We start from the raw sequence: 60,948 nt of genomic DNA, 5'->3' as shown, positions 1-60,948 counted from the left end.
CCGGGGTTTGTTTTTTGGAAATTACCCAGAACAAATTTGGAGGTTTCAGTCGTGTCGGGAACGGTCAATTATTATTGGACACTGCTTATGGTCCAAATTGTACAGGGTCAAATTTCGGGAGTGGCCCGGGCCAAATTTAGAAGTCACCATTGGGTCGGGCGCGCTCAGCTATGGTTGTACGCCGATTTTGGACCAAATTGGCCAAGGTAAAATTTCGGATGTGGCCCGGGCCAAATTTTTGGGAATGAACAAGGCCAAATTTGGAGGTTACCATTGTGTCGGGCACGCTCAGTTATCGTTGGACATCAATATTATCCATATTGACCTAAGTCAAATTTCGGAGTGGGCCGGGGGTTAATTTTGGGAATTACCCAGGCCAAATTTGGAGGTCGCCATTGTGTCGGGCATGATCAATTAAGGTTGGACACAAATTTTCGTCCAAATAGGCCAAGGTCAAATTTCGGGGCTGGCTCCGGCCAAATTCATGCCGCTTAGCGTCACAGTTGCTGTGGCAACGAACGATGCAGAAGCAAGATGCAAGATTAATTGCAAGATTTTTGCGCGGCTCTGAATGTTCTAGAAGCGCTTTCGCACCGAAATACGACCCCGCGTTTTCTATGCTTTTCCTGATCAGTATTTCTTGCAAGCGCCAGCTTTGCAGCCCAAGTCGAAAGGCGCGCGAGCTGTCGCAAGCTATGTCGGGTTGCCGAGATAAGAAAACTGCATAAAGCAAGCTGCACAGGAATGGGCGCGCCAGACAGCAACCACGCGCGGAAAGCGGCGAAACGAGCCTGTCTATTGCACTCTCCCGGTCTGTCACACACAGGCGAACTTCGCCCCAGCTATCGTCAGCAGCTGCAAACAGAGAGCTCGGCTCCAGCGGCCAACGCTTCGCGTCGCTGGCGTCAGTTCAAGCCGCGCTACAGTGTGCTCGTGTTTAGCGTGCTCACCACGGTAATTGCGACAGTTCATTACTCTATCCAACTCAAATAGTGCACTTATCACACGTGATCACCGAGGGTAGCGTCTTTGAGTGGGACCGCTTCACAATGAAGAAGAAAATTGCCTTGGACGACTTTGACGAGATGGCATTCTCGACGTCATGCGACGTGTATCTGTGCAGCACACCCATTCCGCGCGGCGTGTTTTGGCTCGCCGCTTCAATTGCTTGGTTCTTCGGCTCGGCGTTTTCGTCAGCCTCGTCTCGCCACACCTTGTGCGCCGACGAAAAGTACCGACATTGGACGGTGGCGTTCGCTCGCCGCGGAGACGACGTGACCGTGTTTCAAGCGAGCAGAGATGCAAGCGATCAGTTGTCAGCCTTCATGACCTATTCAAAAAGAGACAAATTCCTTCAGGATAAAACCGAGAAGGTAAGTAAAACCCTTAGAATGGAAATTTGCGGGTAGTATTGGTGCACCTTTTTCTCAAAGCCTTCAGTTCTGACGAGTAATCGGGCCGGTGCGTTTTTGTATTAATACGTATATGTGCTCCTATTAACCAGCGCAACTGGCATTAAAAAGCGTCTAAAGCGGGTGAAGTACGTAGCGGGTCCGGTAGGTGTGGAACTTGTTCACGCGTGATCCTTCCGAAACTTGTATTGGGTGGATGGATGAAAGTTACGAGCGTCCCATTTGAAAATGGGTGGTGGCAGTAGCCACCGCGTTCGGATTTTTCTTCTTTTTATTTCCTTAAGCAATCCGTCACACTTGACGGTAGTGTCTATAAATTCGCCATTTTTCTTTGACTACAGATTTTAATCCTGAACGTCAGCCACCAATCATACAATTGCTTTGTGCTAACTTCTACCGCAGGTTCATTCGCATACCCATTGTTGTCTCCATAACTCCTGAGGCCTCAGGGACTGTGCCTGCATCAAGATACAGATTGATACTGCGACATTCAAGTATAAGATGTTCAATTGTTTCTACAGGTTTACCGCACTCTATACATCTGTAATCTTCTTGGTTAAATTTTTTTTTGGTAGCTCTGGGATACCCTGATCCAGATTCACTGTGTAGGGCACTGCCTCTTGAGTTGTGACAGAGCCATTACTTCCTGATCTGCATTTTTTAAATTTCGATCCAGTTCTACACTCTGTTTCTTTTCCACTTAATTAATACAGTTTTTACCTCCTGCGTTTTTTGCCTGTCGTTTAAAGCTCTTTATTTTTCTTCCTTGCGTTCTGCATACTTACTGGCTAGTTTTCTATTCCTTTTCCGCCACTGTGAGTCACCGCTCTATAAGTATTTAAATACATTAGCTGCTCATCCGTTATCATCGAAATTCATCAGGTGTACTTCATAGAATGTTTTTCTCTACGCTTCACATGCTTCGAATGATGTCCTGCCCATGTTTTTCAGCACTAGCGCTAATCTTCCAACAGCTGCGATTTATTTCTTGTCCCAACTGAACTGCGCCAGAACTGGTATGAGGACTCCCAGCAATCTATGAATGTATACGAATACCAATTCCGCATATACGGACTCTAGCAGTTATTCCCTTAAGGCGGAGCTTAGCTGTCCGTTGCAGTTTTAGTGTGATAGCACAAAAGCCCCATTTCACCGATTTCACCGATCTGTCTGAAGCCTGCTTGACTTTGAAAACCGAGCTTCGAACCGAAACCGAAGTGCAAGCTCACTGGATTCGCATTTTGCCTAATCACGCTAAATCGCCCGTGATTTTTTATGCATGGTCTCTTGGCGATTAATAGCTGCCTTAACTACCTAGGTGCTCTGTAAATGGAACCTCGTGGCATATTAAATGTTCCTTTATGCTCAATAACCTGATAGTTCACCGCCTTGTAAGATGTTAATGTCGGTAACACTTCACAAAAAATGCCAGGCCTGGTGGCTCAGCAACGTTCTCTTTGTCTTCACCAAGTATTCCGTCTGGGCTGTGTCGAAAAACATTATGCTTTGAAGGCAGAGATAACAGCACGGGCATACTCATATGAAGTTGATAATTCTTATTCCGAACAGTCTTATGCGGTTCCTCCAAGAGCCTTTTCGTTTACAAAGAGTTTCCTGATGGAACCCTACGCTTATCAGTCGCGTCGCCGAATGGCCTTCGATTGCCATGCAAGAGGTGCGTGCGCCTGTATCATTTTCGCGGTATCCTGCTTTCGTTAGGTACTGCCTTAGTTCGAGGTCAAAGCGTGCTGCAACGAGTTCTTTCACGATGTTATGCGTTAAAGTTCAGGCTCAGATGCAGAGCCTGCATGTCTTTACGACGCTCCTTGGCTCCCGGCTCCTCCTTTGTAAGTGTATACCTCTGATCCACTTTCTCTAAATTAGCTACGAGTGCCTGTCACAATATAGTTTTCAGGACAAATTGTCAATAAATGAAGCGCTTACGTTTATTATAGTCCTGTTCATGAAACATCACGTCTTAGTGGTCAAAATGAGCTCTAAACAGCAGCAGCACTAAAAAGAACTCTATACAGTAAGAGACGAAAAAAGAAAAAAGAAACCTACTTAATACAGGTAAGGAATACAACCAATACAAAATTGAACAAGTTTAAGATGAAACTGCATAAAAATCATACCGGGAAACATTAACAGAGATCATATTTCGGAGCACTGACGATCCTTAGCAAAGAATAACCATCGCTCTGTTGTGGGAAAAGCTCGATGAATCTGTGGCAGAAGGCCCTAGCATCAAGCTTTATGGCAATGGGTGACAGCACCTGCATCGGCCGCCTTGTCCGGGGCCACATGCCCGCACTGATGTCTCTAGCAATGTGATCCTGAAGACCCATCGAGAAAAGAAAAAAAAACTGAGGAGAGAGCGCGAGGCCAAGCGGTCGTGAAGCTACTCCCTTCCCCGTTTTTCGCTCTTCAAGTCGGTCCCTAATGTTTTGGTGTCGGTATTTTTTAGTTCGCTCGTCTGCACGGCCCGTGGCGTGGGCGTCTGCAGCAAGAACCAACGTTCATAGCACGGTGGGTGGTTCATGGATGTACTCCAGTTTCGAAACTCCTCGGCGCACTCATGGGGAGGAGCCGGCCCTCCGCGGTTCCTGCCACCGCGGCGCTGCGGTCGACGGTTGAGCTATCGGAGCAAGCGTCGTCTGCTAGCACCCAACGTTGCGCTTGCGTAGGGTGTTCCGAGTTCGCTGGTAGAATGTTTGTTTTCCGATCCTCTTAGACAGCTAGGAATTATTTTAGTTAGGTATACTTGCTTCTTCTGACCTTCTGCATATATTGGAATTAAGCCTTTACGCTACGGCGGAGCTTAGGTGTCCCTTCCAATGTTTCCGCAAGTTATGTACGGTCTCTCCTTTGCTTGCTGTCTATCCGGTGTATTGTGGCACCTACTTCTACTGAGTAGATCATAACTTTCAGTCTATATTGCAGTGGTCGCTGTTACGCTGTTTCTCATGTTCTACGCTGATCGTTTCATCAATTGTGCGATGTTATGTTTCGGTTGTCTTGTTTATGTTTTGTCTAGTCATATGAGAGGGCCTGTTCGCTCTGGTTAGATGGGAGGGAGCGGCCTAGTTCATTATCATGGTCGTCATGTCCTCGGCATCTGAATGTGAACCAGCTCTTTATTAATCCGGTAGCATAAGAAGCCCCATCGAACCAACATGCGTAGTCGATGACAAAATTAGACCATTGGCTGGAAGGAAGTGACGTGACCTCCAGTGACGGCATTGATAACGAGCTTTTTTCAAAAGCGCTAGACCGCAGGACATCTGATAAGATACACTGCGTTGATTTGTCTCTTCGTGTTCCTTGTTCGTCTCTTCTTGCTCTATGCCCTGCTGGTCAGCGCTGTTGAAAAAAAAGCTCGTTAAGGATTGCCCACTAGCCCAACCTGCAGTTCTTATAAAGCAATCAATAACTATTGATGGAGGCGCACTGCCAACACGCAATGGCTTGTCCCTGCGAATTTTTCTTGCAGCCTTCCTGTTGGGTCTGTGGCGCGCCTTGATCGTCGATGTTCTCAGGCGTCAGGCAGAACCACAGACTTCGATTTTGCCCCTTGGCATTCTGACTGACAGAGACCGGGTGTCCTGTCAACAGGAGAACATTACTTGAAAACAAATCATAAGTCACTTCATAAGGCTACTCTGCATAAATTTCTAGTGCCGAATTTTTAACGCCCTTTATATTAATTGACGCGCGAGCATCGATTTCGTGCACCTACTTTTTACTTTTCGGTTTGGAACTTCTCGAGAGTCTAGCAAGTATATGCACAACATCAGCGTTTTCCAAGCCTAGGAAACTTGGACATGCCACGGGCCTTGATGCTAAGCGTCGAAATTCGCCGCAGAAATTTCGAATGGTCAACATATATCCCATTGATTTTCTATGGCCGCCAGAAATAGTTGATGTTTAAGGAAGAAGCACTTCATACATTAGTTCTGGCAGCCATAAGCAAGAAACGGCCGTAAAAGTCATCATGTACGTTCGCGCTAAATCTCTTAGGACTCGCTAGTTTTCCAAAAAATTGCAAGTATAAAATATTTCCATTCAGTTACGCGCTGTTCAGTACTCGTGGCCAACAGATGACGCTATTTCCTGAATATCCGGGAAAGCGGTGGGCGTGATCTCACTGGTATGTAAATATTGTCTCCTAAAAACAGTATGCTGTTAATAGTGAGCGTCTATGTCACTATCTTCTGGTGCTCCTTTTCTCGCACTTTTTTGGTCCCGGCGAATTTGTACCATTTCGACGCAGTGTATGTTGTGCTGAAATTTCGTGGATTTTGTAAAAAGAAAAAAGATCTGTTTTCTCGCACGTTCCCATTGAAGAATAGTTATTGAAAGTAAGGCTTTTCTTATTTCAGAGGCATCTGGGCACTCATGAAGTCCCGCATGAACGCACCCAGAACCTTCTCAACGAGATGTCTGACGTCGGCGGCCTGTATGACCAGGGGACGAATAATTGCCGCACTTGGGCCATGGAGGTGCTGCGCCGCCTGGGAATACCGACGCCAAGCACTGATGGCACGGAGAACTCCTAACCTTGTGACGCAACGCTTTATGCCCTGAGAATGAGACGCTCGCAATATGGAGAAGCTGGGAAAGGATGGTGTGTTAGATCGCATTCACTCTTTTTGTCTACTGGCCAGAAATATGTGCGCGCTCCTCGCGGCAGAATGCACCTGACATGCCAAGTCCGCACGAACTCGTCGCAAGGGCACACATGCAGCCAGTTCTATTTTGAGCATTGCGTATTACTTTTTGCTGCTAAGAAATTCTCCTTCACCGTCTGCATCAATGCGAAGATTCAAAATAGGGCAGACTGCTTTGTCCTTGGAAATTATGACAAGACACTCAGTATCTCAGAAAGCAAAAGAAATCTTTAGTGGCCAGAACCTAAAACTCGAAGAAGAAATCTGATATTAAAATTTTTACACAATATTTTCGATTCCAAGACAGGTATAGACGGAACGAAATATTTGAAGCCGCCTTTCTATGTCTTAAAGCGAAGGGACCACAATTTAAAGCTTTATGGATTTCCTTTTAAAGGTGACGTACTTTGATATTCCTTTTTTCTGCGTACAGTTCGCGAATGGAATGCCTTGCCGACACATATTGTTGATGCTATACGAAATGAAGGCTTTTTTTCACGCGTTTAGTGCATGATTTTTTGTTTTGAATGTGAAAGTGCCCCCCTGCTGTAATGCCGAAAGGCGATGCAGGTACCAAATAAATAAATAAATAAATAAACACTTCTATCTGCATTTTATAGGCCATTAAGGCATCGTGCATCGCCTTGGTAGCTGAAGTTTAATTTCGAGAGTGCACTAAAATTCACTGCTTTATTTGCCTGAAATGACAATATAATACATTCGAAGGCCTTACTCAAGGTGGTCACTACGAGGCCGTTAACACTCAGAAAGGTCTCGGGTATCTTTTCGTGAATGAAAACGTCACGCTTCCACCTTATATCTACTATACTCAGTACAGCGCGCCGATTATCAACCTTCAAGCTCTTCATCATTATTTAAAAATGTTTTATTACAAAAATGACGGCTATTTTTTTAAGTATTATTAGGCTTTTTCATTCTTTATATCACATTTGCAAAGGACTCATCTTTCCTGAACCGCTTCTCTGCATATCATATCTTGTCGGCTGTTTACTCGACGCAGAGGAATATTATTTAAGGGGAACCCGAGGTTACGTTAAAAAGAGGAAGGGGCCTGCAAAATATCGGAAATAAAGTGTTTTTAATACCGGTGACATGAGCTGCGCACAAAGCCGCTGAAGATAATCCAAAGCCGAAGGTGCGCTCGAATCTTCTATGCTTTCACACCTGTACCATTCTGTCTTCCTAAAGCTTCAGCCCATTTTATTTAATGTCTTACACTCTACAGTATTTGTTAGAGAAGGCACTGATACCGATAGATGTTCTGTGGAACGTAATATTGTTTCGGAATCCCATATAGGTGTAAAACCATTTTTGCGCACATTTCTATTGTGTACTGCGGCAGCTATTCTCCGAAAAAGCATGTGTTCATGCGCACTGCGTCCATGGTGCGCTATAGCGAGGAGCAAGAACCTCTAGAAAATGTCTTTTCTGCCGACATTTGCGCTCTGTTAGATTCCGCCGCTCGCTGTTTAAAAATCAGAGCGCCTGCATGGTACTGTAACGCGGTGGTGAAAGCAGTCTTAAAGGCAGCGAACAGCTTCGGAAAGAAACTTTTCATTGGGCTGCCTTGCACCCACAAAGTAGTGAGTAGCTTGAAGGCGGATATAGCAACAAGAGAGGTCGGCGGCGGTCGAACGGAATCCCCCCTTTCGGCCGCGCTCGTTTCAAAGATAGCATTGAGGTTTCGCGATAAAGGCTCGGAAGACCGACAGTAAACTCGAGCATGGAAACAGCAACCCGTGATTATTGCCTAGCATACAAAGTGATAATTCGATATGCCGAGGGTGATAACAAAGCGCCGAAGTTAAGGTCAGAGACGAGGACAAAAATATTTAGATAAATATTTTTATTGTCTCAGTATAACCAGTTTGTTATCGGCGTGGTTGTATGAAGAATACGGAGCAAATATCCATGTGCATTCGAACACTGCAAACCAGCTGCCCGTACACTGAGGAAGAAATTGGGACAGGTCGTTGGCCTCTCATATTGCTTTGTGCGAATACTCCCATTTTAAACTGATCTTTAGGAGGAGGGAATAGTATCTATGATGGAAAACAGCGTTGTGTAAGAACACTGAGACGGAACACGGGAATATTATCTCCAACGTGCATTCAAAACGTCCATTAGTAAGAGTTTACAAAGGCCGCTGCGCTCTTGTACTGTGCGATGTCAGGGCACGTTAAAGAACCACAGGTGGTCGAACTTTTCGGAGCTACGGCGTTCTTCATAGCCTGAGTCGCTTTGGAACGTTCAACCCCATCAACATAAACCTAAACCAAAGGCCGCTGGGGAGACCCTCAAGGCTATTGCGTTCCCGTTACCACCTCGTTTCATTCGAAGTAGTCTCCCATTCTTCTGAATTTATATAAGGAATGGCTAGCCTCAGTACACACGTACAAAATCTAACATGAGCTGCTGGATGCGTGTGCTGCAAGCAGGCTCGACAAGTACAACCAGCTGGTGTCCCGCGCTACTTTTTTGTATCACTGCTGATGTTGAACGCATAAACCAGGCGCGTTTCACTACTGTAGTGTACGAATGAGTAAGTACTGACTGCTTAGCATATGTTTATGTATTCCTAATTTTGAAACATTTATATTTCGTGTAAAGTACCTTCTATTCGAAGTGCAAAATGCCACCTCTGGAGTTCGGTACCCTGTTGTCACTGTTTCCTTCCCCTCCTGTTCACCTTCGCATGCTTTCTCTCCTATGTGCTATCACTTTACGTCACACGTGAAGCAGTTTTTTTCTGTCGTGCAGGAGACGCCCAAGGGGAGACCAAGAGTACAGTTGTCACTCGCTTAGCTTTGAAGAGTGGCACTGCCATGGCTGTTGCCAGGACTTGCAGGTGCTTGAAGAGAATACTGCTGTAAATTCGCAGTTTGGTTTTCAAAACGTAGCATGGACTTCCAAATCAAGCCCCGGTTATTGTTAACATGTTAGTGGGCTTGATGTTCGGCCGACAAACATTTGCCGGGTATCAACATGTTCACGAGTAACTTTGACAACCTGTCCTGGTGATGGTTAATGGTCGCTGTATCAATTCGTGACTGCACACGGGGTTCCTGAGTAGCAACCTAAAAAAAAAAACGCTTGACACCACGAACAGAAAAGGCGTAAAACTAGCACGCTTATTATTCTTAATATAAAGCTTCGAAATATACACAGAAATATTTTACGGTGAATTTGCTTCTATTCTAGTTTAGCTAATGTTTCGAAAGACACTGAACACCAAACAGATGGATATTTCTTACTGCAGAATCGAAAACAAAATAAAGACAAATAAAAAAGGTCAAAGAATATTACCTGTTTCTTACCAAGGTTCAGACAAACGACTGAAGTATGGCCCATGTTTCGTCATTGAAAATTGTATACGACTCGTTTTTGTTAGTTTAGCACAGAGGTGGTCAGGCAGCTCAGGTAATCGGAACAGGTTATTTAACATGATGATGAAATCGATTGCGGAATTGCATGGTGTTCACGAGAAGCGAGTATGACAATGACTGAGCAAGAAGACATGCAAAACACACGTCGCAGAGGTGGTGGATTTCAGGCATTTCAGGGGAGAGATAGCGGTGTTTGGGAACGCCCTGAACATTTCCGAAAGAAATGTTCCGAAAATGAAGATTTCCGAAAGAAAAAATTCGGCGCGTTGTTTGCAGTGCATGCCTCTTTAGAATCCAACGCACTCATGTTGGTGGTTTCGTGCTAAGTTTTGAATGCTATTTGAATGTGGAACTTTTTTTTTTTTTTCAAAGCATAAAATGGTTCTAACTCCCATTACGGGCAAACTGAGGTGAATATGCTCTCCAAAATGACGCCGAGACTGATGTGGAAACCGATGGCGATTTACGACATAAAAGTATTCCTATGCATTAAGCATTACTAAGAGCTTCAAGTTAAATTCAAATTCGCCCAGGCACGAACCTAGTAGCGTACTCGACTGGCGCCTCGGACAATCGCTCATGACCGCAATGGTGAAAAATCATGCCTAAAAGGTATATCCGTGCATTACTACACTTTTTAGGGATAAGGTAGACATACTGAATGGCCTTACATCAGCTATGCAAGTTGGGAAGGTCTTCGCCGTCGCACTGATAACAAATGGCGTCGCCTTAAGGGCGCTGGAAGCGTGTCCGTGAAATAGCAGGCGGCCGAAAAATCATCGGTCGCGCATCATGCCTTGTACGACCGTCCTACGTATCCGCGTGCTCGGAGGACAACGCTGCTACACCTGAATATGAGCTTCGTGAGTAGGCAGCCAGAAAGTATCTCAGCAATCTTGAACGCATTGCGGGTTTTACACCTGCAGCACTGAGGCACTCGGCCGAATAACAATGGTTGCATTATTCGACCGCAAGCGACAGTGAGGACGCAGCCAAACGGGTCGCTAATGTCACATAAGGAAATGAGCGCCACAGTAAACACGTATGCAATCTGGCTGACACCGATTTGTCCAGTCCTGATAGTAGCACCTATGACCCCCCATGAGTGCGCTGCGCTGCTCCTGCAAGTAGTTTTAAGCTGGCGCATACACTTGGTAACGGTACAGACCCCAACGTGTAGTCTGTCTTTAGACCGGTAAGGGAGGAGGGGGAGTGCCGCTTGTACAGCAGTTTCTTTTGGGGATTTTGAGGCCTGATTTCAACGGTGAAGGCTGAAATTCCGTAAAGGATTGCTACATTGTGTAGCTTATCCCTGTTGGCAGTCCCGCGGGTTCATCGCGGCCGTGCGGAAAACAAAAGGAATGCATTCATTATAAAATTTAATAAAGCATTGCTTTTTTACTTCTTCAAGTTTTAAACGTAAAAATAAAATATTGTTTAGTTCGAGCTTGTCTCCACAACTTTCACAGCGAGGTTTGTCTTGTTTCGTTCGTAAAGCATTGTGTTTAAGGTGTGTATCTCCAATGCGGAGACAGCATAAAATTACTTCTAGTAAACACTCCTGGTGCCTACAGGCCTTGCATTCACCCACGACGGGATTTACAAAATGCAGCTTGTTAACGTCGTTGTCCCAGGAAGCCTGCATTTTTTCTCTCAGTTTATTTTGTAGAATGTGCAAGCTGTCTCAATTATGTATATCTACTTGTTTTACTTCTGCTTTACGGATATGGGCGGCACATGCATAAGCGCGCTCGTTCCCGCTGATTACCACGTGATTACGGACCCAGCAGAACTTTATTGTACGTCTTTGTGTTTCAGTTTTGATTACATTATGCGTTACTACCTCTCCTATATTAAGGGTTGAACTGCGTTTCCGGAGTTTAGTGCTGTAATTACGCTGAGAGAGTCAGTGTGGACAACACTATTTTCAGTGTATTCCTTAATTATTTTTTCTGTACCTACCACAATCGAGTAACATTCTGCTGTGAAAATTGCGCACTGAGGTAGCCTGAATACTTTCTCACATTTCCCTTGTATTACTAAATTACCAAAGTAGAGTGCCGTTTTAGAACCGTCTTTGTAAAAATCTCTGACTTCTCGTATTTTTTATGTACTGCAAAAACCTTTTGCTGTATATGTTCCTGTGGAGTTTGCTTTTTGTGAATGTGTGTCAGTGTAAAATCGCGTACAGCAGGAAATGTGTTCCAGGCTCGCGGTCGGTCGGGTCTCCGGGCAACATCCTGAAGTGTATCCAGTGTTTTTATTTCTTGGCATTCTTCTTCGAAGCGGAGAAAGGGTCGTCCGACTGCTTGGGGTTTGTTGGTAAAGAGCGTTCTGTATGTTCATTTATTAACTATGGGATAACACAGATGTTTTGGTAGGGCCTTATTTTCAGTACGTACATACAGGCAAGCATTGTTCTCGTGCCATTTCTTTCTACTTAAACATTATTACGGGTGGTGTTCTCCATGGACCAGTTCAAAGACGCGCACCTAGACTTTCTATTGGATCCAGCCTTTTAAGGCACGACGACCTCGCAGACCCATCAACTGCGCATCCATAGTCTAAGGAAGAGCGTACAACTGAGAGATAAACGTGCAATAGACACATTCTCTCGGAGCCCCCAGAGTTTTCTTGCGAATACTTTGAGTATATTCAGGGATGCTTTCTTGTTTAGTGTGTTTATGTGCGCTAGAAACGAGGTGGCTGACGAAAAGGGTTCACCATGAGTTAAGGACAACGCAGCAAGCTATGGAAAGAAAATTGATAGGTGTAACGTGAAGAGGCCGGAAGCGGGCTGAGTGGGTGAGGGAACAAACGCAGGTTAATGATATCCTAGTCGAAATCAAGAGGAAGAAATGGGCTTGGGCAGGTCATATGAAGCGAAGGCAAGACAACCGCTGGTCCTTAAGGGTAACGGAGCTGATTATAAGAGAAAGTAAGCGTTGCAGGGGGCGGCAGAAAGTTAGGTGGGCTAATGATGTTAGGAAGTTTGTGGGGGGAACGTTGGCGCAGCTGGAAAAGGATAGGGTTAATTGGAGAAACATGGGAGAGGCCTTTGCCCTGCAGGGGGGGTAGTAAGGCTGACGATGATGTGAGCGGTAGGAATGTGTTTTTTTTTGTCAAACGTTAGGCCTATTAATCTGTGTTCTTGTTACACTGAAAGTACTGTTTCGTTCAAATATAGCGTGCGATTAATCTGCAAGCCTCTTTTGGAGCAAGAAAAAACAGCATCTGCTTTTGTGGGGAAAACTTAAATTCATTTCTCTTTGTATTTATCTCTAAGTTGATAAGGTAGATGATGTGCATGCTAGTTTGTTTATTCTGAGTTGTATTTATCTCTAAGTTGATAAGGTAGATGATGTGCATGCAGTTTGAACGTCATCGACCTAGACTTAATGCAGAATGGACTGCGGAATTATTCTGGCTAAACAATTCATTTTTAGCATGAACAGTGCAATAGTTAAAATGCAGCCCTTGGGCACATCGTTCTCCTGAGTGAAATACTTCGAGAGGATAGCAAGTCGCTCAAGCATTTCAGCATCCTCCCACGGATGCCAAGCTCTGCTAGGTCACGAAGATTCCTAAACCTCCAAGGTGTGTCGTAGGCCTTCTCCATATTGAAAAAGACGGCAAGGCATTCGTGTTTGTGTATGAATGCTTCTCGGACTGTTTCCCAGGCGCGGATGGCATGGTCAACTCTGGGGCATGCTTTTAGCGCCAAAGCGCTACTTGACTTGCAAAGCTTGAAACACGCAAGGCATTTGTACAGCCTCAAGCTTTGACCTTTAATGGAGCGCCAGCAGGCGGAGCCCCCCCCCCTCCCCCTCACAGCACGCGGCTGCAAATAGCTGAATGCGGGTGCATTTGAGGCAGCGTTGCCTCAAGTGCTCTCGCACGCCTTACTCGGTTTACTGCGCTAGAACCCGGTAGTTTTTTTTTTTCAACCACATTGGTGGACATCAAAAAGATTCGAGAATGAACATTAACCTTGTATTGAGAACACTCAGAATATTTGGCAATACAGTTTGTAAGGGTTATAGGCCGGTCTACCAGGGGCGGTTGGTGGCTTTCCGGGTTTGAAGAACTGGAACAATAATGACTTTTTGCTGAGTCTCTTGTATTTTCCTTGAGGCCCATATTTTGTAATAAAAATGTTACAGAACTACAGAAGGTTAAGATAGATGGGCCAGCATTTTGTGATTAATTCTGTCTGGGCCTGGTGCAGTCTGTTTACCTGTATACAGCACTATAACTTTCTACAGAGTGAAATTAAATTATTAAAAAAGCTCGTAGTCGCTGCCACCCGCACGGAGACAGCGTTTTTGGATGTGTTTCGTATCTAAAAAAAAAACTGTGTATAGTGTGAGGAACTGATAGTGCAGAAAAAATATTCACCTAAATTTCTGCCTGTTCTTCTATAGTTTCATGTATACCAGTGCCTGTCGCAACGGGAAATGTAAAAAGTAGCTGCTATCTAGTTTTCGACCGTGCTGTCACATTTTTATGTGATTGAGGTTTTTTAATAACGCCTAACTTCGCAACGATATCTTTTTGGGTTCTACGATGTATATATCAGCATTTCATTAGGTTTCGCTTTATTTAATTATAAGATTCTTGTGTGTTGGTCATCTGCGAAAAACGCCTGTCATTATGTTATTCTTTTTTGGCTTCCCTACATTCTTGCGTCCGCCATACCTTGTGGTTCTGGCGCACCACTACTGTGGACTGGAGAGTAGCTAGCGTGCAGCATCGATGATATAATTTGAACATATAATTTATTTCATGTATGGTAAGTGCTTCTGCAAAAGAGTATAGAAACTGGCTCCTCTGAACGAAGCCAAGGCAGCGAAATTCAGCTTCCAACGTCGTGGTTTAGTTGGGACGACTGTACGTGAGGGTGACAAGCTGATAAATGCTGGCAGATTTTCAATCCAGTATGGGTTGCAAAAACATCCCATTTAAAATTGCTTAAAACGGACGGTGAACTGAAAGGCAGGTCTAAAGAGCTCATTCTACCCGAGGTTGGGGAGCAGTATCTAGGTTTACCAGAGTTCGACGAACAGACGTTACAAGACATAATAAAATCCTCTATTATTTGACCTCTAGTGTCGGTTGTCTCACTGCCCCAAAAACAAGAGTGTACATTAAAATCTGCATTTACCAGAAATGGTTCTTCTAAATGCTCCATAAGCGCCGCTGCGGTGTCTGAGTGGTTATGGCGCTCGGCTGCTGGCCCGAAAGACGGGGGTTCGATCCCAGCCGCGGCGATCGAATTTCGATGGAGGCGAAATTCTAGAGGCCCGTGTACTGTGCGATGTCAGTGCACGTTAATGAAACCCAGGTGGTCGAAATTTCCGGAGCCCTTAACTACGGCGTCTCTCATAGCCTGAGTCGCTTTGGGACGTTAAACCCCCATAAACCAAACCATAAATGCTCTAAAAGCTTCACTAATTCGTAGAGTGTTCCATAGTAACAAGAATATTCATACACGGCACCGTGCTTGTCTCCTCCTCTTTCTGGTCCTGTTGTCTAGCGCTGTTTGAATTTTCTTGTTACCATGGGACACCGCTGCCGCCCTTCGTAGAGTCACTTTGGAGTGCGGCTTAAGATATTCGAAGCATAGTGTAATTGCTTCGTAAACAACACTGCCACTAATGCAGCTTCGAAATTAGTGTTCAGTGTCAGTTCACGACCTGCTACACCAACTTTCACTATGATGGCTACGCCCCCCCCCCCCCCCCCCCCCTCGAGAGCCTCGCTCCCTTTGTCATGGCAGAAGACAGCATAGCTCTTAAGCAAAAACGGGTGGTGAACTGAAAGAGAGATAAAGAAAAAGAAAAATCTCATTCTACTCGAGGCTGGGGAGCAGTGCAGGGTAGCCGACCGGAACACCCTTCTGGTTAACATCCCTGCCTCCCCTCTTTCTCTTTACCTCCCTCAGAGCACTGTTGTGGGCTGTGGACCTAAACTGGTTTGCTGTACACTTAAAGCAAACGGAAAAAATGAGTATCATATCTTTTATGTTGTTATAGTTCTTTTAGAGTCATCTGCAGTTCCACTGTATTAAGCAAGCCACCATAGTCTTGTGTACTACCTAACAAGAAGAAACGTTTATACCGCCTTACCAAGCTATCGCCTTCTAATGCGCGATGGGCGACGTACAAGTCTGCCTCTGACGAATATGTGAACGCGGTCAAAATTATAAAAACTTTCTTTCTTCGACATTACCGTCTCTCTTGAAAACAAATGTTAAGAAATCTTGGCGCGTTGTGAACCCTGCACATTGCCCTTTAATTACATTACATGACACCTCTGGTAATCTTATACCGAAACTTCTTTGTGCTACTGTACTAAACGATACATTCATTGAAAGCTTTTCCTCGCGTCAGAATGTTTATATCCCCGATATGCCGCGCCAAGTATTCTCCATTATGCCACCTATAACTGTTATGTACTTTGCAGTGCTAAACTAATCGTGTTTTTAAAAAGTGATTCGTCTCCTAGATATGATGCGGTTAGCCCCAAGTTCTTAAAGAGTGCTCACGCTTATAGTTCAATTATACTAACAAAACCTTTTCAGCACTCACTCGACTCATCAAGCCTTCTTAACGAATATAAAATCGGGAAGGTGGCTCCACTTCACAAGTCCGGTGGTAAGCACTCTCCTCAAAATTTTCGGCCCATTTCGCTCAGTAGCACATGTTGCAAAATACTAGAACATATACTCTTTAAGAACATAGTGGCCTTTCTGATGCGTCGTCGGCAAACCTTGGCTTGACCACGTGATCACAACGTCACCTCACCGGCGGGCTATAAAAGGGGCTGCCTGAATAAATCGTTCCTTCTTGTTGTGTCATTCCTGCGTGATGCTATACTGCAGTGGCGACGAGATAGCGCGCCGGCGCTAGGCGAACTTACGTGCGCAAGAATGAGTGCCGGGCGGCCACCGGAATTCACGGATGCAGAAGGTACGTGGCCTACGTATCGTGTTCGGCTGGAGGCTTACTTCGAAGCCCATAGCATCGCGGAACCAACGAAGAAGCGAGCGCTGCTCATAGCTTCGCTCACAGACAGTGCGGTGCGAGTGGTGCAGGGGCGGTGTCATCCAAAACAAGTGAATGAGCTGAGTTACCAAGAAGTCGTCCAGCATTTGGAAGACCACTATGCTCCGCAAGTTAACGAGATCGCTGCAAGTTATGCTTTCTTCAGGCGCTCGCAAAAAGACGGGGAGTCTGCCCAGGACTTCATTGCGGAAATTAGGCGGCTAGCGGAGAAGTGAAACTTCGGAACGTCACTAGAGCGCATGTTACGGGATAGAATTGTGTGCGGTGTGCAAGATGAAGACGTCCGGCGACACTTACTGACTCAACGGAAGCTTACACTAGAAGAGGCGGAAGACTTTGTTGTCTCGGCACAGAAAGCCTCCCAGAACGCCAAAAGCATGCACTCTTCAGAGCCAGGAGAGGTACATTTTGCCCGTCAAAAGAGTCGTTCATCGAAGCCGCGCCCAAGGCTGGAGAAGTGCGATACATGTGGCAGGTGTGGTGGCGAGTGGCACACCGAGGCGGAATGCAAACACCTTCACGCGGTGTGCTACCGGTGCGGCAAACGAGAACATCTGCGCCGAATGTGCCAGTCCAGCACAAGTTTCCTTCGGCACGCATCGCACCCGGGAGGCCAACGACGCCAGGGCTCCTACGCAATGGCAGCAGCAGGGGACACGAGCTCGGACGACAGCGAAGCCCTGTACACTATTGCAGCGGTTCTCCACCAAGAAGCCAGCATCCGCAAGGTTCGGCCAATATACAAGGACATTAATTGGAATAACGTCCCTCTTACTATGCTGGTGGACACAGGATCACCCGTGAGTGTCATCTCCGTAGCGACGTTCCGGAAGTACGAGGCGCTGTGGCCGCCGTTGCGCAAATCACAGCTTAAGCTATCCTGCCTCTTGGGCGAACTTCCAGTTGTCGGACAGCTCAGTATGACGGCTACATGCGACGGGAAAGGCATTCCGGGTACGGTCGTAGTGGTTGACAGCGTCGGACCATCTTTGTGCGGCAGAGACACAATCAAGGCATTCAACGAGGCTGGGGTGGCAATGCTGTCGCGTGTGGTCGCGAGTGTGCAACCAGTCGAGATAAAAGCTGACAGCACGGAACTGCAAGAGCTGCTCAACGAATATGCTGACGTGTTTGCTCCAGGACTCGGCGTATGCAAGGGACCACCGGTCACATTGCAGCTGAAAGAGAATGCGTGTCCAAAGTTTTTTAAGGCCCGTACGGTTCCCTACGCTTTGAGGGACAAGATGTCTGAAGCGCTGGACCAACTGGTTGCGCAAGATGTCCTGGCGCCTGTGAAAACCGCCGAATGGGCAACACCAGTGGTACCCGTGTTAAAGGGCGATGGGTCTCTCCGAGTGTGCGGAGACTTTCGTATGACAGTGAATGCAGCCACAGTGATGGAACAGTGCCCGTTGCCTCGAGTGGACGACATTTTTGCTAAGCTGAATGGCGGAGAAGTATTTACGACGTTGGACTTACGCCAAGCCTACAACCAGCTACCTTTAGACGCGGATGCCAAAAAGATAGCAGTGCTGAACACTCAGAAAGGCCTCTTCTGTTTCAACCGATTACCTTTTGGCATAAGTTCTGCTCCAGCTATATTCCAGAGGCGGATGGACGCGCTGCTGGGCGATATTCCAGGAGTTCAGGTGTACCTGGATGATATTATCATCGCTGAAAAAAAGGACGATGTATCAAGGCTGAAGAGGGTGCTGCAACGCCTGCGGGAGTACTGTCTGCGACTGCACAAGGATAAGTGCAAATTCCGGCAAGACGAAGTCACTTTTCTCGGCCATCGGATCGACGCTAAGGGTCTGCGACCAAAGGACGATAACATCAAGGCTGTTATCGAAGCCCCAGAACCTACTTCAGTGAGTGAGCTGAAAGCTTTTCTCGGACTTGTAAATTATTACGGCAAGTTCTTGCCCAATCTGGCCACTGTGCTGGCTCCGCTGTACGCCCTCCTAGCTAAAGGGGCCAAGTGGGAGTGGAACAAGGAACAAGAAAAAGCTGTTCAGAAAGTTAAGCAGGCAATTGTGGCTTCCAAGTTCCTTGCTCATTACGACCCGGATAAGCCACACTGTAAAAAAATATGCTCCGCAGTACAGAGAAACCCGCTGGGAATGCGTTGCCGGAGGGTTTTCCGCAACATGAGGTACGGACTGAATGTCAGAAACAGAGACTCCGTATGACGACTGTCACATTCTTGGTAACGGAAAGTTACGCCATGCTATGCACGAGACCGAAATCGTTTTTTCACAACGAATGCTTATGTTTTGTTCTTATTGGAGTTTCCGCAATGTGTATGCATACGTCCTCCGTTCACTCGGAAGTAATTTCATCTAGAGCGGAAATTATCTGTATTGTAATTATGTACTTTCTGTAGTACATGAACATGCGTCTTCGTATAGCTTCTGCCCGCAATGTTCACTGTAGATATAGCCGTCCAGGTGCCGAAGAAATAAGTATTATGTACAAGGCTTTCCTTTACGCATATTATGTATTGCATACGTACAAAGAATGCAGCTTAGAATGAAAAAGTGGTAAGTGTTTGGGTGAGTACAAGTACATACGTTTTATTTTCATGGCAAACTACACACATTGTACATCTGCACATTGCTGTCGGATCCATCTGAAAAGCATAAAAAAAATCCTCATTTAGTGGTCACACAACACCAAATATAAATTTCACAAATACATATCAACCATCCGCTATTGAACAATCGGCTTTCGTAGAAGCTTTCAAAAGCCATTCACCGAGAACCAACCTGTTATAATTTATTGCCCAAAATTCATTTCTCATAACAGTAAACAGTAAAAACCACAGGTCCAGAAAGAAGCAGACAAAATGCGCTTTCCCGGGCGGCACTGTGCGCATGAAAGTCTTTACAGTTGCTTATCATTTTGTGCAAATAGAAAGTAGCTCAGGATGGGGGCCAGATGCAATTCAATGCAGGTGCCTTTCTGTACATAGTACTAAATGCACAACTTAGCGAGCAAGGAACATTGGTAACATCTGAAAAAGGTGGGAGACGCTTGCCGAATTTATCGTCCATCCAATTTGTTATAGGCAAGACAAGACGAAGCGAAAGTCCCGCACTCAGTTTATATCCAGTTCCCGGGCATGCCCGTTGCGGCAGATTATGACGCTTTTTATTATGACACAAACTTGGAATACGGCCCCAGGAAGCACACTTCCCCAAAACCGCATGATTTCACTCATAGCTTCCATTATCTCAGCATGTGCAAGAAAATGTACTAATATCTGATGTCAGTGAAAATGCAGTCACACGTACCGGAAGCAGCTCACTAAGGCATTCCAATATCTCTGCAGTGTGCCTCACAAGGAACGGATGCTCAAGTTTCAAAAAAGGGCTCTTGGCAGAAATTTAACCAAAGGCCGTTGCCATGTGAACCTTTTCAAAATGATGACCCAGAAAGACGAAGTGTCCTCATGTGTCTGATGCAAAAGAAGGATGAAGGCATGAGTCTTTCTGCTTTTTGAACAGCTGTGATAAGTTTTTTACTGGTACTGCTTGGTGCAGCTTCAGTCTCCTTCTTGACATTTTGTGAAATAATTATATATCTGCAAAAGTTCTCGCTAGCAAACATTTTGGCACTAATGGAGAAGCAAAAAGACGCATGTCCTAGGCCTTTTTTTGTGACACTAAAGGAAGGCTTGCCTTTTAGAGTCATTGATTACGAAGAGGTCCATGTGGCAACAAACTTTGAGAGAATTCCTTCAAGGGCTCTTTGTTCTCATGAGGTGCCCTGTAGATATATCACAACACCTCAGTGAGCTGTTACCAGCCCTGTGAGTTCACTGTCACTTGACATCAAGGGTATGTACTTTTCCTCGCCACATGCAGCAATGATGTATATGTCAAGAGAAAGCATAAAAGATTTCTAAGTGCAATTCCAGATTGCTTGCGGAGGAAAGCACAAGAGTGGCCATGCTCAGCTGTTACCTTTGCTTCTTGCTCGAGTTCTACAGCGAGTACTACGTAATGACAGGTGTCTGCATCAACTCATATTTAACACCCGTCCTGTGTGACCTCCATCTTGCACTACATGACAGGCAACTTTATAACACCCTTCATGCAAAGAGTGTCATCAGGGTCGGTGTGTTCTGTCACTTTCCTGGTAATGTGGTTTGTGCTGTGTTTTCTACTCTTAAATTATTTACTGCCTTCATTCTCCACTCCATGAAGCCTGAATGTGCTACACTGGGCTGCTCCACGCGTCGTGGAGCAGCCCAGTGGCCATTTTTTTTTTCATACGTCGGAGGCACTCAGCTCGAAAGCCATGCTTACTATATTCAGCAGACAAGGGTACATGTGAGACACATCATTAATAACTAATTCTCACAGTGGTATCTGGTGCAAGAATATCTAAATACTACTCAATTTTTGCTTAAGTTTTCAGATACACTCTTAGATTAAAAACATAATTTGGCTACATTAGCAGAAGCACAGCACCAAGGTACTCACCAGTTACCTGAAGCACTGTACGCAAGTTCTCGTGCCATCATGAATACAGCACACTGTCCACGTCTTCATAATGCCATGTCACTCCAGCACTTCAGTAGCAAAATTTTCCTTTAAAAAAAGTAGTTTTGTTTATGTTAGACTGGTCATATTTAATTTTACTATATACTATGTACTTCTCATTGTACTGCCCCAGACTAAAAAATACCAATGATCACGCTTTGAATTATGTCATGTGATCACCAAATTATGTGATCACCATTATGTGATCACCAATATGTTCTTAGAAATTCTGATTGAAATAAATCTGACAAAATATTATTTCAGAAAATGTGGCACAAGGAAGAAGGACGCTAGCTAGATAACCTGGACGAATGTTTTCAGTTGCATGCAGCCACCGGCACCATTGCACACAAAATGTACAATAAAGTGGGTTTTACCTTTCCGAATAGAATTTAATGCTGCAAAGATTTAAGTAAAAAAATTTCAACCTTCCATTCCGCATAAAGGAAAGAAAATTCTTCTCGTTTTCTCGCAAGCCTCTGCAAGTACACAATTCAGTGAATCTACTCTACAAGTACTTGAATCTAGCAGCACGAGACAGGGACGAGAAAAGAAACAAAACAGGCACTGACTCGCAACTGAAGTTTATTGAAGTGAACAGAGAGTATACAGAAAAGCCACACACCACAAACTACACAATTACACATAAGCTACATCACAACATAAGTAAAAGTTTGCCCTTAACATTCCTCTCATCTAGACAGTCCAACCCGCTGCATGTTAATGCTATGGGCAGCACACTCACACATTCGTCACCGAGTCATAAGATGTGTCTAGCCTCGATAATTTTCTGGTTAATCTGCTGTGAACGTAGTGCCAAAATGCGTGTTGCCGAAAGGAATGGCTAGCAGCCTTCACATCTCTTGTAATATGCAGATAAGTTACAACCCCTACCAATATCCAAATACCTCTCATGCTCCTGTAGTCTTACATTGATACACATTCCAGTTTCACCAACATAAACCCAACCACATGATAATGGTATGCAATGCATGCAATGGTTGCAAGGCACATATATGTTGCCACGTTTCACTCGACACATGTGCTTTTCCCTAACGAAATTCACAAAGTTATTAACAATTTTACAGATTGTAGACAACTTATTAGGGGCCGAACACACCATTTTTACGTCATACCTTCTGGCCACAGTTTTCAAATTTTGCAACAATTTATGTATGTACAGTAACACAGTCAGTCTTTTGGCATCTCACTGGCTGGCCCCAGCCTGATCATGACAGTCCCTGCGAAGGGGTTTCAGCTTTTAACATGCTAAAGGGAAGAATGGCACAGCATCAAGTAACGAGGAAAGCAGGACAGCACACCCACGCACAAGTGCCAACCCTGGAGCAGATACAAAATCCAAGAGCGCGTGCTTGACATTCAGCGTTGACAGTCAAGGAAACGAGGAAACACGGATTTGAACGCTAAAGATTGAACGAGCCCGATCCTTGGCTGCCAACGCTGAATGTCAAGTACACGCTCTTAGATTCTGCATCCGCTGAAAAGATGGCACTTGTGCGTGGGTGTGCTCTCCTGTTGTCCTCGTTACTTGATGCTGCGCCATTCTTATCTTTAGCATGTCAGACCAACTTGCCCAATCTTATATGCTCAGCTTTAACAATTTATCGCACTTTTCTGCGATAGCATGGTTGGGAAATCATGCTTTCATTAGCCTTAAAATCTTCTCTTGGAAACCAGTTGTCACGCTGTAAAAGCATGGCTTCACAATACCGAGCCTAGACTTGACGACGCAATGCTATCTTTCACTAGCTTAGAATCGTTCGACCAACAGTCAAGTAGCTGCTTAACACTCCTGGGTGAATATCGCTAGCACACATGGCGTGTGCAGAGCATCAAGGTAAGGTTCAGAAACCGCAGCTCTTTTTGTTGGGACATTTTCTCCAAGGTAAACTTAAGACAAAGGCCTTGCTCCTTAAACAAGTTCACAATATGTACAGGTCCCACACTATCACAACCTTTGTAAAAGACCAGAAAATCATAGACGTAGCGAAAGATTTCCCCCAGCCCATGCAATTTCTTGGCAATCATTCCTTCCACCCTGCTTAAGAGAATATTGCTTAGCACAGGGGCAACCTTCGAATCAATACATTTAGCAGACTTTTGAACATATGCCGCACTGCCATACTCCACAAACATGCTCTTCACTTCAAATAAAAGGAGGCAAGGGCCAAAAAAGACTTATGTTACACACCCGTTCCTAAACACGAGCTCATCGTTGTGCTCCGATATACACATTCATAAGCTTTTCACAAGATTTTCATACGGGATAGAAGAAAATAGTTCTACATCGACACTAATCACAAGACAATCCGCTGGATTGTCATTCTTAAGATACTCAACCACACTGCGAATTGAGTACAAGAAATGTATCTTCAAGATGCGAAGTAGACGGATGCTTTTGCAAATAACAAGAGATAATTTTGCATGAATCCTTTTCTGAAATTTATCTGAAGAGCATGTTATTGAATAGCATTTATTTGAAGAGCATGTTTGTAGAGTAGCGCAGTGCGGTATGTGTTCTAAAGTCTCGAATATGTAGTGGTTCAAAGGTTGGCCTTGTGCTAAGCAATATTTTCTTGAGTAGGGTGGATAGAATTGTCCAGAATGTGCATGGGCTGGGGGAAAAATCTTTTGCTATGTCGATGATTTTCTGGTCTTTTATAAAGGTTGTGATAGTTCGGGACCTGTACATCTTCTCAAGTTGTTTAAAAAGCAAGGCCTTTATCTCAGGTTTACCTTGGAGCAAATGACCCAAGAAAAAGAGCTGTGGTTTCTGGACCTTACCTTGATGCTCAGCACACTTCATGTGTGCTGGCGAGTGTTAAGCTGCTACCTGGCTACATGTCGACCATTCCAAGCCAGTGAAAGATAGCATTGCACTTTCTAGCGCGGGCTCAGAATTGATGAAATTATGCTTTCACAGCATGACGACTAGTTTCCAAGAGCAGATTTTAAGGTTAACGAACGCAGGATTTCCAAACCTTGTTACTGCAAGAGCATATGATAAATTGTTAAAGAAGCTGAGACAGTTTTGCGGTGACCGGCACAATCAGGCTGGGGCCAGCCAGCGAGATGCCAAAAGACCAGTTGTGTTACCGTATGTACATAAATTGTCGCACAATTTGAAAAATGTGGCCAGAAGGTATGATGTAAAAGCGGCTTTCTCGGCCCCTAATACGTTGTCTAAAGCATGTAAAATTTTAAGAATAATTCTGTGAATGTGGCTCGAGAAAAGTACACGTGTAGAGTGAAATGTATATGTACCTTGTAAAATGAATGTGGTATCAAATATTACTATCTTGTAGTCTGGTTTACATAGGTGCAACTGGAAGGTGTATGAATGTAAGACTACAGGAACACATGAGGGTAGGGGCTTGGCTAGGTGGTTGGGGTAACTCTGCTGTACACTGCACGGGATGTGAAGTCTGCTACCCTTTCCTTTTGGCAACACGCATTTTGGCAGTAAATTCAGAGAGATTAAATGGGAGATTATCGAGGCTAGACACATCTTATGACTCCGTGAAGAATGTGTGTTTTGTCTATCGTGTTAACACACAATGAGTTGGACTACCTCGATCAGGGAAATGTTGAGGGCGATTTTTGACTCATGTTGTCCTGTATGCTTATCTGTAACTACATGGTTTATGGTATTGCTTGGCTTTTTATATATTCCCTGTTCACGCCAATAAACTTTAGTCGCGAGTCAGCACCTGTCTTGTCTCCTTTCTCATCCCTGTCTTTCACGCTGGTGGATTCACCGCAATGGCTCACCTCTGCAGAAATCCAAGGCATGACATTTTCCTCTTCACACTCGTGGTTCAGCGCATAATACGGAAAAGGCTTTTCAATTCCAAGGAAAGTTCATGGCTCCATTGAACACTGCCTCCTGCTTACAAGACGCAGAGCAGCAATCATTGTAGATTCTACCTGTGACACAAAGAGCAAAGTTTTAGTTTGAGTTGACTAAACTAGGAAAGCAGCACAATATATCTATAGCCAAATAACTGAACTGAAAGAAATAGAGGGTAGTGTTATAGTGAACACACTGATATATTGCAAGTGAGATATATGCATAATATATTGCAATATCCAACACTGCTACCACTGCCTTAGCCAACTACTTCATAAATAACAATAAATGCACTATCACAAAAATACTGATAACGTACTATTAGTGCTAATAGTAGCAGTGCAGGTTCCATGAACAAAAAGGGCCCACTGCTGACTGTCGTTCCCACAGCAGCCTTGTGACCAATGGCCGGTGTATAGGAAAGAGGAGAAATGACTGAAAAGAGAAAGAGCCAGGGGGAAGGAAAATAGGTATAGAAGGGCTTAGGATATCATAGGCAAATAAGGTTGTTTAGACAGTGAGCACAAAATAAACATTACCACACAAGTAAAAACATACAAGACCAAACATATATATCATTGTGCAGAGTGGCAAACTTGATGCCATTTAGCCCAAAATGTTTTCAATAAAGTGATTATAATTATTAATAGAACAACTGACCGAGCGAAACCATAACAGGGATGAACAAGGAAGTTGTTAATATTCTGGCAGAAATTAAAAGAAGAAAATGGATCTGGCCAGGGCATACAATGCAGAGAATGAATCACCAATGGTATCTTAGGGCAACGGAATGAATTTGATGGATTTTAATGGCACAAGGGCATCTGTGGTCAAAGAGTGCCTTAGCACAAGTTAATTTCGTCTACTCAAGGTGAAATCAGAGAACCATTTCCCAAGCGTTTCATTCCAGATAAGCTGAGCACCACACCAGGAAACAGCTTGTGCATTGTATCACAACAAAATGAATTTCACCCTAAGGAAAATACAGCAGGAGATAGCTGATTATAAGCTCACTAGATAAGATTAGGTGATTTCTGATAGTGTGGCATGTAGCTGGTGCAAGACACAGATAATTAAACTGGAAAAGGCCATTGTCCTGAGGTGAATGTAAACTAAGCAATGAGGATAATGAAATTCGCTACACTAGAGCTGTTAAGAATCAGCTCAAGTTCCATGCTTCAAGATGATGCAAGTTCGCTCAGTGAAAAAAAATCACAAGTTCACCCAAGAATTGGTATCTTGGCGGTATCAGGCTGCAGGTGCAGATGAATTAATCCTGCCTCAAAGAAGAGCTACATAGAGCACACAACATTTTAGGCCAGTCCTACACTGACAGCTGTTAATAACTATTCTAAAACTGTTTTTCATTGCACAAATAATAATACCGAGTTTGTGTTGGTCATGTGATTATGTTACTGAGGCTCTCCTAAAAATTCTAGCCAGAGCTAAAATACAAGCTGTCTCAACTAAGTTTTTATATCAACAATGAGAACATAAACACATGCAGATTATTCAAGTAGAAGTTTTATTCTTCATAACGTGCCCTACAAATTTTAAATTATACTGAAAAGTAATAGAGTGGAGTGCTTGTGCCAAAAATACTAAACCTCAACAACAAAGAGAACACAAGATAAAGGCAACAACATATTGCCCAAAATTTAAATGTTTGACAGAACAAATATGAAAAGAAAACCTCTCCACAACTGGAACAAAACAGCGTGATACCGAGCACACATTTGAAAATTGTTTCATCCAAATCCCCAGTCTGGTGCTCCAGCACTCTTCAGCCAGCATGTCATGAAATGTACCATAGTTCTGGTAGCTGTAAAGAGTATACAGCTGATCCGGCATTTTGATATGTGAACAGTAACCCTCAATGACCACCAGGCTGAATACTTTCAAGAGGCTGTTCTAGTAACAAGACTGCAGTGAAACTCTTAGCAAGTTATGCTGGAGTAATAATGCAAACCGTTAATCTGAGAGTTCGCTACCACGCAACTCTGTAGTAACTCCTAAAGTGTTGCAATCGAATGAAAAAAAGGACTGCCTATTAAATAAACAAAAGTCAAGAGGCTGCAATGCAGGGCCACGACAGAAGTGCTGCAATACAGCAATAGCGATACAATGTACACTTTAAGCAACACAATGAAACATGATCTTTTATCCTTAAATATTGGAATTTAAATATTAGTTTTCCTTGCTCTCTTGCAAAATTAAGTTTAGATCGTGAAAGCGCTCAAAAAGACAAGTATACAGAAAGAGATTTCCACACAGTGCGCTTACTTCCAGTGTCTTTTTGAGCACATCCACTATCTAAACATGGTAACCCAACTAGTCTAAACGCTTTCGTTATTCCAAAATTAAGCCTTTCACAAAGTGGGAGCCCCTTTCCCCATACGAGGTACACCAAAACTAATCCAACACTTTTTTCATGATATGTTTTCTCTGAGAATAAACACTGTTTGAAGATTTTGCAATAGTACTTGTCTTTTCGATTCTACGAATGTATCATGCAAGTGTTCAATGAAATGACCATCTGCCTATCGTGATCATTGCTCAAAATCAGGGTATAATGCACCATGAAGGGCAGGCTCTGCTTGATTTTTATGTTTTCCTAACGAAGCATGTACGTGCAACCCTTCTGCTGGCTTGTATGCAGCAGGTTTGTCTAGCTAGGTGAACTGTGGTTTTGCTATAAAGATGAAATGGTACTTTGGAAGTGAATGGCTTTCTAAAATGCATTTAACATACATACCGGGGCTTTAACAGCACCTGGTGTAAGCAACATCAGTGGGGGGACCGCAGGAGTGGCCTAGTGGTCCGAGCATCTGCCTCGCAAGCAGGAGGTGCGGAGTTCGATCCCCAGTGCCACCGGGTAACCAGCGGTGATACAATGGGTCGTTTCAAAGGCCAGTTTAAAACTTGAAATAACCATGCTGCAATATATACAAAACATGATTTGTGTGCTCTCTCTTACATGACATAGTTAATCATATCATAGTGTTGGTAGTACACAAAATGCATGTGTGGAACATATACATGCACTGTTTTTGTTCACATCTTACCTGCTATGTGCTGTTATGGCATGTTATGTGCTGGGAAAGCAACAGATAGTGAGCAATGTTGTGTTGCAGCCTTTCTTCTGGTGGAATTTGAATCATGTGAGGTGCAGCTGAAAGAAATTGTTTCATACATAAGTATATTTCATGTAACACAACAAAAAGTGCACAGCCCCATCATGAGTTGCGGTTTAAACTAACAGCGAGCTTTTTACTACTCTATTTATCATATGATGCAAGTCAGTGATGCTGGAGGCACAAAACTAAATACTGTGAGGTAACAAGAGCTAATATGGACAATCATGCCTTTAAGAGATATTGTCAATATATATTTTCCTGAATGAACTAAAGTTATCCTTAGAAGCATTCAGAGGAAGATAATTTTGCTAAATGCCTTTTGCCAGAATAGGCCTTTTATGAACCAGTTGCAAATGAAAAGAATAACTTTAAGACCATGCTATGCATGCTCTAACGCCAAAGTAGTTGCATACAAGCAGTATACTATGTCCCTAGTTTTATGGTGGGCCTGTACTGCACAATTTTCATGCAAGGTAGTGGAAAGTATGTGCCATGAAACAGACCTCTGCTTGCTGAAACTGGCAAATAAGTACTGGGGTTTTAAGGCAGGAAAAAAGTTACATAGTTCCTTCTGCAGGTTTTGAACTTCAAGTTAGTTATTTGAAAAATATCAATCCCTGAACTGCAATGATTGAAGTTTTTAGCAAATAACATTTTCATTGTAACAGTGGAAACGCTCTTTCATTTGAGGAACGACTTTTCAAAAGCCTGCGTTTCATGGTGGCTGTCAAGTAGCCCTGATAAAGAGAAACCAGTCACGACACACAACCAAGCCCCCGAAGCACATTTTCAACTATACCCTCATGATATAGCTTTAAAGTAAGTGTTAAGCAATACAAATACAAATCCCTTGATTTCCTTCATGATTTATCACTGGTGTATACATACAAAGATAACCGTACAAGATGTGGAGTGCATGGTACAGAAAGAGTAGGCAGATGGTTTCTTGACACTCAAAAAGTGAACAAGGGAAGGAAAAATCTCAGGTTGCTTGCCGTTTCGACAAGACAACTTGTTTTCGTCTGGGGTCAACATATACAGAGGAAACTTAGAATCAAGTACAGGGTTGTCCACTCTTAGTGCGAACACGCGAGCACATGGCTGTGCTCTTTGGGCCACTGTGTCTGACATTGCCACACATCGAAGTGTAACATGACACGAAGCACCACATCCAGGTGCATCTCCTCTTGCGCCATTTTGCAGCGATGAGTGGCTGCGCCGCACACAGTGGACCTCTAAAGAGTGCGGCCATGAGCTCACATGTTTGCACTAAATGTGGCCAGCTCTGTACATTCCGGAATTGGCATAATTATTTGAAAAGGCCTTGCACATGGTCAGAGGTTTCCCAACCCATAAATTCCCCCTCCTTTCCTGCTTTCTTTAATTTATCGTTATACTTTAACCTTACGCCCTGCACCTCCTGACATCACTTCTCGGAACCTTGGCTGCCATACTCCTCCCCCTCCCCCTTCTTTTTGCCTTTTCTCCGAACCTGCCCTCATTTTCTCTTTTTCCTTCAAATTATTTTGCCCCCCCCCCCTGGTATTTTATTCTGCCATGCTGCTTAATTCCTTTATCCTAGTTTTTCAGGAAAAGGCAGCCAGCCATACCAAGCCACCTGTTGCGGCTGAACATAAAGCCATTCAAGCCCACTATCCACACTCCATACCCAGAGATTCGTTTCTACTGAATTGGGCTTTTTTGTTTTCACAGTTTTGCAGGTCAACCGGTTAATCTTCTTTAGCAGCTATCATGCCTGGTCAAGGTTCACGCTCCCCATCGTAACGCCCTTCCCATATCGCACCCTCGTCCTACACAACAGGCCTTTCGCCTCGAAGTGAAAACCTTATTTAAACCCCACCAATGATGAACACTTTGCCAGACAAAGACAAGTCCTCTTGTCGAAACGTCGGCAAGCACCCTGAGGCTTTTCCCTTCCTTATTCAGTTTGTGAGATACCAGGGACAGGTGTTCAAGCAGCCATACCACACTAATACCCCTGTCACACGGGCACCGCAAAGGCCTTTGAGAATCATATCCAAAGGCGTAAGGAGTGCAGCTACCCGGTACAAATATTGCGCCTTTGTCGCTAAGGGCCTTGGAGGCGAAGGCGCTCAACCGAGACCTTTGGAGCCCGAAGACGCGGCATTCGAGAATCGTGATCGCAGTACCATCCAAAGTCAAAAAGTAAAAGCAATAAAAAAAATAGATAAGCTAATAATGTTTGAAAACATTTTTTTCAAATACGAAAGGTGTGTCTGGCTTTGGTTTTTGTACGGGTGTTTATGTTTTATATTCAAATTTCAAACAGTGAAACTGTTGCGGCAACACCGAGCGCCCATGGTGGCCAAGGCAATACACGTACAAAACCTGCTTCTGCTGATGAGAGTAGCTGTTGCAGTACTTTTAAGGAAGCAATCAGAATAAAAAAATTGTCAAAGCTCAACGAATGAACAGAATACATACACCACTTTAATTTTAGAACACTCACTTCAGCTACCTCGAGTATAGCAGCGGGTGTTAAGCCTGAACGACTTTCACCTTTGGGCTGCACCGTGTAGCTGCATCGCTGCTCCTTTAAGCTTTCGCTCCTTTGGTGAAAAATGGTGCCTTTGCTAGAAAGGCCTTCGAGGAATGCCATGTGACAGGGGTATAAAGCACATTTTTTACTGACACGAAAGACTCAGTGCCTTTAGTTCTGACAACATTCTGAATCATGCTTTGGTGGCTTAGCATATCAAAATAGTGGACATGACAAAATCAGCTAATTAGTGAGGGCTATTATTTGCTATAGGTAAAATTATAACATTCTCCTAAAATAATGAAAAGAAACCACCAGCACTGACATCAATGTACAATCTGGCTGTAACATACTGACATGACAATATAGTTACACGTAAATTCCCTTTTTGCACTTCAAAACTGCATGCATTATTTCTAGAAAGTGCGAGAACAGAAGGTCATACATAGTGCCAAAGAAAAGAGTGCATAATAGTACCACTTATGAGGTGTTTATCGGCAACTGCAATGAGCAAGGCTATGTTAATGGCAATCCAGAGTTATTATGTGTCTTACGAGCGCATGCACTTGGGAGGTGATAGCAGCTGTGGACGCAGCTGTCCATCGCAGTTTTGAGTTTGTCGAGATAACACATGGGGTAAAGTATTCCCTGTTTTGCTGCCGAAGGCAAAACCGTCAGCGATTGGAGTTGCCTTGCCATTCACTGTCAATATCTACTGCTCAAAGTAAAGGAAACTAGGGCATAAAACATACAGCATTTCATATTATGCTTTGGCCAAATGCAGGGAGAATGAAACAGACTAGAGACTTGTCTTATGATGTTTGCACTCGTTACTTTGCACCAGAGGAAAATAAATTTATGTACAGTTGACCTACTGCTTGCCACAGTCCTAGAAGAAATGAATCCAGGTCTCAGAAATTCTACCGAGAGAATACTGATGCTGCATGTGCATTTCTCTGAACTGTTCTGAAATATGCAGAAGTTACCAATTTTTTTACTACCTGATTACATACTGTAATCTTTGCAAGGAATATGAGGTTAACGGACTGGGAAAAAATGTCAGGAATGGTACCTTTGGTACTGGGCACTTGGACAAACAAATGACCCACTGGGCGTCCCCAGGAGCTCTGCTACCAGGCACCCCTAGCAACAGTAGTCAATTTTCCAGATCCAAAGGAGCCATGCGAATGATTGGCGAAAAGTCAAGTTTAAGGACAGCAGATGCATGAACACAAAACAGTTTTCCGACTTTGTTTCAGTGTGATAAATGGTTTCAAATCTCTAGACTATATCTGGTAGTACACAAATTTTCAGAACACCATCTCCCGCTCAGAATCGTCTCAAAACACATTCGACACGCAGTACCAACATGGACAGTTCGTGCTTAATTGAATCCAAAAGTTTGCGCTGATCGACCAATATTACTCTAAATAGAGACAGAAAGCGTATGCACGTTGTACTGATGTTATCGTGAACATAACATGTGACGAGACGCAGGGTTACAATAAAAACAAAAAACCGCTTTCAAAATTTGAGAACAAAAGGCTCACCTTCTCACAAGTTCGCCAAACCGGAGACGTTGCCGAGTGGCTGCCGCCAAAGTCACTCGCAATGCACAGAAACAATAAAAATGCAGTGCCACTGACTTTCCTTGAGCAATTCCAGTCGATTGAACTTCAACTGTTCGCACCGACTACCTCTGCAAGCATGTCTAAAAGTTAGACATGCCACGCCATTTGCAATTTACGGAGCTACACGGGAAATTCATAGCGCCATTCGCGTATTCGCGCTCCAGCTCACGTCGCTGATGTTGCAAAGGCGCACAACGGCAAAAACATATAAGATGTATTTAATTTTCGGTAGCTTTTTTAGCTGACAACCTGAATCATTTGATATATTGTTTTTTCTTTTCATTGCATGAACGTTATTACCACCAGCGGCAGCGCAGCTTGGCCATGGCTAGCCATGGCGAAGTCGAAGCGCTAGCCGAGCCCGCAGTCGGAAACATGTGCGCAGTTAGCGCAGTGTGGAGTTGAATGAACAGGCGCTATTGAATGGGTTTTTGTTCTTCCGTGTTCGCTGCGTGCGTCCTGCGCGTTGTGTGTCTTTAGTATGTGTGTGTGTATGTGTGTGGCCGGAACGCTGCATTGGAGTGTACATACAACAGCTCGCTGTCCCGTGCGGCATCGGTGCGTAGTAAAACGATCATGCAGAATGTGCGTTACAATGCCAGTGGCCCTGCACGAAAGAGGAGACTTGAAGCCGACGGAAAAGCTGCTCTCCCTCGTGGGACTGCAAGAATCTGGCGAGTAACAGTCGACGCGCGTTTCGGTGGATGATTCCGTTTACCACGCCAAAAAATTCAGCACTGGCCAACAGCAATGATGAACTGCTGCTGCATCATCACCTGTGTGATGTTTGTGACAAGCTTGTTGGATGTGAACGTGGCCATAAATGGTATTCGCCGAGCAGTGGCCCTCAGGGCGTGGCACCAGTGGATACCTGAAGACGATTACTGTTTGCCCGCGCCCTGGCGCCTCGCATTCAACCGAATGCTTTGGCGTTAATTATTTATATCTGAATTTCACACGTAGTTGGACTCGCAAATATTACAGCGTACAAACGTACCGTCGGAAGAGCACCCTTTTTCATTTTTTTTAGGGAGGGGGTGGGGGAATTACCGTCTGCTCAAATTTAATGTCACTAATATTTTGAGCTTATTTTCTAAACAGGTGCCGTGGTGGCACTGTAAGCAATGCATTTACTGGGCAGAAGTTTATTTTATGTTGTGTTGGCACAAGGTTAATGATTGTCATTGTATGTGGTGCCATGTTCAAACAAAACACATAATTGTACTCGCTTTGAAGAATGTCTAATGAGGTAATAAATTACTGAGCAGCGAGTATGCACTGTGGTAAATGCGACGAACGTTACTGAATTACTTCACACTTGTCATGTTCTGTTGTCGTTAGTGATTAAGTATGCCTTGGTGTCTGCTGCTTTCCAGTGTAGGGGTTGAGAGGCATGTCGAGCTCCACTTAGCAGCTTTTTTTCCTTCCACTCTCTACTGGCCAACGTGGTAAAATAAACTCAACATAATGCGTGATTGCTCAGACCTAGATTAGACTACCATTTCACTTATTTACTCTCAGGGCTAATTGGCATCGAAGAGAGGAGAGCGACTAACATAAATACATGTGTAGGCAGATTAAATAAAATGATTATACACAGCAGACTTGAAGGCATTGGATGCAGTGGTGGACATGACGAAGGCAGAGAAGATGTGACAGCTGGAAACGTAGAAAAGTGGAGATCTGCGTGAGTTTGTACGCGACTTAAGGTGAACGCTAGCAAAAAATTAAGAAGGCGCAGAAGACTGAGGCCAGAGTTAAAACTGTAGTTTAACAGAGGAAAGCACCTCCCAGCAAGCCAAAATGTGCACATGCAAGCAGTTATGTGAACACAGAACATAGAAAATGAAACTCCTTTTTGGACAGAAGGAAAGCTAAGGCACATTGCTTATTGTGATGTTGCTTAAAAAGTGGGTGTCTAGTTGTTGCCCTTCATATCTGGTCCTTCCACACCCAGCAACTGAAATTCCATCAAAAAGGAGCATCTCCAATCACTCTAATTACATGGGAGGTACACATCGCCAGATGTCAGAGGCTTGGCGTCTCATCTTGCAGACTAGCTAGTTTGGCAGATTTAAACTTTACCGCATGTAAGAGGCATGCGGTAGCCTTGAAGGGGAGTATTTCATAAGTGCTACAGCATATTGTACAGTCTGGCATGCTTCATTATTTACATCACAGTAATATGCTAGCACAGGCTGGAAAGTTTGTAAGTGAACAGAAAAAAACAATGTTCATGCCATATCTTAGCCACATTCTTAGTATTGTATAAAAAGTGCAAATAAGGAATTCCTCATTTCTTTGTCAGCTTTTTCTTTCTGTGCATTGATTTTTTGCAAGTTAGCAAGGTTCTACAGTCTTGTGTGCCTATCGGCTGGCCCCTTGTTTGTCAAAGGTACCGAGTACACAATGTGTCGTGTCAGTGCAAGCTGAGTAAACGATGGATAGAAAATTCGTGTTTTCAGAGTATTTCCAGAAAAAACTGCTGTTATTTCCTACTCAGGATGGGGGAACAGCATCGATGGTGCACATCCTCCTTGTCACTGCAGCAATTATGGCTGCTCGCTGCTTTTTGGTGGCGTTTCATTTATCTGCAGGAAGAGCAGGCATGAATGGGCGGCAATAGGTACCTACTAAATTAAACATCGCATTGAGCAATATGATGTTGTGTCGGTGCTTTTGTTATCCATGAAGGAGTTGGGGTTTTGATTAATGGTTGTGTAGCAAAGATGTAACTGCTACATTGCACTGCATTCACAGATTTGTTTGCCCATGCTTTTGGTTTACTCAGTTGTTTATTTCCTTACCATATGGCAGATGGAAATTCGGCTTCAACTTGTGCACTTTCATCATGTTTGCAATGTACTTTCAGCTGGTGTTCAGTTTCACTTTGGAGAAGTTGTCCATTGTCTGTGTCTAAATGTTTTCTAACAGTTGACCTCATTACGCAGCATTTCTCACAGAAAGCAAATGTTGCAGTAACATTTTTATTAAATGTTACTCTATTATGTGGCTAGCAATGTAGCGAAAGATATTTTCATCAAGTCAGCTTTTAACATTATAGCAAATTAAGGCCTTTGTTATTTAACGTTGCTCACAATTTGTACCAATCACTCAACCTTGAAGCAACGTAATGCGTTATCACCCTTCCTCGGCTCTTCATTGTGTTAATCACATTAGACATGCTCACGGTCGTTCGCCGTGCTAGTTTGCGGACATTGTTGGCTAAGAGTAAACCAGACAAATAAAAAATCGGACGTCATGTGATGCCTATAGTCTGCGGGCCAGCAGTTCATCGTGTAAAAGTGGCGTCACGTCATAAGCATCTTCTGTTTTTGCTGCCTTTAAGCAAGTTATTAGTGCGGTTGGTGCAACACATAGTCGATGGGGTCAACCGTCCTGTCGTGTTAAGTTTTCCTCCCTTAAATTGAATGTTTAGTATTTTTCCCTGCAACGACTACAGAGGAACACGGACGTTTCCTTCAATACTGGACTGAATATACGGTCATTCCCTACGTTTCATTGAAAGCAGAAGTGGTTCTGTATTTAAAACGTACATAGTCTACGTTATAGGTACGGAATTTTTTTACAGTGCACTGCGGCTTGAGTGCGATGCGTCATCAGTAGGCATTGGGGCCGTGTTGTCCCACCGTGTGAACGGTGTTGACTACCCCATCGGATTCCGGTCCAGGACACTCACAAAGGCAGAGCGTAACTACTCTCAGTTAGAAAAAGAAACACTAGCACTGGTGTTCGGCGTCGCACGGTTCAAGGACTACTTGTATGGACATCGGTTCGTGTTAGTAACCGACCACAAGCCTCTTACTGGTTTATTCAATCCAGGCAAACCAATACCACCGATGGCGGCTGCGAGAATCCAGCGCTGGGCCTTGTTCCTTGGCAACTACAGCTACACATTGCAGTACCGCAAGGGCAGCGAGAATTCCAATGCAGACGCCCTCAGTCGCTTGCCATTGCCGGTTACGGAGCCGCGGGGTGTCGCTCCCGACGAGTACGTTTTGTATGCCCAGTGTCTTGAGGAAACGGCGGTCGGCGCCCGGGAGGTTGAACAAATGACAAACCGAGACGCCACTCTTCAACAGGTCAAAAAGTGGATTGCCGACGGATGGCCTCCGTATCTACCGCAGGATCTTGAGCATCTCCGGGCGTACTTCAACAGAAGAACAGAGCTAACCGTGAGCCACAATTTGGTGTACTGGGGACATCGCATTGTTCTACCTATGGCGGCGGCAAAGCGTTTGTTGGGGCTGCTCCATGAGACGCACCCTGGTATGACGTCCATGAAAAGCACGGCGAGAACGCTGTTTTGGTACCCGGGTCTGGATTCTGACATAGAGCGACTGGTGAAATCATGCTCTATTTGTGCACAGGCCGCTGCGATGCCACCGGCACAGATACCTTTGGCGTGGCCAGCAACCGGGGAAAGATGGAGCAGACTACACGCAGATTTCGCAGGCCCAATGGACGGACATATGGTATTGGTCGTCGTAGACTCTGAAACAAAATGGATAGAAGCAATTCCAATGAAAATTGCCACATCGCAAACAACGGTGGACGCACTACGGTCAATATTTGCACGCTTCGGCCTTCCAGAAACCTTCTTTTCAGATAACGGTCCACAATTTGTGGGCGCCGTTTTTCGCGAGTTTCTGGCACGAAACAACGTAAAGCAACTCGCAACAGCCCCTTATCACCCACAATCGAATGGTTTAGCCGAAAGAGCTGTGCGCACGCTCAAGGAAGGGCTAAAGAAAAACCCTGGAAAAGACCTGGAAATGCGTATAGCTCGGTTTTTGTTCCGATATCGCCGAACGCCTGTTAAGCATGGCAAGTCGCCCGCGGAACACTTATTCGGCTACCAGATAAGAACAAAGATGGATTGCATCACGCCCGGTGAGAAGTCGGCAGAAAGCCAGCGAAGAGTAGGTGCGACTAAATTGGATGTGGGAGAACCGGTCTGGATGCGCAGTTTCGGAGCAGGTCGCAGGTGGATTCCAGGAGTAGTGCATGGTCAACAGGGCTCCAGGATGGTCTCCGTTGACTCGGAGCAAGGTCTTCAGCGGCGGCACTTGGACCAACTGAGACGTCGGACTGAATCAGAAGACAGAGCCCCTGGAGAAGTTGGCAAGCGGGAACCTGCGGACGACGCTCCGACCACGTCGCAAGATAGCCCAGAAGCATCCGGGACGGAAACTGGCCCGCCTGGTTTGCGAAGATCAACCAGACAGCGACGGCCACCTGTACGCTTTCCTCTTTAAGGGGGGAGAGATGATGCGTCGTCGGGAAACCTTGGCTTGACCACGTGATCACAACGTCACCTCACCGGCGGGCTATAAAAGGGGCTGCCTGAATAAATCGTTCCTTCTTGTTGTGTCATTCCTGCGTGATGCTATACTGCACTTTCTTGATGACAACTCCTTTTTTACACCTGCACAATATGGTTTTCTTCAAACATATTCATGTGAAACACAGTTACTTTCATCCACTGCTAAGCTATACCGCATACTTGACAAATCATCTTGCGCAACTGCATTTTTTGTACTTTTCGAAAGCCTTTGATAAAGTGTGTCATCGGTTGTTAGTTTATAAGTTATCTTAATCTTGATCCTAACGTCTTCAGATGGATTGAATGTTTTCAACATAACTGCTGGCAATTTGTGTTCTCTAATGGCACTGCCTCACCGCATACTAACGTGATTTCTGGTGTACCACAAGGATCCTGCCTTGAACTCCTTTTATATTTAATTTATAATAATGACGTTCCTTCTACCCTATCTTCGGTCATCCATCTTTTTCCTGGCTGTGTAATTTTCTGGGAAATCAGTAACCAAAGTGATATAGACGAGTAAGATCGTACTCTCCAGTACGATCTTACCCTTTTCTCTGACTGGTGGAAAACGAAATTAAGTATTAAAAAATGTCAGTTCATGCGCGTTTCCCGCACACGCAAAATTCCTCCTTCGTATTGTGACATTCCTTGTGTGTGCTACGAGGTTCCACGTTCGTCGGCGCGGCGTAGACGGAGACCCAGATGACAGGCATCATCAATTACCCAGCCATGCTCGTTGAGAGTGACAACCAGAACGAAGGGGTTTAAGCCCAACCGGACCCAACCGGACCCGCCGCCGCCGCCGCGGGGAAACGGGCTTTATCCTCCCCAATTGGCGTGGCGGTTCCAGGGGCGGCCCTCCCGAGCACATTCCAGGACAAGGGAAGTGTCAGCGGGCCAGAGCGCGCCTTACCTTGAGGAGCGAGTGTCAGTTGATGGATGGAGAATGGAGGCCGGTGACCCGCGGGAACTGTCAGCGGGCCAGAGCGCGCCTTACCACAGCCGACGCTATGCGCTACCTCGAAGACAACCTTCTTTCCCTCGGACTCAACACGTGAGGGGGGCGAGACAATAAGTGCGGTGGTATGTTTGTGCGCCCAAGTGAAAGTCCTAGCCCCCCTCCTTCCCCTCCGGCGTGGGCGTCCTCACCCTAGGGAGTGTGGAGAAGAGGATATAAAAATCGAGAAGCAGTACGGAAGAAGGACGCTCAGGACGACATCGTTCGCCAAGAGGGCCTTCAGCGCCGAAGCCCGACGGCGTGCAGCTTCTGCCAGCAACCGCTCGAGCCCAACTCCGGAGCCACTCCATCGCCCCCATGAAGTCGTCGGCACGTAAGCTCGGACGCCCCAGCCTCTGAATCTTAATCATGTATAATTATTGAATATATCTGTTTGTTTAAACTGAGCCATACGGTGTCTCTTTGCCTCTCCGTCCCGTGTGGACCTGCGCATTTTAAACTGAGCCATACGGTGTCTCTTTGCCTCTCCGTCCCGTGTGGACCTGCGCATTATGGGGGTCATCACACTGGTGTCAGAAGTGGGGTCTCAAAAGCAAATGTCCTCTGAATGCTGTGACATTCATGACTTCAAAATTGTAATCAAAAGGGAATCACGGGACTGATTGTGGGACTTTTACCCCCATTTGAGAGGCTTGAGGCACTGGAGGGCTTGAAAAAAAAATGTCTGTACCTGAGAGAGCTCCCACTCCACAGCCGTCGCTCGGAGCAAGCATGCTGGCATTAGGAAGCGTCATTCCGACGTTTACGGGAGATAAGACAGGGGTTCCAATCTGCGATTTCTTTTCCATGCTAGAAGAGATTGGGAAAATGGGGGGATGGTCCGATGCTCAAATGCTGGGAATGGCGAGGTGTAAGATGGCAGGAGCTGCTCATGATTTTGCATGGCGAGACGAAAAAGTAAAATCCACAAAATCATTTGCGGAATTTAAGAAGCTCGCGTTTGAGCATTTCGACACTGAACCACGTCACGTGCGGGTACAGAGGTTCCGTGACGCCGGACAGATGGTAGGGGAGGACGTGCGAACATTTGCGTCGCGGCTTCAGCGCCTAGCACGCGATACGTTAAGCAGGGAGGAGGAAGGAGACCAGCTAAGGAAGAAATACGCGGAGGATCTACTTAAAGAGGAAATGACCGCTTTGTTCGTGGCTGGTCTGCAAAAACCCGTGCGCCGGTTCGTGCTCTCGCGCAAGCCGAGCAATTTCGACCAAGCCGTGGCGGCCGCATTGTATGAGGAACGAAATGAGGCGTGAACGACAGCCGCAGCGAGAGTACGCGTCATAGAGAGAGCGGTGCTCAACCCTGAGGTTGCTCTCTTGACAGAGCGGTTAGATCGCTTGGAACAGCTGCTATCTCAGCAGGTAGAACGCCAGGTTGAAGCGCGCGCTCAACAGCGCCCATTCGCTGGAAACCGGAGACCGCCACAAAGCTACAGGCGCGGTATGCGAGATTTTGAAGAAATCGTATGCTTCGCTTGCCAGGGTCGCGGACACATCGCCAGGTTCTGCCAAAACGTGCGCCGTGGGGAGCCAGAAAGAGAAGCAGGCGAGACACGCCCTAAGCAAGCCACAGTGGGGCTCCAGATACCGAGACAAAAAACTAGATAGTCCTCCCCAGCCTGAGGAGCGTGGGGAGGGAGCAGTGTATGATGAGGTGGTGGTAGTTTGTGTGGCCGACGAGGCATGCCCTATTGTGCGTTGCAAGTTAAATGGTTGTTGCATGGAATTGTTGATAGATACGGGGTCAAAGGTGACATTGCTTAAGGAGAGCAGTTTTAACACGCTTCGAAGGAAGGGGGACCGCGAGGTGTTGGAAGCGTCTGGTGGTATGGCAACCAAATTTGTAGGCATAACGGGGGATCCTCTTGGCATAAGTGGACTCTACCGGTTACACTTCTCTCTCGGCGGAATTGCATTGGAGCACCCCTGCTACGTATGCCCGGACACGGTGTCTCTGCCAAACGGAGTGTCAGGTATATTAGGGCAGGATTTTTTGAAAAAAGGGAAGGTAGTAGTCTCATTCTCTGAGGAAGAGGTTAATGCGGGCGGATCAAAAGTTCCGTTTTTGAACAGGAGAGGGGCTGAGATTCGCATTACCGATATTGACACCCGTCAAACAGTGGGATCATTGGAGAAGGTATATTCGCGGGTTGCCGTCAGGCTGGTCGATGAGGCGGTCGTCCTTCCTTGGTCGGAGCACATTTTCTACGCGTTTGTGCCTTCAGATGTAGAGAGCGGCGCCGTGGGAGTGCTTGAGCCGGTCGACTCTCTCAGCAATGGCCTGAAGGCAGCCGCGTGCCTCGTGACAGTTAATGACGCCCACAGAGTGCCCCTACGGGTGGTTAACTGTAGCCAGCAGCCACTGAGCCTTCCCAAGAACAAAACATTGGCTTTCTTCACCTCTGCGATAGAGAAACGTGAGCCCACCGATACGGTACTCGCAACTGTAGAGCATGCTAGTCCTTCGGCTGCTCCAAAGGTGTCGTTCGATCTTTCTCACGTAAAATCCAGGGAGAGGGAGGCTCTGGCTGGTTTGCTGAACGACTACTCGGAGGTATTCGCCGCGTCCAACCTGGATTTGGGCTGCTGTGGCGTTATAAAGCACAGGATAGAAACCGGCACTTCATCGCCCGTTTACCAGCGTGCGTACAGGATTCCTTACTCCCAACGTGAGGAGATGGAGCGGCAGGTGCAGGACCTGATTGATCGCGGCATTGTCGAACACTCAAAGTCACCCTGGGGAGCACCAGCACTATTGGTGGAAAAGCCAGATGGCTCGTATCGATTGGTAGTGGACTACCGCAAACTAAATGCCGTAACTCGCATCGATCCATACCCCATCCCCAATATACAGGAGACGCTTTCTCAGCTGGGCTCTGCCAGGTACTTCACGGTAATGGACATGGCGGCGGGATTCTGGCAGATAGCAATGGATCCGGCAGATGCCGAGAAAACGGCATTCAACACGCCCTCAGGGCACTATGAATGGAAAAGAATGCCGATGGGTCTGGCCAACAGCCCTGCTGTCTGGCAGAGAACCGCTGATGTTATCCTGGCAGGTCTTCTGGGGAGGCTGTGCTTCGTGTATATGGATGACATTATTATATACAGTGACAGTTTTGAGAACCATTTGCGCGATATTGAGCAGGTTTTGGTGCGACTAAGAGGAGCGGGTCTCAAGCTGAAGCCCTCTAAGTGCCAATTCCTCAAAAACGAGGTGAAATACCTCGGGCACGTTGTTTCAGCTGACGGCGTGCGACCGGACCCTGAGAAACTAAGGTGTGTCTCGGATTTTCCATCCCCGACTAGCGTCCGCCATGTCCGGCAGTTTCTCGGCCTGATCGGTTACTACCGAAGGCACATAGAGGAGTTCGCCAAGCTCGCTAAGCCGCTCACCGCCTTAACAGCCAAAAATGTCGCCTTTCGCTGGGACGAAAACGCGGAGAATGCTTTTGGGGCCCTGAAAAGGAAGCTAATGAGTGCACCGCTGTTGCGCCACCCGGATTTTAATTTTCCCTTCGTCATGGCCACAGATGCGTCAAAGTTCGCAGTTGGTGCCGTGCTATCTCAGGTTATCGAGGGCAAAGAACATCCCGTTGCTTTTGCTAGCCGACAGCTGAGCCCCACAGAGCAAAAGTACGGAGCTACGGAAAGGGAGTGCCTCGCCGTTGTCTGGGCAGTAAAGCACTTCAGATGCTACCTTTACGGCCGCAAATTCAAGCTAGTCACAGACTGCCATCCTCTGAAATGGGTGATGAGTGTCAGGGACCCTAGCTCGCGACTCGCTAGATGGAATCTACACCTGCAGGAATACTGCTTTGAAGTTGAGCACAAGTCAGGAAATACACATCTGAATGCTGATGCACTCAGCCGCACAGCTGCCGTGGCAGCTATAGATGAGTTTGTCCCCGTAGTCGACCCCGCCGAATTACGCACAGAGCAGTGCAAAGATCCTGACCTGAAGCGAATAATCGAAAGCTTAGAGGGCGCACCGTCTCACCCCGAACAGCTAGGTTATTTCATTGGCAAAGAGGGCACCCTGTGTCGGCGCACGAGGCCAACCAGGAAAGGGAGACCAGAGAAAACCGCTTGGGAGAGAGTCGTCATACCTCGGTCGTGGACAGAAAGGGTTCTTCGCGCGTTTCACGATGCGCCATGCGCCGGTCATTTTGGCGTAGCGAAGACACGCAGGCGTGTGGAGCGTTTGTACTTTTGGAGTGGCATGCGACAGGATGTTAGAGACTACTGTGCGAAGTGTCATTCCTGTCTCGAAAGAAAAACACCCAAGGGACGAAGACCAGCTCCAATTCAGCCGTTCCCTGAGGTTTCGGCTCCCTTCGAGCGGACAGGTATGGACATAATGGGCCCATTGCCCACGACCACTTCCGGAAACAAGTACATTTTAGTATTTGTCGATCACCTTTCAAAATACGCGGAAGCGGTAGCACTCCCAGATCAGAAGGCAGACACGGTTGCAAGAGCATTTGTCGAACAGATCGTGCTCCGACATGCACCCCCGAGGCAACTCTTGACAGATCGGGGAACGAACTTCGTGTCGCAGCTAATGAGGAGAGTTTGCGAGCTGCTTAAGATCGCTAAGAAGCAGACAACACCGTACCATCCGGCTTGCAACGGCGCGGTGGAGCGACTGAACCAAACCGTGGCCGGGTTCCTGTCGCATTTTGTTTCGCGCGACCAGCGGGACTGGGACTTGTGGCTTCCGTATGCAATGTTTGCCTACAATTCCGCAGCACACGAGAGCACGGGCGAATCGCCATTCTTTCTTCTCTACGGCCGAGACCCGGACCAGCCTAGTGAAGTGCCAGAGGGCCCCCGTCGTGTCCCATAGGCTTCACTGGACGACTATAAGGTTGAGCTAGAATCGCGCTTGCAAGTGGCGAGGGACATTGCAAAGGAGGCCTTAAAGAAAGCGGCGAAGCGCAGGAAGGAGGTGCACGATCGCAGTGCTAGAGACGCGCCGTTTAATGTGGGGGACAGAGTGTACATTGAAAACTGCCAAAGGCAGATTGGGCTAGCTCGTAAGTTCCAGACGAAGTGGAGAGGACCGTGCGAGGTTGTCGAGAAGCTTTCTCCGGTAAACTTCAGAGTCCGAGACGTGAACCGGCGCTTGATAAGGATACACGCAAATCGCCTCAAGTCGGCACCGGTTCAGTATTCACGAAATGAGGAAAGGGAAAGCGCGGATTTTGATGGGGACAGAAGTGAAGCGGAGCGCGCAGATAGCTCGCAAGAAACGCCCTCTCCTGCATTTGTTCGGCAGGCGCCAGAGGTGACGGCCGGAATGCCACCGGATTTACTTCATGCATTGCTAGAAGAAGAAGCGCGCGAGGTTGCCGCGCAGATAACGCCAGGAGAGGCTCCTGCCACGAGCCGTCGCGAGTCCCAAAGCAGACAAAGGGTCACAGACTTACTTAGTATGACTCATGAAGGCCGATATCCGCTGCGAAATCGGAAAGCTAAGTCGGATTAATGGCGTAAACGGAGCGGAGTTGTGAACTGGTTAGAATTGTGTAATGCCGCAGCTCATAACATTGCTATGTGCTTATGTGTTAAGTTATCGGAGTTGGTAGGTAAACCTTTCTGTCATTAAGTAACACCTTCACAGGAGAGCATGCGTAGCGCATGCAGAACCGGCCCTACTTCCTTTCGTTATGTATATTTTTGTCTGTGCCGTGATCGTGCTAGAAGTGGGAGCTCCTTTGTAACTGTGGTAAATTTATTTCGTCCAGTTTGGACTAGAAAGGAGAGGCTTGGGTGCTGAGTTTCATGTTTATCTTTAAAAGAAGATCAGTGCTGCCCCTGGAGACGCCAGTTATGACAGCGGAGGCATATGGTGTTGTGCAGTGGTGTTGAGTGCAGCGAAAAGTGTTTTGTCGGACGCACTGTGCGAGGCGATTCAGAAAGACAAGGGGAGCTGCGTGGACTCAAATGTTCGGAGAACATTCTTCTGGAGGGTGAGCGAGTGTGACATTCCTTGTGTGTGCTACGAGGTTCCACGTTCGTCGGCGCGGCGTAGACGGAGACCCAGATGACAGGCATCATCAATTACCCAGCCATGCTCGTTGAGAGTGACAACCAGAACGAAGGGGTTTAAGCCCAACCGGACCCAACCGGACCCGCCGCCGCCGCCGCGGGGAAACGGGCTTTATCCTCCCCAATTGGCGTGGCGGTTCCAGGGGCGGCCCTCCCGAGCACATTCCAGGACAAGGGAACTGTCAGCGGGCCAGAGCGCGCCTTACCTTTAGGAGCGAGTGTCAGTTGATGGATGGAGAATGGAGGCCGGTGACCCGCGGGAACTGTCAGCGGGCCAGAGCGCGCCTTACCACAGCCGACGCTATGCGCTACCTCGAAGACAACCTTCTTTCCCTCGGACTCAACACGTGAGGGGGGCGAGACAATAAGTGCGGTGGTATGTTTGTGCGCCCAAGTGAAAGCCCTAGCCCCCCCTCCTTCCCCTCCGGCGTGGGCGTCCTCACCCTAGGGAGTGTGGAGAAGAGGATATAAAAATCGAGAAGCAGTACGGAAGAAGGACGCTCAGGACGACATCGTTCGCCAAGAGGGCCTTCAGCGCCGAAGCCCGACGGCGTGCAGCTTCTGCCAGCAACCGCTCGAGCCCAACTCCGGAGCCACTCCATCGCCCCCATGAAGTCGTCGGCACGTAAGCTCGGACGCCCCAGCCTCTGAATCTTAATCATGTATAATTATTGAATATATCTGTTTGTTTAAACTGAGCCATACGGTGTCTCTTTGCCTCTCCGTCCCGTGTGGACCTGCGCATTATGGGGGTCATCACAGTATTATTTGAACCGCATTCCTCTTGATTCTGGCGCAGCCTATAAGTATCTAGACGTTCATATCACACGAATCTTAAGACGGCGTATTTATATCGAATATGTAACTAATATAACGCTAATCGCATGTTAGGGTATTTCCGTCGCAATTTCTCCGCCGCTCTATCGTCGCAAAACTCCTGCTTTATAAATCACTAATACGTCCTGAGCTTGAATAGGGACCATATGGGATCCTACGCAGGAAAACATTTGAACTTTTCTCGAACTTTTCCAAAATAGTCCCGCTCGCTTCATTCTTTCCAATTATAACCGTACCGCAAGCATCAATGCCATGAAAGCTTACCTTTCCTTCCCATCCTTACAATCCCGCCGGAAAATCAGTCGCTTAACTATTTTTCACAATGTATACAACCACATCACTATGCATAAATATTTCATTCCACCACCTGAATACATTTCCCGTCGCATTGATCATCGTCACAAGGTCGGGACTGCAAAATGCTATACCAGCGCCTGTTTTCAGTCTCAGTTCCCACGGACATGCGTCGAGTGGAACCGCCTCCCCCCCCCTTCCCCATTTTCGCAGCCATTGAAAAATACCTACGTTTTCGCGATGCACTAGATAACTTTGTATATTCAGGAGAAAGTTGAATTTGTGTTCAAATAATATTAATTGTATTCTATTAATTGCTTTGTTTGATCCTATGTAGCCCACTCCCCTCTGTATTGCCTCTGGCCCTGAGGGTACAATATATATATATATATATATATATATATATATATATATATATATATATATATATATATATATATATATATATATATATATATATATATATATATATATATATATATATATATATAATGTAGAAAGCGCTTCATTTAGCCATAGATTTATTTTGAGTCGACGTTTCGGAGAGAGACTGCCCTTTTTCAAGACTGCCTTGAGAAACTGCCTTGGCAGTCTTGAGAAAGGACAGGCTCTGTCCGAAACGTCGACTCAAACTAAAACTGTGGCTAAATGAAGGGTTTTCTACTTTGCATTTTTCCTCTGCCTAGCAAATACGTTTATCTTTCTCTCTCTCTCTCTCTCTCTCTATATATATATATATATATATATATATATATATATATATATATATATATATATGCGAACTAGATTAACTTGGTTTTGTTCCTGTGAGCCGAAGCCTCTCTTTTTTTATCCATCCAAGGAGTCCCGCTGTCTGTCCGATCAGTACAGCACAGTATTGTCTTGGGTCCTGTCCACCACCTCTTGAGAGGCGCTGGACAATCGTGCAAAAGGCACGGGGACGTTCGAGTTAGATCTCGACCTGTGGGAAGAGGTCTTTACGCCTGCTAACCAAGAGGTTTGTGTAGCCAGTTTTCGGGGCAGCTGAGTACTGTTAGCTCAGGAGCGCAGATGTGCCTGCTGCGTGTTTTTCCCGGTGGAGAGAGGGGTAGACGAGACAGGTGGCCGAGTGGAGTTAGAAGTGACCCATAACCTCACCTGATGACGTCAAAACTGCCTCGACCAATCAGCGAATCTTACGACTGTCCACAACACTGTTACGACCAGTCACTGGTTTTATGACGGTCCATTACGCCAGGTTTCTTTGATTAGGAAGTGCATAACAGATTACGGTAGGTAGTGAAGCAATGGAAGCTGCCCGGGATCACATCTACCTAGGGCGCTGCAGATAGGAACCACGAGAGTGAAATTACTGGGCGAGTAAGAACGCAGTAGAGGTTCTTCCTTCTCACTGCTGTTTCGTAGCGAGGTCAGTCCGTCTCTTTGCCGTTACGGCCCGGTCTTTAGATTGAAATTTGCGCGAAGGATGATGACGACCCCTTTCGTCTGAAAACGAAAAACCTTTTATCAGAGTAGCATGGATGATACTGTGAAGACGAAGGTAAAGTCAAAACAGAATGGAGCCGCCAGTGTTCTCCCCGTCAAAACCTCTTGGCGAGAACCTCGAGATTCCCGCCACCATCTCCTCTTAATCCGTCTGCTCATTGCTGACTGATTGGGTCGGCCCCCTCGTCGCGTAACAGTCACCTGGGGCCATGTATTTAGACGGTCCCACAGTGCTTCCAGCGAGACCCACGTGAATGGAACACAGCACGAAACAAGAAAATATCAACGAAGTCGTAATAAAACACATCTCTCTCTCAGCAAGTCAGACTGCTTTGGCGAATCGAGGCAGGAACATACGCGCGCACACACAAAAAAGAACCGTCATTTGTTCAAAACAGCGTCAGCCAACAGAAGCAAAAATACACGCGCAAAAGAAAATTCGTCTTGGCGCCGTTAGACTCTGCAAGTTGAGCAAAGAGCGTAGCTGAGGTGTATATCTTTCCTGTGGTATGCCGCGGATGAATCCGCACGTTAAGTTAGAGACACAGAATCCTACAGGCCAGCGTACAGAACGCGCGTCACCGACACTGACCAAGCACAATCCGTGTTCCCGGCTTTCCGCGCGTCACCCAGGAGCGGCACCGTTTCCCACACGGTGAATACGCGTAGTTCGCACAGACATACACACACAAATTGGAAGCGTTGCCCCTATAAGCAGGGCGGGTGAAAGTGCCGTTTAGGGTTTCTCGAGGCACGGATCCTCCAAGGGGACGGGGACGAGACAGCCGGGGTGCTATACTTCATCTGACGTGTATACGGCCAGCTCCTCGGCGCGGTCACTCGACGGCGGGACGATGACGATCGTGTCAGTAAAGGGCTCGCAGGCTGGCGGGAACACATATATGTAGACAGCTGCTTGAGGGTCTTGAGCTCAGTGGCTCTACTAATGGGGTGGCATGCGTTTGATAGGCACTCTGAGATGATGAGTAGCTCTTAAGCAAAATCCTTCAAGAGGAAAGTTAATTACAGCTGTACCTTACCGGTACTTACCTGTGGGGCAGAAACATGGATGCTAACGAAAACGGTTCAACTCCAACTGAGGACAGCGCAAAGAGGTATCGAAAGGAAGCTGATGTGTGTACCGTTATGAGACAGGTAGAGATGAGAATGGGCCAGGGAACAAACACAAGATAATGATATCTAACGACAGAAATTGCCATGGGTAGAGCATGGAATGCGAAGGAAAAATAACCGATCGCTAAAGATAACGGGTTGGATTTGAAGAGAGCAAGCGCTGCAGGGGGCGCCAGAGGGTCATGTTAGGGGATGCGATTAGCAAATTGGCGGGATAAGGAGGCCGCAGCGGGCACAGCACTGGGTTAATTGCAGGGATATGAAAGGCTTTGTCCTGCAATTAAAGTAGTAACTTTTGATAACGTCCCTAAACTACTGCTAATAATCGCTGATATTGTAAAAGCCGTGAAGCGTGGTTATTGTCGTTCAAGAGCGATCTGGTCGCGTCTGGTATGACAAAGAGCATAAGACCGCATTCCAGCCGAGATAAATGAGAAACTATAAAAAAACAGTCCTACCTACGCTTCGTGGCAACACGAAGATAAGAAACGGGTGTGTATCTGCATGCTAACGCAGTACTCGTGTTGTAGGTCGAGATCAGTGTGTTCGCAGAACCGCGCGCTCTGTTCAAGCACCCCGTGTGCATCACTGCAGTTTTTATGATCCGCAATGGAGCAGCCGTGCTGCGTTCTGGGCTGCATATATAATTCAGCCACTCAGTCATGTCAACCTTGCTTCCTTCCCTGACGTGGAACGGAGGGCTCCAATAAGGCGTTGATCATAGCATGGCTGAAATTGAATCTCTACAGTGCGTTTCAGGGCCAGGGCTTGTGGTGCAACGCAAACAACAGCGCTGTCAGAGTGCATGAACACGCCAGCTGTTGTTACACAGCTGCGGTCGGCAGCAGTCACTTCCTCCTCAGTACCCTCGCCCACAGCGCTTCTGCTCTTTATACTCTCACAGCACGAAAATAACGCACCCGGCAAGTCTCAATACTTGGGATGGAGCACATTTCCCGCCGCCGCGATGAACTACTTCGAGAGGAAAGCCGCGACATGACAGCATGGTAACCTAGGTGCGCACAAACTGGAATTTGCTTCATCGATAAGGGCACCTTCCCAGAACTGCCAGTGCATAAAGTTATAGTCAATGCAAAACAATATTGCCACGTTTGCTTCTACTGGTTGTAGATGCCAATACAGCGTATTTGAGTTTAAAAAAGATAGCCTTCTCCAGCCTCAGTTTTGCTTCTTTGATGGTTGCGGAAGTATGTGTGTAACGATAGGCCTTTCCCGCCGGTCTGTTAACACTTTTTTGCAGGAGCCTAGTTTTCATAATGGCATTACTTTTTGGCACATCTTAAGGGCACAGGGTAAGCCCTATACTTCCCATGCATTTTAGGCCATGTTGAGGTACAGTACTCACGGATTGAAATAGATCATTCGGAGCGCGTGGCCGTCGCTTCATGGAGCGCCGCCCGTAGACGCTCATGGAACCAAGGTGGTGCATTGTGGTATGGCGCGAGAGGGAGAACATCTACAAAGCAGAATTGTTCCTTCCAGTAGCCAATGAGCCGGCCTGTGGTTTACCACATGCCTGCGTGGCACTGCAAGGCTAGCGCTCCGAATGTCCTATTTCAATCCGTGAGTACTGTACATGTTTCTCACTAACTAATAACAGTAGCCTAATAATACATATATCATTGTTTGCCAAATTTTATGTTCTTTTTACTGAACTAGAATATTTGAAATGTGTTGAAAATTCGATTTTTAATAAAATTTTTTCCGGTAGTACACAAATCTGGCCTTTCTTTGCGCATTTCAAAATTCATAACAGAATAACTGCTCAGTGAAATTGCTTAATTCTAGTTCAGTAGTTGGCAACACTTATGTAGATGATTGCAAAAAAAAATCAGCCGTCTGTCTTGAAAGGCATTGGAAATAATGGTACCTTTGTAAGAAAAAACACTGTTTTGAGATAATAGAGCGGAAAGAGAAAAAAGATGTGAAAAACCATTTTTTATTCGCAGAAACGCCTCCATAGTAATTGGTTTAATAGCCCCCTGCTTCGTAGTCACTGTCGCCGTTATTTTTTTGCTTTTCGTCTTGTCGTTTTGACTGTCGGGCCTCTTTTGTAAGCTGTCGTGTTGCTCGGTCCGCAAAGTACATGCGCTTATGGTCAGCTTCCCTCAGCCACTTGATGGTGCTGCTCCCTGGGTTCAATCCACACGCCTTCAATACGTTGGCCCGTGCGATGCTACCATCATTAAATGAAAGAACAGCATCCAGTGTTGCCATCCGTAGGGTCCGAAGCCTAACAAACACATTCTTTGGCGCGCGTTCCCAAACAACATGGTTCAACGACTCATTTGCATTTGGAGTTCGCCCATGCAGGCACTTCTCTAGGAGCTCAGCCTTCGATAGCTCCCTATAAATGGGTTTGATAGCCTCCAAGACAGGTGCAGGCAAACTCTCCTTGTGGAAAAATGGCTTGCCCTCTGACTGACTTCTGTTGAAGGCACACCACGTATCAGGTCCCTTTGGGCAAAGTCCATGGCATGGGTCATCGTCTGTGGCCGATAAGTGGAAGAAGGTTGCCCAAACGGCCTTTCGCATTTCATCCAGGTTTCCTACATTTCTTTTGATGGCCAAACCATAGTACGTCTGGAGCTTGTCTATTACTGCATCAGTCAGTCGGCCTCGGCCCGAGAGGCTCTTTCCATCAGAGAGTTTTCCTGCTTTGTTTCCTTTTTTTAGCCTTCGTAACCTTGTGCCCATCCTTTTTTGCACGTGCCCTATGCACTCAACCTTGGATATTTCAACGGAATCACCATATGGCATTTGTGCTTTCACAGCCATAAAAGCCTTGCTGTCACCAACCCCAAGGTATTTGACGTATCGAACGCCGTGAAGCTCCTCACTCCTGCCGAAAATTTGCAGTGCTCCTGCGACTTCCATTCCACCGCTGGTGCCTTGGTAGTTGCTTTGGCACACCTCTCTATGAAGGGGGTCACTGTTTGTACCCTTGATGCGGCACTTTGGACAACGTTTAGACAAAACCTCCACATCCAGCACTTTCCCAGAGTCTACTCTGGTCGCAGAGACTATGCCGTTATTGGAAGTATGGCCTCGCTTCTGCCAGCTTCCATCAAGAGCAACTGCGATGTCTTTGTCCCCCTCATTCAGCTGCACAGCTTCGTCAGCTGCCCTTTTCATCGACTCCTGAGCAGCAGCTTCGATGTGACCTAGAAGCTCTTGATTGTATTTCGCAAACTTTGTCGGCGGCTTAGGAAGGTTTAGCATAGCACAGAGTATATTTCCTGCAGCCGTTCCCTTACCAATGGACCTCAAGGCATACACTAACCTGAGGTTGGCTTCATAGAGGCCAGAAGTAGTTTTCTTCGACGTCTCAAATCGTTGTGCGGCACTACACACTTCACACTTCAAACTGTAAACGCTTGCAACACCTACCCGTTTTGTCACAATTTCGATGAGCTCAACACTTCCACCGCACTCTCTACACACACAAATCTGTGTAATTGCGGCACAAATGCCGTCCATGTCCATTAAGGCATATTGGCTGCTGCTCTGTAGCACATCCTCTTCCTGGAAGCACAGAGAAAATCATGAAAGCTTCGATGTCGAGGAGCTGGCGCGTTCGGCTTTCGGGATCTCATTCGGTCGTGGACATCCTTTTGCTTTTTCACGATGAGCGTAGCGGTTGCCGTGAAATTCACGCCTGACGAAGGCCTTCTTTGCCCTGGGCATCTCAACTTATCAGCAGCAACCAACACCGGCACAATTTACAATACTGATCCAAAGGGATAGCACTCGGACGCAGCTGCATGAAGGTTGCAGAAACGTGGAAAAAACGTGCAAAGCGTCTCAGGATGGTCTTGGCTAAAAAAGAGGAGCTGTACAATAGTTGCCAGACAATTTTTTATATGCAGCTGATTTTAGACAAGTTTTGAAATCAGGTGGTGGACTTTTTGGTTGAAAAAATTGACGTTAATCCTGAAAGGGGGCGTGGCCGCTCACTACTTGGTTTCGGAAAAAGCGTTTTTCAGCCGTAAATAAGGCTTTCTGAGGAAAGTGCGATCATGGAACATGTGTAGAAAGAATTGAACTTCTAAAATTTCAAAAGAAAAAATACGATTTTTTTCCAATTTTACCTTACCCTGTGCCCTTAAGGCATACAAGTGTTTTTAATTCACTGGTACTCCCTCGCGCAATAGCATCAGCATCACGCCAATATAGCAGTATCATTTGGAAAGATTTTCCTGGTGCTATTGTGTCTATATCTAAGCGCGTTTCATTCCATGACAGCCTTTTGAGCCTGTGTTGCCGCGATAATTTTCCGATATTTTTTGTTACCACGATATCTTCTTTTTCTTTATTTTTCACTGTGTCCATGTGTATTTGTTTATTCTCAGGTATACTCTTGGTGTGTTCTTGAATTTCTGCAGTGCTTTCTGCATTATTTCTATCCGCTATGAAATTGTAACCTCGTGACAAAATGCCCCTAGTTAATTTAAGCTTCACAAATTAAATATTTCAGTGCGGATAGATTCATTTGCGTACAGCACGCAGGTGAAGTTCTCGGAAAACGTTTCTTGTGTAGCGGCCTGGCCCGCCAAATTTTTCCTTCCTGATTCCAGTGAAAGTATTCTATGGGCCCTATATTTCAAATATTTGTGTGCATTCTCGCCGCATGCTACAGGCAGCAACAAGCCGAGATATTTGCCGTCCATCTCTCAAGTGTCCCTGAAAGAACATTCGAAAGTATCTACATATTTCATAGCAAAACGAGCTCTCGCCATGATCCCTCCGCCCAGCTGATTGGCGAAAAAATACTTGTCGAAACAAATGCCTAGGGTAGTTAACATAATCCAAGGTTCCTGGCATCCTTTCCCTACCAGCTGTTCACCCTTCTGAGGCTGGAATGTGTCGCGTTTTCCCTGGACACCTACTTTAACTAACCCTTATTCAACGGATGCAAAATTCTTTTTGTGTCACAGGAGTATCTGCTTGAGTGTCGCTGACATTGTATAATGGTCATTATTGTGAATTGTAATATTGTACTGCAGGCTACAAAACCATGCCTTCCATATGCGACGCAGGCATCACTGCCAGTGGCGTTGTCCTTTTGGCGAATTTTCGTGCACCGCAACTGCGCCTATAGAGACACCACCTTTAAAGCGGTGTCCTGCAGTTCCAAAACTGAATTTTACGCTGTGAGAGACGTGTTGTTTGTTCATTTAGGAAGTGGGATGGATAAAACGCCGTTGTAAGAAGAAAAGGATCTCTTTCAAAAGCCGAGGTCGTTTGCGTTAGTACAGCGGATAGTAATGCGAACAAACTATTTTAACAGTTCCCCCACTACGCATCGCATCGTAGCGAAGTGAATGAGTAAATGATGTAAATTTATTCAGAAAGAGTCGAAGTCTGCCGTCACCTAATGGAGTCCTTAGTCCAGCACTTAACCGTCCACGCTCGCCGGGCCGGGCTGCCCTGAAATTCTAGCGAGGTGTGGGTCACTCCCACGAGGCGGGGTGGAGGTCAAGGATGAGGTCTGTACGCCTGGGATGTTCGGAAATGCCACCTTACGCGATCTAGATTATATCAGTCCCTGCAGAAAATGGATTACAAAGATATTACGCAACAAGGCCAAGCGACTTCAGTTTTGCTGGCAGCTCGCGTCTGTTGACCTTCCCTCCGTATGTCCTGGGGATGCTGTCGACAAAGAAGATCCCGCCACGAAGCTCCGCTGAAGGCTCCACTCGTTCTGGGGAAGAGAGCATTGATGAAACTAATTGGAGGTGTCGAGTAACGTTAGCACACAAATTTTCTTCGCCCTAGCTATGGCATGCCAGTATTAAGCGATAACTTTTCAAAAAAAAATTAAGATCCATCAGTTTAAAGGAAGGACTGCTTAAAGCGCAAGCAGCAAAATGACCTTCACAAAGGACCCTCTACATACAGCTGTAGTACTGAAATTTATCAGGGGAGAAAACATTCTTTGCCCATGTTGTACGTGAAGGAATCCTCGAAATATGAACTGAAAGAAAATTACGACATGGAGGTCTACAGCTGCCGTTGATAACTAGCTCTCGTAGGTGCAATCTGGACCCAAAACGTTCATTTGAACAAAGCCACCAACCATTCAAACAGGATATTAAATTTGACCAACGCCAATAACCTGCAGCATTCACCACACCCTCAAACTCTCTGTGTATTCTCGACAACGAAATTCTTATGCCATTAAGATAATACTAAGATTATAAAATGTTGCGAACCTTTTTATCTGGACCCCGCTGCAGTTTGAGTTTGCGCACCTCCCTTTTGTTTAAACAACAGGCTAGGGTTGTGACCGTCCTTGTGAATATTTTATCGCGTCCCTTCGCATTTTATTCTGTGCAATATTCTGCATTCTTTAGTAAGCATAAGGAAAAGGACACCAGAGAAATCGTTGAAGCTTCCGTAATCAAAAAAAGCAGGTGAGGTATGTGTGAGCACCCTCTCTGTATCTTTGACAGGAAAACAACTGTATCTGGCTGAGCGAGTGAATAGATATCGACACAGTTATCGTTAAAGAGTCATGCTTGTGTTTTTTGTGTGCCTATTTGTTTTTTTTCTTTGCACCTCTCTAAGAAAGGCGAGCTCATGCAGTAAACTAAAGCTGCAGTAAACGCCTTGTCCGAGTTCGTTCTTCGCTTGTGCTGTCCGCTCTTGCGCCTTATATCATCGATTCCTAATCTTCCCTGAGGTTCTCCAAATCTTCTTTAATTTATTTTAATCCACGCACTACAACCATCCGTAAGGTTGGTGATCCGCTGATTCTGCAGCCGTCGAGCTTGAAGTGCGCAATAGGCAAATTTTCTGAAACAATGGGCGTATTAAGCGTGACCTACAGAACTTATTTGTATGTTGTGCCAGTACATCGCACACATTGCTAATGGCTTGTGACGGTGCTCTGACTGAAGCACATAGATGACGTCATGTGCGAATGCCTACGGTGGACATACTCTGACAGGCAGCTCTTTTGGAATGACGAGTCGCCTAAGTTAGCCAAAAAAGGTTTGGTTCATAGTTTATGGGGCTTTAGCATCCCAAAGCAACTCAGGCTATATGAGACGCCGTAGTGAAGGGCTCTGGAATCTTAGACCACCTGCGGTTCTCTAACGCGCACTGACATCGCACAGGACACGGGCGTCTAGGATTTCGCCTGCATCGAAATTCGAGCGCCGCTACCGGGATCTAATCCCCGTAATTCCGGTCACCAGCTGGGCACCACAACCAATGAGCCACCTTGGCGGCCGCCAAAGAAAAGCAGACTACTGTAAGGTCTTACTGTAACGTTTTTTCAAAGGCACATTCTTCAATGCCAAGAGTAGCTCAATATGGAGTTCAGGTTGATGAAAACGCGGAGTAGTCACTGGAGCGCAAGGGGATACTTCGTCGAATGGACCGGAAATATTGCCTTCAAGCCCGTTTGGAACACAGCCAGTGCATCGCCACTTTTCATGTGTACCGTGTTTTTCCGTTTAGAAAGGAAGAGACTATGCAATGTCAGGGGGAAACTGGCGCCCTTGCCTACCCAATTCGCTTAATGGTGAGAAGTGTCACAAAGAAGTATCGGCCGTTAAACGCTGAGAGCACTTCCTCACCGGCAACGTATTGGTTGAGCTCCAAAGCAAAGTGCTCATCCGGGGAGCGTCCTTTAGCAGCGACGACTGCAGCAGCTGGAACCAGATCCTTGGTTCCCGACTCGTCCGAATCGTCAGTGCCGCGGCGGGGACTGGGAACGCCGAGCACCGCCGCTTCTATGATGTCCGGATGCGCAAGCAGGAGTTGCTCGATCTCGCTGGGGGATACCATGCTGCCCGAGCAGCGGATCAACAACGTCAGCCGGTCCCGGCAAAACAGACAGCCGTTTTCATCATAGAAGCCGTAGTCTCCTGCGGAAAAGCCTATTGTTGGACGCGACTACATATGTGCGCTATAGTTAAGTGAGACATTGAACCTGAGGAACCGGTATACAGTGTGTCAAAAATTACTTTCCTGATTTTTCGGACGACAACCAGCACGCAAAAGCGTTGTCGTACGTAGGTTATGCTGCCAGGCGGGCACAAAGTGAGATAATTGTTGTCGTCTGTAGCGTAATGCCCGATGTTAAAATGAAGCTCCTAGTTAAGGTGCTTAGCCAGACGCATTGCTAGGCGGTTCCATTTTGTAGAATATTACTCGCACGAGCCTGTTCCGCCACGTTCACCTCAATCTTCAACTGAATGTGCATAACTGCGCATGCAAGGCGCTCGCTGACTGGCGAACTGTTCCTGGAGTGTAGCGGCTCACGGGCATTACGTTTTTTTCTTCCAGGAACGGGGAGCCATTGATTATTCTGATAGCCGTTTCCATCTCGCTTTCGAATATCGAAAGGAAAAGAAGGGCGCAAGGAGTTGCTGCCATTGAATAAAGCTGACATTTGGGTGAGTTGTTAAGCGTTCATGGTGGTTGAACAGCGCAACAAAGGCGGGACAAAGGCAAGATCGGGAGCACCAGTACCTGGAGCACAGCAGCGCGTGTCTTGCCTTTGTCCCGCCTTCGTTGCGCTCTTAACCCACCATGAATGGCTACCACACTGAAGAATTTAGCGCAAGCTGTCGCCTCTTTGCATGCGTAAACAAAGACACACCTCTAAACTTGGAGGCATATATCTCGCAATATGCTCGTGCTAAAAGAACTGCACATTCTATAAAAATTACAATGCAGAAGTCCAAGTTAACAGCAGTGGGTAAAATCCTTACTTATTGCTTTTAGTAAGTTAGGCTGTTGTCGACAGCATGCATCAACTCGCTTTGCTGAGAGGCCGCGTAACCTGCACTCCAAAACGGCTGTCATGTGCCGCTAATTTCTTTTCTGGTGTTCCTCTTTCCGGCCTGGTTTATTTCTGGATGATGAGGGAAAGGAAAAAGGCTAACAAAAATTAGACAGCGGGCAGTTAGAGCAAAAGTTCAATAAGCCGATCGTTCATGGAGGTACGCTGAACGACGCCAGTATGGTATGGTATGGCATGGTATGGTATGGTATCAAGGGTTTAACGTCTCAAACCTGCACATCGGCTATGATAGGTGTCGTAGGGGACGGCTTAGGATTAATTTTCACCACGGAAGAAATGGAGGAGAGAAAAGAGGCTGAGAGAGAAAGTCACCGTAAAGGGGCGCTGCAGATTATTTTAAACCACCTGCGATTCCTTAACAAGCACTGAGATCACAGAGAATAGCGGCATTGCTCTTCCCCCGAAAGAAAGGCTGACGCGGTACTCGATTCCGCAATCTCGTCCTCAGCCGCCTCTGAACAACCACGTCGGGCGGGAATAAGTTTGCAAATATTAAAACAGCAAATGAAAAAGGCAGACGTGGAAGTTACAGCCTACAGACCACGAAAAAAGCTCTGCTAAAGCCTAGGTCAAGGTAGTGGCAGTGCACTATAAGCATATGAAAACAAGATATATAAATTTTCACTCGCCAGTGCGCATCCAGCCATCGTCGGTGTACATCGCTGCAGTTTTAGCCGGGTCGTGTGCATAACCCATCATGAACATTTCCGAGTGCACCAGAATCTCTCCGAGTTCCATCGGGCCCAGCACCTCTCCAGTGTCAATGCTGCATACCTGGAAGGAAGAAAGGAAACACAGCAGTCACAGAGAAGGCACTGTTGGTAGGTCAAGCTACGCAAGCACGCACTATAGAGGTGGATTAGAGCATTCTACATTACGAGCAGCGTTGGACACTACGTTGAGCACTAAGCTTTTCTGTGAACTATCGCCTCTCCACTATTGGTAGCTCAACCAGAAGGACACACGCTCGGACTGATTCAGTGATAAAGCAGAGAACGGCTGCGCTTGTTTCTAGTGAGCTTAAAGTGTGCAAAAAATATGAACTACCTTTGCAACGGCAATTTGCATGAAAACTTGACAACAAAGCTTTTCCCACGAATGTCGGGCAGTATGTTCTAAATTCAAGACAGCAAGGAAAGGTTTGTTGCAGCTTCTTGACCACATTTCGTAGCTCGGCAATCAAAAATCATTGTTCTCAAGGTAAAACTTGCTGCAGAGATCTAACTAACAGTCACACACTATGCTGCAGGCATGCTGGCCACGTAAAGCTCCCAGGGTAGGCATGTACTACAGCGTTTTTATGAAGCTGGCTCAGTTTTAGCTCCTCTCTCCAAATCATGAACATTCCGCTTGCAATATTCCTACCATCATAACCTACATAGTTTTGTGAGACAGAGATAAAGTTTATTTTGCATAGTTTGAGATTAGAAGAATACTGTGAATATTGTGCTAAATGTCTGCACAGTCACAATCCCCTAAGCCATGGAATGTGGAACCAGTGCACATTAATAAGCACTTTTCATTTTACATCGCGTTTACCGTGCTAAAGGTTAACTGTGGCTTTGAGAGTGTAATAGCGAAAGGCAAATTACCTTGGGCCTACTGGGGTCTTTATTGTGCACCAACAAAACGTGTTCTGGTTAGGTTTAGTTTATGGGGGTTTAACGTCCCAAAGCGACTCAAGTTATCAGGGACGCCGTAGTGGACGGCTCCGGAAATTTCGGCCACCTGGTGTTCTTTAACGTGCACTGACATCGCACAGTACACGGGCCTCTAGAAATTCGCGTCCATCGAAATTCGCCCGCCGTGGCCAGGACATCACTTGCAGAGGTGGGCAAATGCCCTTATTTTCACTTTTCCTCCCCCACCCTCAATTTTGAGTCCATGGCCCTCCCTCGCCCTCATTTTGAAAAGTTGTCCAATCCTCCCTCAACCTCATCCTCACTTCCAAAATTTTTCTGGCCCTCCCTCTCTCTCGCCCTCAACCTCACATCGTCGGCCCTACCCTCACCATCACCCTCACTGGCAGTCGTTTTGAAAATCGAGTTATTTTTTTGTAGTCGCCAACTTCAGGCGATGTAACTGAGTAATAAACATATAAGAAAAGCCCTGAAGGCACTATTGGATGAGAGGTCAGATGCTTATATTGTGCGTGTACGTGTGTGTGTTGTTCGAGCTAATACGTGAAACAAAACCGAGACAGTTACGAGCTGATCCCCGGATAATTTGGTCATGCACTGCATGCATACATGCGCCCTGCACTTATATTTCATTGTTATCTCTTTGCACTGCTCTAATGAGTCAGCGCGTTGTTGTCTGTGCACAGAAATTAATCTACACGAAGAATTGTTTAGAAAACATTGCAGTAGCGTTTACCACGACAACTACAATAAGTGCCAAGCACAGAATAGACTCCGGACAAGTAAAGTTTGTAGGTCGTTTAATTACCATTACCCGATCACATTGCGGTAGCAATGAGTTTCACTGAATTTAACTGAATTTAACTGCTTCTAATCTTCACTCATTTCGTGCGGTTTGCTGCTTGCTCGTCTGATGGCGCTTCCACCGGCACGGATGGAAGGTAATGAAGACCACATTTTCAAACTACAGCGTGAGAGACTGGCTCTTTAGCAGGCGTGAACGCGAGCATGTTAAGAAGACGACCGGATTGCAAGACAGCTTGAGAGCTTGGCAGTTCGTACAGGCAGGATGTTAAGAGTTCTCCCAAATGACTGTTCGTCTGAGGGATGTTTATGAGTCGATCTATACTTTAAACTGCAAACCGGAGTGGCACTCCCTCTTGGTGTTGTGCTCAGCCTTACCACGCGTCAAGTGCTTTGTTGCTGTGTCTTTTTGCGATGTGTTCCTCGGCACTTCCTAAATGCTTTGTAAATAGTTTAGCTAATGTAAATAGTATATATTTCCAATGTAATAAATACCATGCTTAAAAAAGAAAAGCTGTGACTACGGTGTAGTGATCTGAAGCAGCGGCCAGCGGAACTGATCTCTTAGCGCCGCCACGGGTTGGATCCTGCTCCCCCAGCTACGAAGTTTTTTTTAATTTTTTTAGTGTCTTCCCACAGTACGATGCCGGTTATCCGCTGCAGTGAGGCTCTTATGCTGTCGCTTCAAATAAAATCTTATTCAGGCCACTTCAAAATAAAACTGGTTGCTAAAATGCAACATTTGCGTTGAAAAATCGTAACCACTAACTCCCCGAGTCTGCAGTGAACGATTCTTGTGGTTGCCATTTTAGTACTCATGTGCTTCCAATCTGCCGAAAGGTGGCTGTCTGTTCGAAGCCTGCTTCTAGCACGTGGGCCACCTTGGTCACGCGACGTTGTGACGTCATTACAAGCTGCCCACCGGATTGTGAGAAAACTGCCCACCGTGGCAGTTCAATTAATGATTAGTCGCGAGAGATTCCTAAGGAACAATATGGGTCACGCAATCCTCACCGATGGCAGCAGCTGCCATCTGAGGCAGTGGCGCGTAGCTTAACAGTTTCAACTCTGCGCCAGGAGTGGAATCAGGATTCCTAGGGATCTGTGAATGGAGAGAATGACCAATTCTACCGCAGTGCAAGTCCGAAATGATCAAATATCACGCAAACTGACACAATGATTTGTCAACCAAAGTAAGCCAGTTCAGGTCAAGCAAAAGAATAGAAAGTC

The 60,948-nt window shown here is 46.1% G+C and overlaps 1 protein-coding gene and 2 long non-coding RNA genes across 5 annotated transcripts; 1 reads left to right on the top strand and 2 right to left on the bottom strand.

Annotated features, from left to right (window-relative positions):
* The first annotated feature begins 786 nt into the window (after positions 1-786).
* Positions 787-12,755, top strand: LOC144121925 (uncharacterized). Of its 2 annotated transcripts, XR_013312740.1 has the most exons (3): positions 787-1,373; positions 5,795-6,039; positions 8,864-12,755. XR_013312740.1 is itself a non-coding variant. In XM_077655367.1 (2 exons), exons 1-2 carry the CDS (start codon positions 1,050-1,052, stop codon positions 5,969-5,971), a joined length of 501 nt encoding a protein of 166 aa, XP_077511493.1. In that variant the 5' UTR covers positions 789-1,049; the 3' UTR covers positions 5,972-8,813. The 2 variants fall into 2 exon arrangements, 1 of the variants encoding a protein (XP_077511493.1); XM_077655367.1 differs by lacking the exon at positions 8,864-12,755 and having other exon boundaries at positions 789-1,373; positions 5,795-8,813.
* A 6,360-nt stretch (positions 12,756-19,115) lies between these two features.
* Positions 19,116-24,954, bottom strand: LOC144119206 (uncharacterized). Its single transcript, XR_013312294.1, has 3 exons — positions 24,899-24,954; positions 21,047-21,154; positions 19,116-19,188 (listed from the first exon to the last, which is right to left on the bottom strand). It is a non-coding gene; the product is annotated as an uncharacterized LOC144119206 (long non-coding RNA).
* Positions 24,955-27,616: 2,662 nt separating this feature from the next.
* LOC144119205 (uncharacterized) lies at positions 27,617-32,310 on the bottom strand. 2 transcript variants are annotated; one of them, XR_013312293.1, is made up of 4 exons: positions 32,186-32,310; positions 31,708-31,778; positions 28,043-28,149; positions 27,617-27,913 (listed from the first exon to the last, which is right to left on the bottom strand). It is a non-coding gene; the product is annotated as an uncharacterized LOC144119205 (long non-coding RNA). The 2 variants fall into 2 exon arrangements; XR_013312292.1 differs by lacking the exon at positions 32,186-32,310 and having other exon boundaries at positions 31,708-31,828.
* Positions 32,311-60,948: the final 28,638 nt, after the last annotated feature.

Source organism: Amblyomma americanum, chromosome 2, assembly GCF_052857255.1.
Source record: "Amblyomma americanum isolate KBUSLIRL-KWMA chromosome 2, ASM5285725v1, whole genome shotgun sequence".
NCBI classification, from domain to species: Eukaryota; Metazoa; Arthropoda; class Arachnida; order Ixodida; family Ixodidae; genus Amblyomma; species Amblyomma americanum.
Note: the sequence above shows the minus strand (reverse complement) of the source record. Positions and strands in the feature narration are given on the sequence as shown.

Bases quoted from the DNA above. Each gene is read 5' to 3' on its own strand.
- LOC144121925 (XM_077655367.1), top strand. From the start codon at position 1,050: ATGAAGAAGAAAATTGCCTTGGACGACTTTGACGAGATGGCATTCTCG. The intron at 1,374-5,794 runs GTAAGTAAAACC...TTCTTATTTCAG, and splicing joins TTCAGGATAAAACCGAGAAG to AGGCATCTGGGCACTCATGA.